The sequence below is a fragment of the Salminus brasiliensis genome, chromosome 13 (assembly GCF_030463535.1).
Source record: "Salminus brasiliensis chromosome 13, fSalBra1.hap2, whole genome shotgun sequence".
In the NCBI taxonomy this organism is placed as follows: Eukaryota; Metazoa; Chordata; class Actinopteri; order Characiformes; family Bryconidae; genus Salminus; species Salminus brasiliensis.
The window spans coordinates 27,303,636-27,375,724 of NC_132890.1; the positions used below are offsets into that span (position 1 = coordinate 27,303,636).

Below are 72,089 nucleotides of genomic sequence, written 5' to 3' on the forward strand. Positions count from 1 at the left end.
TTAAACGGTTATCCTGGAAAACCCGGCTTGGTCAAGCTGGTCAATCACGTAGGCCAGACTGGTCAAACTGGTTGAACAGCTTGGTCAAGCTAGTTAAGATGGTGCACCAGCTTGATCATACTGCTAGACAAATGTGTTCAAGATGGTCAACTGGAAGACCTGTTTGGTTTGGCTAGTCGCGTTGGTAGACCAAAGCTTGACCAAAAATACCATGTTGGTCAACTAAACTGGTATGCCCGGTTTAACCACCTTGAATAAAGTCGTTAGCAGGGAAAAAAAAAAAATTCTTTAATGATCATTTATTTTTAAATCATTAAACATTAATGTAATATTTTGTATTACATTGTATAACATAACAGAATGAGGATAATACATTAAAAATAAATTAATGAATTTCTACACCATCATATAGCATCATTATTTCCCTCTCGGCCAGCGAGGCAATCCAGTCAGCTGTGTGTCACATGACCCCGGCTGCTGCTTCGTACAGCGCATGCGCGGCTCGCTCTGTGTTGTCAGGCAAAAAATAAAGGCAAGCAGCGCGAGCAGCCAGATCTGCAATAGATAAACACACACAGCTGAGCGCGCGAGGGAGCGAGAGCAGAGGAAACAGGGGGTGCAGGGGAAAAAGACACCTTTAAAAATGGACATTTTATCCTTCGTGTTTTAATTAAATAGTATTATTCTCTGTATGAACCGAATGTGAATCTGAAGCATCATCGTAAAGCTCAGGAGAGGGAAGCCATCGCAGAAGGCAAGGAGGACAGTGTCGCGAGCGAGGGACTGCATCTCCTTCTCCCTCCATCTTTCGCCAAGGTAAGAGAGAGAGAGTGAAGGATGAGGGAGGAGGAGAGGAGGAGGAGAGGAGGTGGGGGAGGGGTGGATGCTGGCACCTGTGTTTTCTAGCTCGGGTTTTAAGAAGGGAAAGGTCAAGTCTGGGACTGTATCGGAATGTGACACGAATCTGGGGGCGTCGTGGGGGTGGTTGTGTGTGTGTGTGTGTGTGTGTGTGTGTTTGTGTGTGTGTGCGTGCGTTGTTGTTGGTGGCTAAAACAGAGCTGGTCCAGAAGGGGGACGAGGAGGGGAGGGGAGGGAAGGGGAGGGGGTGTTAGGAGATAGGTGAGAGGATGGAGAGAATGTAATGGAGGTTTGGCAGTGGGTTGGCGTTGGGTTATGAAACCTGTGTGGAAAATCAGCACACACTGCGTGTCCAAAAGTATTCAGACACCCCTTTTAGTTGGTCAGTTTAGATGCATCAATTGCTGAGTTCAGTTGTGCTTGTATAATGTCTATAGAAAAGCATGGAGCGTATAATGGGATGCTCTGGAGCAGATGTGCATAAGCGTAAGGTCAGCATGTCCAATGCCAATTGTTGATTAGAGGGGTATAAAGCCTCCCAAGGTTAGGCGTTGGTGGATCCGGTGAAGTAGCGTTTGTGATTGAACATCAGTACCTGACCTCACTAGAGCTTTTGTGGCTGAATGCAATCCAGACCTCACAGGAATGTTCCAGCATTTAGTGTAAAGCCTTCCCCGAAGAGTAGAGGCTTGTACTGCAGCAAAATGGGGATACACTCCCTGTTAATGCCCTTGATTTCAGAACAAACATCAGATGAGCTAGTGTCCACAAACCTTTGGTCATATAGTGTAATTGTATTTTCTGTTATGCAGCTGTTTATGAGCCTAAGGTCAGCATGTCCGATGACAAGCGCCGGCTAAGGGGGTATACAGTTGGGTGGTGGAACTGCGTTCTCTGGATTTGGTACCTTTGGGATGAACTTGAATGGCATTTCGATCCAGAACTCATCCTCCAACATCAGTACCTATCTTCACTAAGGCTTTTGTGGCTGAATGCAGTCCAGTCCTCACAACATGTGAGTGTAAAGCCTTCATAGATGAGTAGATGCTTGTACTGCATCAAAGAAGCATTCACTTCCTGTTAATACCCATCATTTCAGAAGAAACCTTGGATGGCCTGGTGTCTACAAACCTTTGGACATATAGTAGGTTTGTAGGTCTGGAACAGAATGGGATTGAAACTCATCCTTACAGTAAACAAATGTAGCATGATGAATTCACAGCTAGGCTTTGGTGAGGTCACATGTAAGGAGCTGTACGATTGGAGGAAGATGTCTCAGATCTGAAGAGAGGCTAAGGATGAAGGGAAAATGGAGATCGCCAGATTGATCCCCTCTGATGCCACAGTCATCCATGCATGGGAGTCCCAGAGAGCATAACTGGCCTTCTCTCTACCCCTTCTCTCTGTGTGATGCTGGTCAGTGTGTTAACTAATGTAACAGGATGAGCAGTTAGTGTTCCCCTGTAAGTGCGTTAAGCAGTCCAGTGATGATTCTGCAGTAGTTTTGAAAAGATGTGATTGGTGGGTTTCAACTTTCAACTCAGAAGAAGCATTTACATTTTACATTTCTGGCATTTAGCTGACGCTCTTATCCAGAGCGACTTACAATCCTCCAAGGTATTACAGATGAGGGCCAGTGTAGTGTTAGGAGTCTTGCCCAAGGACTTTTATTAGTGCAGCGCAGCATAGTCACCCAGACTGGGAATCGAACCCCAGTCTCCCACATGGTGTGGTAGATCACTGGCAGGTAGTGGTGTTATCTGTTGCGCCACACCAACCACCAGAAGCAGGTGCTGGCCTTCACCCTCCCCGCACTTGTAGCATTGTGTGATGGGGAAGTTCTAGCTAAATTGAACATTTACTAAATTGTAGAGAAAATTGGGTTCAAATGAAATGAAAACACAAAAGAATAAGGGTGTTATGAAACATGTATTTGTCACGGTACAGGGGGAACATAGTACATGCCTTTAGGGTATATATGATTATTTCACACGCGCACAAGCATCCCGGAATACCCTAATCTGTAAGTCATCGGATGTGGGTGATATTGCCAGAGCCGGTTTATAAAGAGCCAGGCCACTTCCTGCAAAACGCCAGAGGGAGCTTGCAAGCGAGTCCTCAATGAATGGGAGTGAATGGAGCTGATCGTGGTGTTCATATTACTTTCATTTTGAAAAGTACTATAATATATATATATATATATATATATATAATTTTTTCATTTTTTTCAAACGGGTTAGAGACACTCGCTTTACTGACTGGTTGGCAAGATGATGCTGAATGATTTTGCTCAAATGATCCATATTAACCCACACATTTTGGACTCCCTTGGGAGTGCCAAGCCCAGAAGACATTCTCAAATGGTAAAGTATTTCACTGAACTTTTAACATCAATATTTAACTTCTTGGTGGATAGCCCTGTGTGTGTGTGTCTGTGTGTGTATGTGTGTTTACACCAACTTGCTGCTTACGTAACACACTACAGGCTGTACTAACTAGCTCAGTGGCCATTACACTCCTAAAAAAGAACAATTCTGAATACACCACATAAATATATGTGTTGCTGCTGTATGACCATCAGCAAACTACCCCTATATTGTAACAGTATAGGCAAGAGATCTGCATTTCTAAATCATTTAGATTCAAAGTAGTTTAATGAATGAATCGAGTTTACACTTGATTAATTTAAGCAAGCATGTAAGTGTATTTGTACTTATTGAATGCGGTTGCTTTAATTATGGACTGTATTGACAGCAGAATACTGAGTTCAGGGAAGATTAGAGTAACACTGAAGGTCAAACCAAGAACCTTGCCAATAGTATTTTCCTACTCTCATCTTACCATGATATTACTTTAATTCCAGTTTAAACACTAGTTATCCCACTAACCCTGCTGTTACGTACCACCCTAAACAGCGGGTGGTTGTTATGTTTGTTATGGTTGTCCAGGTGCTTAGAAATGCAGCATTAATATGAGAGCTCTGACAATATTAATATGGAACTGTAGTGATTATTAATCGGTAGCACAAGCAAATGCTGTGAAGGCAACATACTCAGTTAATTATCAATAAAAAAACTTAAGAAACCAATAAACAGTGCTAATATTATTATTCTCTTATATTATGAATCCCATTATGAATCACTCCAAATCCTCAGTCATGAGTATTATTATAATTGATAAGTGATAACATAATAGCCCATAACATAATCAAAAAAGAAGAATAATGTGATAATTAGCTTACCTAATATGTCTGATATGCTAAGACTGAATTTCTGCATAACTCAAGATTAAGAATTTAGAAAAACAATAGGCCAGAGCGTCTCTTTACTATGGTAAAAGCAGTGTTTCAGGCAGCATATTTATAACCATTTCATATAATGTTGTGATGGAGCCTTTAGAGACATCTGGTTCCATTCATTAAGTTTACATTTACATTTAAGGCATTTAACATAGGCTCTTATCCAGAGCGCCTTACAAAAGTGCTTCACTGTTTACTCACAAAATACCCTATGCTAATTAGTAAAAGCTAGAATCCAAAATATACCTCTAAGCTCAGATGCTGCTAAAAACAAAAGTTAGTATGGAGACCACAACACGCAACACACACTACACTTACTGCCTAAGTACTCTTGGAAGAGGTGGGTCATCAGTCTGTGACTCTGCTGTTCGGACACCCAAGTCATTCCATCACTTCGGTGCCACGACAAAAAAAAGCCTGGATGCTTGTCTTCTGTGGATCTTAGTGGGTCGTGGGTCTAGCCGAGTCATAATTGAAGCTGGAAGGCCTATTGGTACTGATTGGCATTTGACTATTGCCATCAAGTATGGAGGGGTGCTCCATTCTTGGCTTTGTAGACCAGCACCAGGTTTTTTCTGTAGTGTAGCGTTTTACACCAGTGTATGCTCACTTACACCAACACTAATTGACATCTTAGACTCTTTACGTCTTTATGATTTAATTCTGCTGAAAATGGGTGCCTTTGAAGGGTTAAGTCCATTGGCTACATGATCTCACGACACAAACTAATGACGTAACCACTGACATCGAAGGAGTTACATGCTAGTGCTGTGTGTTTCTATAGGTCACACAGTAAAATGTACCGTTGCTTTTAAGCCCTTTATAGGAATTAGGAATTTAATGAAATTCATGTAAAATATTATAGATTGAATAACACCTAGTCAGAACACAGCTACACACACAAACACACGCTCCCCCACGCACTTCGTCATGATTCATGAAACGGTGATACAAGCCAGCGATGTCTGTTGCTAGGATACATCTCCACAAGGTGGTGAGTCGGTGATTAAGAGGACAGAAAGAGAGCGATTATAAAGTGGTGTGATTAGGCAGAGAAGAGACAAACGCTTTGGGGGCTGAAATACTGATTTGAAATGGAAATGGAGGGTTCAGATAGCTTTGCTATCAGGTTCAGTCGCATGGAAATTGAGGTCAACTCATTTGTTTCCACTCCACCGCCAAGAACACACAGTTTTTCAGTCTATACTCTTAAAAATAATGGTGCTAAAAGCATTCATTGGAGCGATGGCATACAAAGAACCAGGGTGTGAAGAACCTTTTTTTAAAAAAATCAAGAGGTATTTATTTTAAGATGTGGTATGATGTACCACCATTTCTACTCAACATAAAATTTTTATTTTGGGTCTAATCACATAAACCATATCAAACGTAACTTCTTGCCAGTTAAAGATGCAGAGTGTGTGTGTGTGGGGGGGGGTGTGTGTGTCCTGATACGATCCAGTGGATGAGGATTGAGGCGGATCCAGGCATATTTTCATGGATCAGGTCTAATGTAGATTAATACAAATCCAGTTTCAAGTCTTTTGTTTTTGTCTTTATGTGTTCAGAGCGCCATCTGGTGTCCTCAAGACACCACTAACAGACGGCAGCAGTGTAGTCGTTGTCAGGAGGTAAATAAAAGAGTTTGGAGTCTGCAGTGTGGATCTATTTTACAGTGAAACATGAAAACGTAACATAATATCTGAAACTATTAAATAACTCAGAAACACTGTTTTACCAGCGGGAGAACTGCACGCCTTTCTTTGTTTTTAAACCAGCACTGAAATGCGCATTCAGGACTGGGATGAGGAAAACGCTAAATTGCAGATTCACAGCACATTCACCCACTATAAACCAGTTATTTCACATAAGTAGTCAACAAACAACAACGCATATCAATCCAGAGTGTGTACCACTACACACAGACATGCACAAAGTGATTTGACTTTAGTGTTTTTTAGGAACTGGGAGCTGAACCCTTGTGAAAAAGTAGACTCTAGTATACTAAACTTTACTATCCAATGGAGCATTAATGTGTACTTGTAGCCACATTAATGATCAGTGCACTTGATGAGTGCTAAACTAACTAAACTATTTTTGTATTTGTTTTACTTTAGTTGTACAGAAAAAGAAGAAAATCATAACTTTAACTGTGTAAAGTATTCTTAACTATGTTAAAATTGACCTATTTTAAGTAAACATTGGTATACATTAAACACATTACTGTATATGTATTTATACCTGTGTATATTTTGCACACTGTAAACTTACAGTGAAATTAATACACATTTAATAAGCATTATAAGAGCATTATTTTTCTACACTATGTAAATGTACTAAATGTACTAAAATATACATTAAATGTATTTACATTAAGACACTCAATACAGTTTCCAGTCCTAGAGTTTGTTCTTGCTGGAAGTGACAAGACATATAAACACTTACCATCCTCACAAATGCTGAAAATAATTCTGCATAGTGCATTTTGATATATATGAAATATGAAATATTTTATATTAAATCTAATCTAATCTAATATGTTATATTTTAGATGCATATGTTATGATGGTCTATACAGACACGTGAAAATGCTTTTGTACTAGTGAAAAATGACAGTAAAAAGACAGTATGTTATGCTTAAAGAATCTTCTTTTATAGTCTTTTATAGATCTATATCATGTTAACAAGAACACTTGAACACACTTTTTGAGCTTAATGCATCTCCTTACAAATTGTGTACGCAAATGACATCCGTTTGGTAGAATGAGTGTTGATACTGTTATTAAATTAGCAGAAACATAATTATATATAGTAATTTCATGGTCTTTTATCTGTTTGTTCTGTTTTCTGCAGTCATTTGGAAAGCAGAGGAAGGCGCAGAGTTCATAGCTCCACCTGAGCAGTGCGTTCTTTGGCTTTGGGTTTTGATGTGAAATGGATGGGAACAGTCTAACCCTGTCAGAGCTGCCTCTGTAAATGACGGATCCAATGGTAAGACTGCATCTTCAGTTATCCTCACAGAACACTGAGAACTCTCTGAATTCTCTTCACAGAGAACGAGCTGCGTTAGTCCCTGCTAGGTGGTAGCTGCTTTGTAGTTAAATATATAAATGAGCTGTCTGTTGCCTTTGAAAGTCCAGACGGACTCTTCAGGGAGCTGCTTTAAAGGATAAGTGTGTGAAGACTGTGTTGTCTGGAAGAAATAACAATAACTGACAGTTCTGGAGGAAACAAATAGACGGCTTAGCTCCTCTCCAGTTATTACAGCACACAGCTCTCTTGGTGTAGGTCGACCGGCTCTCAGCTCACATTCAACTTCATACTCGACAAGGGACCATTTAGGGGCATTAAGACATTACTGCTGGTTAAGTTATGAGGACGTTTGAGACTCGTCTTTAAAATGGCTGGATGTTTTCCACAGGACATCAAAGGTCAGTGCTGGACGGATGAGGAATCAGATGGGGAGAACGAGCCGGAGCAGTTCATGTATGGAATTCAGGTAAACTACACAAAGCAAAACTACCAGTGAAGTTAATTAGATTAGAATTACTTTTAAATGTGGGTAGTGTTTGATATTGTAGTCCCAGAGTATCACTAGCAACAGTGCTAATATTGGCCATTTAATACAGTCATGTTGGTTTCCTTGTTGTGGTACCAAAGTGTGATGACTTTAACATATGTATGTTTAATGGATGAATAACTTGAGTTATGAATTGGGTTTAATAAGTGGTATTAAATAAATATCTGTAAATATGTTGTACATATATTTATACCGTGATAATAAAGAAGATTAAAAGTGTAATATTGGTTACACATTTATTAAGTTACACACATTTTTATGGTCTTGTTCTTTGTTCAGTAAAACCTGAATTAGACATTTATAAATGGTGAATTCACTATACATTAATCCTTATTCATTATGACCTTTATAGGTGCACATTTAGAAGTACCTTTACATAAATTAAAAACACTATAGCTGCATTATTAGTTGTAATAATGCTCATTAAACGCTTTAGTCTCTAATTAGTGATGAGTAATACCCATAGCATCTGAAATGTCCATAAAACAACATGCAAGCCGGGCTGATGTTAGTTAAGATGTTGATAAACTGAACTTGCCTATGGAACTCATACTGATTTATTTGAGATTTGGGTTTTGAAGTACCATGAGTAGTTCTTTAAATACTTATTCACTACTTTTTAGTTTCTAAATAACTCATTAGCAGAACTTATTGATATGTTAGTGACTAATTAAACTCATTTTAACTCACTAAACTCTATCTATATCAATCAACAAACCTGGCACTATTTAAACGTGCAAGAATAAGTGTAATGCCAATAGTAAAATGTCATGCTCATGAATTTGCTTAACTATATAATGTGGGATATTAACAATTATTTGTGATCTCCACATAACAGGCCAATATAATTATGTACCAATAAACATTGCAATTAATAAAGATGAATGCATAATGAACAGTTGAACAAAGAACAAAAATGTAATAAATACTAAATTTGTGTTCCCAAAAATAAAGTGTTGATGATCTAAGATGGTAGAGTGACTAATTGTGAAAGAGTTGTTGTTTTATAGGAAAGTAATTTGCACAAATAGAAAAACCCTGTACCCTGTACATGTTTGAGAAACTAGCCTAGTTCTGAGTAATATTTAAAGGATAGAAAGGCTCACCAGTAATCTGACCAGTAGATCTGAAGCACAGATGTAAATGTAAATGGTAATTCATGTTTTCAGTCATAAGCCAAGGTTTATGTAATATGTTTACTTTAATTTTATTTTGCCGATTTGGACCGTTTTCATTTTATTTGATGAACTGAACATGTAAAAAAAAAAAAAATCATCTAAAATGTGCCGTGTAGCATCAAAATAAACTGTAATTGTGTATTAAAAGGAACAGAGGAATGCTCTCTGTAGAGGATGTGAACTTTATATTTATGTATAGAGACGTCAAAACATTTCATTTGTTACATTTGTTGTTTGGGACTGAAGCTACCCAGTTTTTCCCAGTTGTTATACATGGCACTCTGACAATACCCTGACTATACTGTTCTCTTCACACTGCATATGTAACTTATACTAATATATATTTGAACATTTGAACAGTGCTATTGCATGTATAGTGTATGCATATGTGTATACATCCTGTTTTTTACATTTTATAGTTTTTACTCACCTTTACACCTGTGTTCATGTGACAATAAACCTGATTTAATTAAATTTCAAATTTCTAAAAGATTTGAATTGTATGTTGCTCTGTATAAGAATGTCTACAAAATGGAAAAATACCTGTCAGACAGCATATACATGTAAATAAGGTCAGCGTCATTATCTGTAAACATCCTCAATCATCCGTTCTTTATGTATGGCTGTTCTAGCCACAGTCTTTATTTATACTCTTCCATGTTTTAATGTCAGCTCTTCATCTGTTCTGATGCAGTATACATAAGCCCATGTTCAAACATAAACAGGAGAATGATTAGTTGCCCTTTATTTTTCACTGTAGTGGCTCTCATGATTTAAAATCCCATGATAACATACAGGATAATAACTCCTTATCTCTGAGTCAGATTTTCCTAAAAAAAAGTGTTATATAATAAATATTAGAGAGGGGTTTGGAAGAGGATTGAACATGTTTGTATGTCTGAGGACCAATGTTCACAATGAATGTGAATTAGGCACCTAGTCCTGCAGTCTGCCAATACACACATTAGTGAAAGAACAGGTGGCTTACTGAATTCCAGCATGGTACTGTAATAGGATGCCACTGTTGCAACAAGTCAGCTGGTGAAATTTCTTCACTGCTAGATATTCCACCATCAGCTGTGTGTGTTATTATTGAAAAATGTAGGAACCTCAGCAACTCTGCAGTAAAGTGTCAGACCACGTAAAGTTACAGAGCGGAGTCGCAGAGCTCTGAGCTCAATGCATAGAATATGAAAGTTAACAACAATCTGCTGACTCAATAACCTCAGAGCTCCTACTGTTAGAGCTACAAAAGGGAAGCGATTCCTTAATAATGCCTTTGGATTTAGAATGGGATGTTATTAAAACTCCTGTAGGTGTCTTGTGTAGGTGTCCCAGTACTTTTGTTCATATAGTGTGCTTAAATTCTACTAATTAAAATGTTAATAAATACGACTAATAATGGTATTACTGTCAATAATATTCAATACTAATGTTACAATACCAATATTTGTTGTATTGAGACTGCAGACATGTTTTCAATCAGTTGAAAGTCAACTTGTGCAACAATATGCAATTTTTTTAATTTTGTCATTTTGTCAAAAATGTCATAACCGTCACAACACAAACGTTTGTCTCCAAAATGTCGCCAACTTCACAATGAAAGGACAACACTTTAACTTTTAATGGAAATCAGTTTAAAAAGATTCTTTTATTACAATACATTTGGAGCATTTCCACCAGTCAAAATATGCTGATGTGCATTATTTTAACAACTGTCTGACTAAACATTATTCCAGAAAAGTGCTGGCACTGCTGGGAGGGTCATTACAGGACACTGAGACCTCTGTAGCGGAGCTGATGTTGAATGCAGCAGTCTGAAGGTGAGAGCTGTGTTAAGAGTTGTGTGTTTGCCTCCTCCTGCAGGGCAGCTGTGCAGCTGATCTGTACCGGCACCCCCAGCTGGATGCAGACATTGAGGCTGTGAAAGACATTTACACAGAGAGTGCTGTGTCTATCAGGTACTGTACAGCTATTATTTGTGGTCCATATAGTTTCACATTAGCTTATCTACTCCACTTGTCATAAGTTTGGGGACACCTAGTTTTCCAAAGACCTAGCAGGGGAATAGTACAAAAGCATTTTCAAGTTAACCTCTTGTTGTAATGTCAGCACTTAAAGCGTCTTTGCGCCAAATAGTTTTTCAAATGTGCTTTTCACATTAGCTTGAAAACAAAAACCTGTCGTACCTTTATTTAGGTTCAGAACTGCTCTTCATACAGAGAAAGACTCTTTGCCAACATGAAATCAGTTGTCTTTTTGTTCCTGTTTTCAACAGAGAGTATGGAACTATTGATGATGTGGATATTGACCTTCACATCAACATCAGTTTTTTGGATGTGCGTACGGTCTCCTTTTGTGCCCTGTATACACAAGTTAAATGGCGATCTGCACATAAGCACTCAATTCTTCAGTGGCGTTTGGGATTAGAAGTAATTGTTGTGGTGTGTATTGCTTTGTTTGTAGGAGGAAGTGGCCACAGCCTGGAAGGTCATACGAACAGAGCCCATCATCCTCCGACTCCGCTTCTCCCTCTCGCAATACTTGGACGGACCAGGTAATTAGGAGTGTGTGTGTTTGTTTGTGTGTTTGTGGGTGGGTGGGTGTTTGCTTTCAATTTTTTTTTCTATCCAGAGAAATCCAAATGTTTTGCTGGTTCTGACTTTCTAAGGTGTGTGTGTGTGTGTGTGTGTGTGTGTGTGTGTGTGTGTGTGTGTGTGTGTGTGTGTGTTTTTTTTTTTTTTAATTGACTATTTCGCTCCTTGAGGCCGTGCCGGGCGATATGACCTCTAATCAATATCACAATTAATCAACCATTTTACTTTGTTTATGATTAATTAAATAGTTATATAAGCTGCTTGAGTTGCTCACGCCAAAACTCCATGCCCTTGCTCTGTGCACCCCTGTCCAACACCTGAAAAACAACCCCATGGCACTATACCCTCCTCCACTAAACTTTAGAGTTGGCACGGTGCAGTCAGGCAGGTAACGTTTTCCTGGTAGAGCTGGGCAATATGACTATATTTTATTGTATCGTGATAAATTTTGTTATTGTGATAATTTTATGTTTTTCTGAGCATATTGAGGATACTGATAGTGCTTAATAAACACTGATCAGCTGCAGGTTTCATTACTAACAGTGTAATTAGACTGGTTTAATTAGATGAAGGGCAGCAGATGTTGACTAAAAAAACACTGTCAGTCTGGAAGAGGATCTGAACAGTAGTTTGTAAGAATCTGTTGCTACTTTCTGTTTTTAGTCTGTGAGTACATATATCGTGATGAATATCATATTGTATATATTTTAACTTAGAAATCTTATTTTAACTTTATATGGTCTGCCACTTCACTGCTGAGTTACTGTAGTTGCTAAACACTTTCACTTTTCAGTAATACAACTCACAGTTGATGGTGGAATATCTATAAGGGAAGACATTTCATGAACTGGCTTTTTGGTGGCATGGTGGCATCCTATTACAGTACCACGCTGGAATTCAGTAAGCTCATGTCTGTAAAGGCAGATTGCATAGCTAGGCGCTTGTTTTTACACACCCGGGTCAATGGGACTGCATAAAACACTTAAATGCAGTGATTAAGAGGTGTATTTTGTATTTAGTGTACCTACTAAGCTACCTCAGAACCCTATAGCAATCACCTGATATACCATAGCAACTAGCTAGAAAAAACTGTTTTACTCTAGTGACAACATAGCAACAGCCTTGTAGTTGTCTGGAAGTGGGATCCACTTAAGCTGCACAACCTTCAGGAAATGCACTTTTCTGTTGTTGGTATTTCTGTTTTTTATACTATTATCATCATCAGAAATGTGACTTTATTACTATTTTCTGTCACAGAACCATCAGTGGAAGTGTTTCAGCCCTCCAACAAGGATGGATTCAGCCTTGGACTTCAGCTGAAGAAGTGAGTCTTTCAGGTTTTTGTAATGTATTTTTGGGTGCGTGTTTGACAGTACAAAGACAGTATAAATAGCAGAAAGCTTTGTGACTCTTAAAATGGCAGAATCAGCTTTCCCTCACCACCTTACCACAACTTAAAGACTCTTGCTGAGCGGAGTGAAAAGTTTTTTTTCGACTGCTGTCTTTTCCACCAGGATCCTGAGCACGTTCACCTCCCAGCAGTGGAAACATCTGAGTAATGAGTTCCTTAAAGCCCAGCAGGAGAAGAGGCACAGCTGGTTCAAGGCTGGAGGGACCATTAAGAAGTTCCGTGCGGGCCTCAGCATCTTCTCCCCCATCCCTAAGTATGACAGTCATTTCTACTTCCTTATTGCCTTTAGTCACATTTCCACTGTGAGACTAGTGGGGCTAAGGGTTTTTAATTCACAAGCCTGCGATTGGGTTGCGTTTCTGTTGATCAGGCTACAGTTAGGATACTATGTAATTAGAGTAGCATCTAAAAAGAGTCAAAGCACTAAGCAAGTTTTTGCATAAATCGTTCAGATGTAAAGAAAGTCATTGAGTTGAGTTGTTTGATGAGGTTGTGAAATGGTTTAGTGTGGAGTTATTTACTGTCCAAAATTACAAGTGAACCTAACTGCCATGCTTCATGGTAGGCAGGGTGCTCTTTTCAGAAATGTTTTGGGGTACATTCATTCTTCCCCCTCCTCCAAACATACTGCTGATCCATAGGCCTAAAAAGTTCCAGTTTTGTTTAATCTCTTCACAGAACAGAATCCCAAAACATCTGGGGCTTATTTACATGGTTTTGGAGATTGGAGCTGACTTGTGCTTTTGCATCAGTAGAGGTGTACTGGCATCTGGGATCTTGTTCTACGCTTAGTATGTGCCTTACTGTCCAAACTGAAACCCCAGTGCCTGCTGCCTCCAAATCTTGCTGCAGGTCATTTGTAGTCATTCATGGATTTTTGACCACCTGCCTCTCCAGGAATCTGGTGGCAGCTGGTAATAGCTTCCTCTTTTTGCCTCGTCCAGGTAGTGTAGGCAGTATTGCTTTAACTTTGAACTTGTGAACTGTGCTTCCCCTATGATCATTTAGTGCAGTCTTTGTTTGTGAAAGGCAGTGATCTCACCTCATTTGCAAATGTGTGTTTTTATGAGGAATTCTATTTAGGGGCTGAATAATTCTGAGACTACATTTGTCATTAAGTGTAATTTTGTGTTAAATGTGGAGAAAGCACATGTTATATTATTTGTGTTGAGCTATGTTTGAACTCAATGAACCTTATTTGCAGTGGGGGTTGAATTATTAACTGTAATTCAGAAATCCAACTGTAAAAATAGATTTTCAGACTGAACCAGACTGTAGACGTCTGGTTCCTGTCATCACCACTATGAACAATTAGGACTCTATGAATGGAGCATTTCACACAAAACATCCAAATGACCAAATTACTTTCTTTTAAATCATGCAGCAAATAAATTCTATAAATTCTATAAATTCTCATTTATGATTAATTTAATCATTAAAAAATATATTTCCTTTTTAATAGAAGAGTTCCCCAGTCCATATTGTCAAATACAGAAACATCAGAAAAACAGCCCATTATTTCTTTCTGGAATTAAAAAAAATATCTTCAATAATATATAATAATATAATCTTCACAATTGCTTTGAATTCTTAAATCTGAAAATGTGCTTTTTTACTGGTAAAAATTATCTTTTAAATCAAGATGAATGATGTGTTCATTTATAACCTTTTCAAATCTGTATATTTGCTATGTGAATGTTTGTTCTGACTTTGAGCTCCACCTTGTCTCCAGATCCCCTAGTTTCCCTCTGATCCAGGACTCCGTGCTGAAGGGCAAACTGAGTGTTCCAGAGCTGAGGGTCAGCAGGCTGATGAACCGTTCCATCTCTTGTACAATGAAGAACCCCAAGGGGGAGCTGTTTAGCTATCCCCCCAACAGCCAGGTCAGACTGCAAGCCTTTCTTACTGCACTCACGCGTCCCTTTACACACAGCTCTGTCCTGCCTGCTTCTCCAGTTCTGTTATCTCCTCTGACCAGCGGGGGGTGGTTAGCCTGCTCTTAATTATAGATCACTCTCCTTAGTAAGATGTGAGAACTGAAAGACTGCAGAATGTTGGAGTATAAAATGTGGTTCCAAAGCTGGCCACTTTGGCCCTGTATCTTTTACTGGAATTTGACATTCAGTCTTGCTCATGTTATTATAACATGTTCACAGGTTTGAAGACTTGGAATAGCTCTTTATGTTTACTGGGTTGCTAGTTTATGAGGTAGGCCTACCATGTTGCCTCTGTCATGATTTTTGGCATTTTTGGCATTTAAATTTTTTTGACATTTGATTTTGGCAGTTGTTCTTTACATTGCATCAAAATATCATGATTAATGAATAAATAGAAATACTCCAAAATGACTTGGGATAACATATTTTTACATTGACGTTCATTGAAATTTTTGGAGGTATAAGATTTTTGTGAGACAGCAAAGAAAACAGTGCTGTGCAAAAGTCTTAGGGAGCAATGATATTTGTCTTTTTTTAGAATTGGTTAAGCCTACTTATTTTCTAATGTTAGTGTTTTTAAATACATATTGAGCTAAGCCTCAAAAACAGTTATGTAAATGAGCTGCAGCTGAAGCTGTTTAGTCTGAAGATGATGTTTAACTCAAGATGTTTAGTCTATGCTTCTCCTCCTCAGTTTGTTCACTGTTTAATCAGTTTATGCAGATTAAGACTCCTCCATCACACAACGACCCCTGCAAAGCTTTTGGCAGTGCTGAGTCCTTGCTGGGATATGGGATATATGAAACTAAGATCTCCTCACACTTGATAAGTGCAGTTAGACCATAGGGCCACCCTATAGCTGTGAAATTCTACTACTTATAAACACAGTTCTGAGTAAATTTACTTTTCCATTCTTTCTTGGACACAGATTTGTACATGGCTTTACAGCTCTAGGGTGGAGCAGCTGTCTAACTGCCTGCTTGTAAAGAGACAGGAGCTCATAAGTTGGAATCCCGTCAACACTATAGCCCTCCATGGTCAGGAATGGCTTCCACCAATGTGTTGGGAATAAACAGTGAACAAATTGAGGGAGGGGAACACAGACTAAACATCTTACACAAGGGTTAAGCAGCAGATGGACTACGGTCTGTACAAAGTGCACCTATACTATAAACGGGCTACCCAGTGCATAGTTCTGCATGCGCATCCCTTCTTCTGCAAGTGAAGGACTTGAAGGACTTGTATTGTGTATTTCTACACTGCAGAGCTGCAGGTTTCCAGTCAAACCTCAGGTGAATAAATGACAAAAGGCTCACGAGCGCTTCACATCTGAAGGAGGATTACAGATTTGAATAGGTTCAAGTAATGGTGACAATGAGGACAGTTTAAAGTCCCCCCCTTCAGCTTCTCCTCAGCCTCTGTGTCTCTCTATCTCTCCCCTTCGTCTCCCTCTGCCTGTCGTGGCTGGCTGGCGCCCTTTCCCATAATGCTTTGTCTTCATTGACTCATCAGACTGTGGCAGTCCCGGCGGGCAGGGCCCCTGCGCAGATTACCACGCGGCAGCTGATTGAATTGTTTTTCTCATCCCAGGCGGGCGGACACTGCAAGAACATCCCCACTCTGGAGTACGGTTTCTTAGTGCAGGTACAGACGGCTCCGGGCCGCGCCAGCTTCGCCTCCTTTCCAGCTTTAATACAGCGGCGCTTTCTTTTCATAGTGGTGTTATTAATGGTTGTTATCGTCAGAAAACAGGGAAGTCATCGCACAGTAGGGTGACCTCATCTTCAAGCATGGCTTCTTAGTGTGCTAGCGGTGGGACTGATTTGGTTCATGCTGTAAATGTGAAAAAATACTGCCAACGTGATAGTTTTGCATTTTGCTCATCAGTAAAGACGCATGCTTCATGCAGCAGCATTAATACTGTATCATAAACCTGCAAAATCATTAGTGATGTGGCATTGTAGTTATCTCATGTTTAATTTACTCATCTGTGTGTTTGTGATGTGATGTTTTTGCCAGATTGTAGGAAGCCTGAATATGTGAACTGTGATAGCTCTGATAAAGGCAGATGTAGAATAGCCCACAATCAACACAGTACAGTAGATTAGAACAACAGATAAAGTAATAAAGACAAATGAAAATGAGACGCAGGTCTTGGCGAAGTTGAGTAAATATCATTCATATATCATATCAATATTGGTGCAGTATGTTTTTCTTCTACAAAAACATTATTAAAAGAACATTCTTTCCTGAAAAAGGGAATATGTTTTACTAGTCGTAGGAACTAGGGCTGTGTATTGGGAAGGCAAGAACATGGTGATACATTGCGGATCACGATACAAGCTTTACAATCTATTATATTGCGTTATGTAGCAATAGTGGAAGCAAGACAATGTATTGTGATTTAATTTTTATTAAACTGTAAAACTATCCTAGTATAAAAACACACCATCGTCTGCATAAAATCTGAGTAAAAGAAAAGTTGACTTTTTATGCAATCAGAAAAGTAGGATCTGAAGACTGGGTACGACACTGCTATCTAACAGTCGGGGGGTTAAACACAGCACTAAATGAACCACTGTCTGCCACCAATCTTTACATGTAAACAGTTCTTTCAAAATCAGTACTGTGTTTTTGAGAATCGATACAGTACTGCAAAACATAATAGTGTGTAATTTTGATAGATTAGTATTTTTTTACACATTTTTTTTATATTATTACTTTAATCCAGGTTATAAACATTTATATAGATATACATCATTATTTATTTATTTGCCAAAAGCTTCAATCCACACTGCTCCTAAATGTTAAATCTTATTTGTTAGAAACAAAGTTTTGTTTGGAAGAATGTCACAATTATTCAATTAAATTAATCAAATTTATTAAACAAAGAAGATTAAAGAAGATTTAAATATACATTCTCAATGAACTGGCTTAGTTCACAAACTATATTTGTCGTCACAAACATTCAACTATATGACTTACAATCAGAGGTTTACTGGTAGAAATGAGTACTGTTCTGTGTGAAGAAAATGGTTTAATACATAGCAATCCCCTTATAAAATAATGCCCCTTAAAAATCCCCTTATAAAAAATGTAATATAAATATGTAGTGTTTTTCCAATGCTGTCTTTTATGTCAGTTATGTGTTTTATTTTTATTGAACTAATTGTCAAAATAATCAAATCAGATTTCAAATCAGTTTTACACCTAGTAGCACACTGTCAAACAACTGTCTGATCATATGAAAAATTCTGGTAGAAAGAGTGTAAGTGTACAGTTTTAATGGAGGCCGATATGGTAGGAGTTTGTCGTATAATGTAATACAAAAGCAAATATGTAAATGTGTTTTTTCAAAGCAGCGCTGTGCTGTAATCAGGAGGTTGTGTATGGCTTCATAATTAGTAATATAAGTGTTAATATAAATATTTATGGATGTACAGTGCCTTCTGTTGTGTATGTAATGTAGACTTGGTTATTGTCCCAAAAGATCTAAATAATTACCCAGATCACTGCTCATGAAAACGATATTGACCACCCCAATGAATGTTATTGATACTTAATGAAAGTATTTTAAAACCTAAAATTTCTACGTTTTTTCAGCAGTATAGAAGACCTATAGTGACAAATAGCCAGCTGTAGTAATTGATATAGCCAAACTGATTACTTTCATAGTTTCATCTACACTGAACAGTACACACCACACCAGAGTGCACTAAAACAGAAGGGCAGTAGAGTTTTAGAAGTACCATAGAGAGACACGACACAGAAACCAAACTATTTAAAAACTATAAAATCTGGCCATCGTTGTGGGCAGGTATATTTGTTCGGCTCGTGTCCTACAGGCAGCAGTACAGCATGTTCTGTTTAGTCACTGTTCCCTTCATCCACTCTTTTTATCTTCCTCCACATTCTCTCCTCCCAGATAATGAAATATTCGGAGCAGCGCATCCCCACACTGAATGAGTACTGCGTGGTGTGTGATGAACAGCACGTCTTTCAGAACGGATCCATGCTGAAGGTTTTACAGACGCAATACACTGACACTTCCTGCAGCCAGCACACATTCAGTAGATTCCTTTTGTTACAGCAAAAGCTACAAAAGTCAGTCAGTCAGTCAATCAGTCAACCTTTATCTAATATCTGGAATACATTGAGGGAGTCCCTCATTTATGGTATAGCCGAGCAATAAGTACAAATCAAGAGATTGAATAAAATTATACTGTCAAATAAAACAAAATAAAATAAGTAAGTAAAATAATAAAGTAAGTACAATAATAAAAAGTACATCACATAAAACAATCAACTTTGAAGTAAATGAATAAAAATGGTAACTTTATAGGACAAGAGAAGGTTTAATAAAGGCTAAACATGTCATTTTGGACCATTTCTGCTGCTCCATTTATCATGAAATATTTACACACAGTCAAGGGCAGCTGCCAAGGTTTTGCTTTGACAGCAGTGATATGGTACTGCATTGTGTGATAAAGGAGCTGCCTATGCATAACAACATTACATAGCATATAATGATGATATACAGCCTGCAAAACCTGCTGTTATGACATGTCACTTAATCACTTTTTTTGCCTCGTGGTAAAGAATAAAATATCAGTTTACCCCAAAAACACTGTTATGATGCTGTGAACATGGGAATATAATACATTTTTAACAGTCATAATACTTGTTGTTCTTCTAGCCTGCAGTCTGCACCAGAGAACTGTGTGTGTTCTCCTTCTACACCCTGGGAGTGATGTCAGGGGCAGCAGAAGAGGTGGCAACTGGTGCAGAGGTACTCACTCACAAACATACACACACAAAGGTTTCTTACATTTTCAGATTTATATATCTTGGGTTCTGCATAGACACCTGGGTCTGGTGTAATCATGCAATGGAATTAACTGGAAAGGGGCAGATTTGCTCATTCAGAATGAATGCCTACAATGATTTGACTAGGATCAGGTGACCAACTTACATTTCAAATATTTCAGTCATTGGGTTTTAATCCAGTTTGATAGTGCAGTGTGTAAATGGAGTCCGTGCAAGTAGCATTATGTGGATCTATCATGGTGTATGTTGTTTGATTCGATTGTATTGTTATTGTTACAGTACAGAAAACACTTTCTGTTGCCATGATTGTTATTAGATTTCATCGTTTTGCATTATGAGCTCCTGTGTACTGTGTTTAATGCCGGGGTGCAGGTGGTGGATCTGCTGGTTGCTATGTGCAGAGCTGCTCTGGAGTCTCCCCGTAAGAGCATCATCTTTGAGCCCTATCCTTCTGTAGTCGACCCAAATGACCCCAAAACACTTGCCTTCAATCCTAAGGTGACTGACCGTAGGAATAACTGCGTCATTTTACAATATATGAAGTGTATAACATAGAAAATTAGACTGGTTTATTAAATGTGAACTACTTATTATCTGTGTGTACTCGATGTTTTAGTTTAAATGCAAGTTTGCATAGAAAATAGGGCTTTTTGTAGATAACGGTAGTTTAGTCATCTGTTCACTTCATTAATCACTCATGCTTCTCTTGTTATCTCTTAAACACTTGCCGGTTTCACACTGTGTGTATCTCTACGGCTGGGTGGACACAGAAGAAGAATTATGAGAGGCTGCAGAAGGCTCTAGACAGTGTGATGTCCATACGTGAGATGACCCAGGTACTGTAGCCAGCGACTACACACCATCAAGGGCCAGAGTCAGTATTCATTTAAAGCCAATTTTAAAGTCCTAACTTCCTGCTGCAAGCTGTTAATAGCACCTAGAGGACACCAGAGTGTGCTCTTCTAAGACACAGTGGTAAAAACAAAGGATCTAGATTTGGATTTAAATAGCCAAAACCTGGTCCATTAAAAAAAAGACTTTTTTTGGAATTGATACCATTACTATAAATTGTTTTGGGACATCCCGAGTACATGCATCCTTGGTCTCTTTCATGTACCTAGAAAAGAGTGAGTCTCTCTTGGGTGTAACTCTTCTGTGATTGTCTATTATTGTGTCTAATGTTGGTCTAACTGGGGCCTGTGGGCCTGTTATCGATGTAATTGTGCTATGAGTGTTTGGTGTAACAGCATCTTTGTGTTTACAGGGCTCATATCTGGAGATAAAGAAACAGATGGATAAACTCGACCCTCTAGCTCATCCTCTGCTGCAGTGGTAAGTCACAAAACACTGCTTAAACCACATGCACTACATAAAAACCTTATTTCCTGTAGTTCTGAGTGACATTCATACACAAATACCTTCTTATTTTTACTTTTTTACTGTGTGTAGGATAATCTCCAGTAACCGGTCTCATATCGTCAAACTGCCTCTGAGTAGGGTAAGAGATCCATTATCCACCACCAGTTTGCTCATATATTGTAATTGTTTTGTAATTGCATACAATCCATTTGTCAAATGACTAATTCTCCTACTCTTATTTTGTCTCTCTATCCTTGACCTGGGTAATATTGGGTCTAAGCAGCAACTGAAGTTCATGCACACGTCACATCAGTTCCTGCTCCTGAGCAGTCCCCCTGCGAAAGAAGCTCGGTTCCGCACAGCCAAGAAGCTCTACGGCAGCACCTTCGCGTTCCAGTGAGCCACCCTTACTACAGTACATCACCAAATGTCACACACTCCAGTACAGTCCTTAGAGCTAGATGGTTTCTGAATTGCTTTTCACTGGATGTGCAACTACCAATAGCCTTGGACATTTTAGCTCACAAAGCTCACAAGGTGTTCCTCTTTCTGGTGAACAGTGAGTATCACATCAGATAAATCTGCATTTAGAGCCTACGCCCTGGCAAAACCTGAATTCACTGTGTTTATTAATATCTGCATGACTTAATGGATGCTAAATTGCTAATTTATCTAAACGCTAAAATGCTCAGACTCACAAGGGCTTTGTAGTCTTTTTTTCAAATTGTGCAAACTTCAGCATCTCCAGACTGGGATGCGCTGCAACCTCATTATGACCCCACTTTTCTATTTTAAAAGCCGTCCTAAATCAGTAATGATGACTCTCGCAAAACTACCTAGAACTGCCAACAAAGACTCGCATGAGCAGCCTGTTCTTTTTTTAGGAGCAGAATATTTCAAAAATAATAGTTATTGATGTGATAAATGCGCTGACGTAGAGTGTGCTAACAGATTGTCTGGTTCCCTTGCTTTTTATACATGAGCATGGGCAGCCTGCATAGAATCAGGTCTTTTCTCTCATATACACATTCTTCTCTCTCTCTTTCTGTCTATTCCTGTGTCTCTGTACCACTCTAGTGGTTCCCATATAGAGAACTGGCACTCTGTTCTGAGAAATGGACTAGTCAATGCCTCTTATACCAAACTGCAGGTATGTAAATTACATCAGTCAGATGATCTAAGACGCATTTCCCCATTGGACAGCACTTGTCCCGCCCCGGGTGCAGGTTGGCTGTCCAGCTGATCCATTTTGACAGTAACGAATGCCAGGTCCCCTTGTGCTGTCGGGGGGTGAAACAAGGTGAAACTTTCTGGTAACGACAAGCTCATTTCCTGTGCTGACCTCCGCTGGTATCATACACCTTCTTGTCTAAGACAGCAGAGGGTGTGAGGTCAGCTGGGGTCAGGAGTTGCCACTAGGTTTCACTGAGCGTTGAAGGGAATCAGTCTGGAGTGTTTAGGTGGATCCGAGGACACTCATCTCTCTAGCTTGGTAAACTGATCTCTCCCTGGAGTCTCTATGGATGTGGTAAGAGGTGGGCCGGATATGCTGTATGTATTGTTCCACTTAGAAACATAATTGAGATCAGTTTGCTATTTGGGCAAGAATAATGCTTGCTCAATTTTCCATGGAAACAATATCATGCGCAATATCTATATCTATATACACATGGAATCCTGGAATGTCTTCAGTGCTACTCTTGTGCCTCACATCTCTTTGGTCCACATTCTAAGTGTTATCTTGTACCGTCTGTATGCCAGATCACCTGAAAACCTCATCTGCTAGCTTGAATCTTTACATTTCACCTCATGCTCATGAAATTCTTTTCATTGTATCACCGTCATAATCATCACCACCTTTGTTGTCTTTTTGTTGAATTTTTTTTTTCTGTACACATGTAGCTTTTGTACAGTACTGCCCAGAATTCAGAGACCACCATTTATTCACCGTCATAACATTTTGTAGCATTTATTAAGTATATAAGGTATTTCATGTATTTCAAATAGTAAATATGTTTTAGACTTTAGTTGTTGAAATGCTCAGACATGGTTTTACAAGTCTATTTACCACCCTGTTATGACATAGCTGATGGGAGAAGGACCACACCCAAACTTCTGCTCTCCATTATAATTTGCCCGAAAATTTGCACCCTGACGCCACTCCAGCTCCTCCTTTTCTTCCAACTCATGCCCAGTCTTCGCTTGGCAAAGGGGATCTCCAACCCATGTTCCCCCTCACTTGCCTCAGCTCAGAGTAAGCCTGGTCCGCACTTCACTAACCAATTAAAATTGAGCACTGAAAGTGCAGTTCTTGTTTGGTTCAGTAGTGTGTGATCCAGAGTCGTTTAGTGTGCATTGGACATTCAGCAAAACCCAGTGAGGAAGAGTGAGATACCCAGTCTTTTGATAATCTGCTATAATGTTAAAAGTTGTGTGGTGTACTTGTGTAGACTTAACAGTCTAGCAAGACCTGATAGACCACCTACACTTTCCCATCAGACAAACAGCACGTAGGATTTCATTTTTGACAGATGAGAAAATCAAGCTCCACTCTCACGTCAGATCTGAATCTGATTTCTGTCCATTCTTCCACTGTGAGAAGATGGCTCTGAAAAAGGAGGTAAAGCTGCTCAAGGAGATCTTACTGAGGGAAAACAAGCAGACAAAATCGAATCAGGAAAAGAGGCCACGTCCTAGAAGAGTGAATTTGCCAGAGTGAAGAACTCCATATCCCTCAATGTATTTAGAATTACTTGCATGGTGAGAAGCAAACAGCCTCTAGGATTGAACTCTTAAAGTTGTACCTAATGGCAGTTTTGACTGGAAAATGAAGGGTGGTCTCTGATTTTTATAGTAGTGTGTGTAACATTTCAGGAAACTGCCAGGTAAGAACTTAGAATGACTGAATGACTTCAAAAAAGATGGATTATGATGGAAATCCTTGTCTGACATAGCCAGACTTCAAGTGGTGTTACTCTCTGGACACCTGGATGCCTCTTTCTTGATGTTTCTTAACAATCCTTGCCTTTCTGGTCTGTCTGTCATTTCTTTCTGTCTTCTCTTCTGCTTTTCTTTGATCGCCACATGTGTATTTCCTGTGTACAGTATGTGTGAGTGTGTGTGTGTGTGTGTGTGTGTGTTTGGTCTGACAGCGTGTGTAGTGTTGCTGTCTCAGTGATTCTCACTCTCTTTAACCCAAGCTGCATGGGGCAGCCTATGGAAAGGGCATCTATCTCAGCCCGATCTCCAGCATATCCTTCGGATACTCAGGTAGGATCGCCAGATGACGTCATGCCTCCCTGCGCATCTCTTGTGCCCACCTGTCTCCCATCATGTTCTGTCGGTCCTGTACTGTCGCTGTGCTGCTCATGGATGTGTCACACTGGGTGCGAGCTTAAAGAAGCCATGCCAAACTTTACCTTAACTTCTTCATCTCATTCTTTCCCGTTGTATGGCTGGGTGAGGTGTGATGGTTGCTGGTGGTTGTTGGTTGTGGTGTGATGGTGAGTGTGTTCTTTGGATATGCCATTTAATTATTCATAATTCATAAGCCAAGTGTTTATGATTTTAAACGATCGACAGCAAACTGCATATTCCATGTTGTTCAGGGGAGCAGTGAAAAATTCTGCCTGGGGAACGTCCTGTCCGGAGTTCAGTTTTTTTCTAACTATTATCATCAACTGCAGCACTGGAATGACCTCAATGTTTTACAAGTCTATTTACCACCCTGTTACTTTATCTTAACTGGAGTTATGAAATAACTACAATTTAGGAACAGGACCACGCCTATACTCCTCCTCTTTTATATTATTTGCCATTGCTCCTCTCTCCTCAACTTCTGTGATGAAAACCCCACCCCAGCTCCTTCTTCTATTCCAACCCATGCTCAGTCTTTGCAAGGCCAGAGGGTGTCTGGCTTCAAGGTTCTTCAGCTGAAGCCATCCAGAACTCCAGCCCAGGTTTCTGGGCTGAAGCAAGTTCCCCCTTGCTTGCCTCAGCTCACAGTCAGCATGGTCCACACTTCGCAAACTATTATTTTATTTCAATGAAGGGTGTTTTTTCCTTTTTGTAGGGTGGACATTATTTTCAAATAACATTAGACATGATGATCAGTTTGCGTAATAAAGGAGACAGTTAAAGGAAAAGACAGAAAGACAGGCAATAAAGGCCTGTACATTGAGGTGTAGCTCTTATAAAACAGTCACAAACCTCAAAAAACACCATTATAAACATTAGCACATGGTCAGAACAGGACGGGATAACACTGTTGTTATTTCAGTAACTCTGCCACCATGACAATGTTAACATTGCTGCATGCTACTGTTGGTGGCATACCGCCACTGTTCACACCAATTTTTCTCGGAGGCACAGAACAACATTTCTAAAGCCTTCTGAACACAACATTACATTGGAAAACGGACTTGTCAACTCTAAATCAATGTTATGTTCTTATGTTCTACATTGCTTGTCCAACCAAGTGACAGTTGCTAGGTTGGACAAGCTTTATAGAACATATATCCAATATATCCAACAGAACATATATCCAGCAAATATCCAATTCAAGAGAAACATTTTTAGTAATATTGCAATAATAACAATGTATTCCAGTTCAGTTTCCTATTACTTTCATCTGCATACGCAATGATATGTACAGTACATTTACTTATTTGCTTGTCCACCCCTGCTGCAGTTGCTACAACGAAATGTATTTTAGTGAGTGCAGCATAGACAGGTCAGTAATATGACTTACATATGATGCATATACAGTGTTAGAGAATGCATCATTATCTACAGTCTGGTACTGTTTGACACTTTAAGTTTCATTTTGGAGCCTTTTGGTGGCCTGGTGGTTTATGTATTGACAATATTAATGTAATATGTGTTACATTATTAAGACAGTAGCTAATATAAAAAAAAATCCACAACTCAACAAGGTGACCGACATGGTCTATGCTTATGATTTAAAAAAAACCTGAACACTGTTTCAGCTTAATTAGTGTTTGTACCTTTAATAACAAGAATGATTGTATATAGAGAATCTCACATTCAGTATGAGTGATCCATTTATCATGTTGTGTACTCCATACTCCATCATTTGCTGTGTGATGCATGAGCTTTAATAGCATATATGAAGTAATACATAGTTTCTATATAGTTTCAGGCACTTTGGTACAAACTTTGTTATATATATATACAGTGAGTCCAAGAAGTATTTGATCCCTTGCTGATTTTCTTCGTTGGCCCACTAATAAAGACATGATCATTCTATACTTTTAATGGTAGATGTATTCTTACATGGAGAGACAGAATATTAAAAAGAAAATCCAGAAAATAAATCTAAGGAATATATATTAATTGATTTGTATTTCATGGAGTGAAATAAGTATTTGATCCCTTAGTATTCATTAGCAGTTCTGGCTTTTACAGACCAGTTAGACACTCCCAATCAACTTGTTACCTGACCTGAAGCCACCTGTTCTCACTAATCACTTGTGTGAAAAACACCTGTCCACAGAATCAGACAGATCACACAGATTTCAAGTCTCCAACATGGGTAAAACCAAAGAGCTGTCACAGGACCTCAGAGTCAGAATTGTTGACCTTCACAAAGCTGGAATGGGCTACAAAAAGATTAGTAAGGTGTTGGATGTGAAAGTAACAACTATTGGTGCAATTATCAGAAAGTTTAAAGAGTATAACATGACAATCAACAGACCTCGGCCCGGTGCTCCAAAGAAGATTTCGCCTCGTGGGGTGGCAATGATGCTGAGAACAGTCAGAAATCGTCCTGCAACCACTCGGCAGGAGTTAGCAAATGACCTGAAGGCAGCTGGGACCACAGTTTGCAAGGAAACAATTGGCAACACTTTGCGCAACAATGGATTCACATCCTGCAGTGCCCGAAAGGTACCCCTGCTGAAGAGAGCACATGTGGAGGCGCGCCTCAAGTATGCCAATGATCATTTGAAAGATGAACCAAGTTATTGGGAGAAGGTTTTGTGGTCAGACGAGACCAAAATTGAACTTTTTGGCCTCAACTCCACCCGCCATGTGTGGAGGAAGAAAAATGCTGCCTATGACCCCAAGAACACTGTGCCCACCGTCAAGCATGGAGGTGGAAGCATAATGTTTTGGGGGTGTTTCTCTGCCAAGGGTACAGGGCTACTTCACCGCATCACTGGGAAGATGGATGGAGCCATGTACCGCACAATCCTGAGGGACAACCTCCTCCCCTCTGCCAGGGATCTGAAAATGGGCCGTGGTTGGGTCTTCCAACATGATAACGACCCTAAACATACAGCAAAGGCAACAAAGGATTGGCTCAAGAAAAATCACATTAAGGTCATGGAGTGGCCCAGCCAGTCGCCAGACCTCAATCCGATCGAAAATCTATGGAGGGAGCTGAAGGTCAGAGTTGCCAAGCGACAGCCCACCAACCTTCATGATTTAGAGAGGATCTGCAAAGAAGAGTGGGCCAAAATTCCCCCTGGTGTGTGTGCTAAACTTGTGGTTAACTACAACAAACGTCTCACCGCTGTGCTTGCAAACAAAGGCTTTGCCACTAAGTATTGAGTGTGTTTGGCAAGAGGGATCAAATACTTATTTTCCTCATTGAAATACAAATTAATTAAAATATATTCTTTAAAATTATATTCTGGATTTTTGTCTTGATATTCTGTCTCTCCATGTTAGAATATATCTACCATTAAAAGTGCAGAAGGATAGTGTCTTTATTAGTGGGCAAACAAAGAAAATCAGCAAGGGATCAAATACTTCTTGGACTCACTGTATATATATATATATATATGTGTGTGTGTGTATGTATGTGTGTATGTATGTGTGTATGTATGTGTGTATGTATGTGTGTATGTGTGTGTGTATGTGTGTGTGTATGTGTGTGTGTGTATGTGTGTGTGTGTGTGTGTGTGTGTACAGGGATGGGTAAAGGACAGCATCGGATGCCAACTAAAGATGAACTGGTACAGCGCTATAACCGTATGAACACAATTCCACAGGTAAGATCATAACACTTCAGTTTCTCACACATAACTTGCGTATTCATTTTATAGCAGTCACTAAATAATTGATGCTGTTTAATATTGTATAATGATTTAAAGAAGATAAAAATAAATAAAAATCAACTTATATGGTTTGAAATTGTTCAAAATCAAACTTTTTTCATTTTCAATGAAGTTTTACTGAGTCATGGTCTTTTAATGTGATGTTAATGTGTCAGTTGTAAAATTTCTGATTCTGCGAAACAGCAGAAAATGCAGAATAATGTAAATATTTCTGTGCAGTATTGTATAAGTGAGAAGCTGCAGTGTGTATATGTTCATCCTATAAAATATTTATATGTCAAAGTATTGCAGTATTGTGTTTTGCAATGCTGTATAGATTCTCAAAAACATGGCATGACTAGTTTTATTATTTTTAGTAGACATTTTAGACAGTCTACTTTATATATAAAGTTTGGTGAAATTGGAAACCCTGTATTATAATATGCATCGTATTTGCCAGGTTTTTACTTCTTCCCAATACACATTCTACCCTACTCTATTGGGGTCAGACATATGTACATGAAACCATAACGTCCACAAAAATGACATTTGCTACACTTTTGCCACTAAAGCCACTATGAATGTTGTCTTTTTTTTGTGAAAATTCCATGAAATGTTCCTAATTTTCATAAATCAGTCTAGTCTTAATCCATGAAGTGCCAAATTTTCCGTTGGTCCCTAGTTTATAAATGTTCCTGAATAATAATGTAATGAAGAATTAGTACGTTTAAATCTTAAAAACTAATACTTATTATGATTTTAGGATCTGTATTTTCTCTTTTCACAGAGCCGCCCAATACAGTCCCGCTTTCTGCAGAGTCGGAATCTGAACTGCATTGCACTGTGTGAAGGTGAGCAGCTGAATTGGTGCCTATTATAGCACTCCAGTAGCAATCTGGACCGGAGAAACGGTATGTAGCATTTATAGGACAGTTCAAGACAGGTTCTGCTTTTAAAGGGCCCTGTATTGCACCAGTTGTGCTTATGTGACAGAATCTGAAGTCTGGTTTAATGTGAGTTTCATTAGGATTACACTGACCTGAAACAGTGTTGATAGGTTGGAGTCCTCTGGACACACATATATACATACATACACACACATATGTATACCATATCATGTAGATTAATGCAGGAGGTGAGTTATTCCCCCTGGACCGAAGAGTCTGTCTTGCCTGCAGATATTTTGCTAGTATGAGAAAGAGACATCCTTGTTTAATGCTTGAATAATACTATAAGGAATAAGCTGAAAATCCACAAACCATTCACACGGTTTCAGAGTGGAGTGTGAGGTTTAATGGACAGTATAATGTCTGTGGTTGAGGTTTGTGTTTTTTCTGTATTCCTTTGGCACAGTGATCACATCAAAGGACCTCCAAAAACATGGAAACATCTGGGTGTGTCCTGTATCTGACCATGTGTGCACACGCTTCTTCTTCGTGTGAGTACCTGTGTGTGTGACTATATTTGCATGAGTTTCTATCTGCTGAAGTGTGTTTGTGTGTGTTAACTTAGAGTTGTAATTCCCATCCAAGGTTCTGTGGTTAAATTTAATGAACTAATAATGAGCATACAGCTTATATTCTATTAAAACCTAGAATGTAAGAATATAAAAATATAGAACATAATCATATAAGAAAATTAACAAGTATAAATTGAATAGAGCACATTAAGATATGATTTCTAGAGTATTACAGTAGTGATGCATGAGTGCATGCAATCATGCAGAGTGAGTATAGGACACACCTCATATCTCGCTGAATACCAACTGTTTATGAGGGGTGCGGAAGCTAGCTAGTGAAGAGAGCTACTGTGGGCCTCATAAGTATTTGGACAATTATTTTCGCTCCATTGTCAGAGACAGAAATTATTTATAACAGTATTATTTCTTAATTAGATAAAAAGAAATGAATTAAATGAAAATGAATTCTATTACTTGATGCTCAAGTAATAGAACTGAGGAGTGTCTGTAACATCGTCCATTAACATCTATCTCTTTGTCTGTGTTGTCTCTTTAGATATGAGGATGGTCAGGTAGGCGATGCTAACATCAACACCCAGGAACCCAAGGTGCAGAAGGAGATCATGCGTGTGATTGGCACCCAGATTTACTCCAGCTGAGAGGGGTTTCCCCGAGGGGCTTCTGCAGGGGCTTTTAGAAGAGCGTCCCAGCCCTCGCTGCAGAAACGGCCAAAACGTGTCAGCTTCAGTGCCATTCGAAAACGAGGGGACGGCCGGAAGAGCTGAGGGTCTATCCCTCCTCTTTCTTCCCAGTGTACTCCTCTTTCTCCCTTTGTTCTTTTTTCCTCTTCTGTCATTTACGCAGAGGGTTGGATGGGTGTCCCCTCACTCCCCCGCCATCCCCCGCTGTGTGGTTTGCGGCCTGCTTGGGGCGGCTGGGCCCGCAGGAGCCTCGTCGTCCTCCTCTTCTTTCTCGTTGTCCTCCTCCTCCTTCTCAGCGGGAAGTAAGATAAAAGAGCATTGGCAGAGCAGACGACGTCACGACACTCTTTCAAGTTGTGCGACTACAAAGAGAAGCCGAGAGTGACACACTCTGTTAAACTGCACCCACGGACTTTGCGCGAACCTTGTGTGACTCTGCCATGGCTCTAGCAGACTCCTCCCACATGTCATCTGTCCCCTGAAGGAGTCCTCCCAGAGCAGGTGAAATGCTTGATTTGGATACTCAAGCCTGTCAGTTATACTGTTCGAACTGTATCGAACTTGCCTAAGTACGAGGTGCACTCTCTGTTTCTCTGTTTCTTTCTCTTCTCTTTTTTTGAGCTCCTCATACCAGTATCGCTCGCGCTACTTGTTTTTCGACTCCTCCTGTTCCTCACAGCTTTCGCTGGTGGACATTTATCATTTCCAGTATCCAGAAGAAGAAAAAAAACAAGCGAACAAAACCAAGTAATCGAAAAACATTTTTTGCATTTCTTCCTCTCTGGATAGTAAGTGATGAGTCCCACATGCACTCTTTTTATTGTGTTTGTAAGGACATTATCCTCTTGATCTGTTTACTTTCATATTCTTTGAGTAATGACACGTATTAATATCCAAGATGCAGTTATCTCTCCAGTTGCTTTTGTTCAGCGACTCCTCCCGGTGAAATCAATTTCCTTTCTTTTGTCTCCGGTGCGCAATATGACAGAAACACACACACACACGTACGCACACATACATACACATACGCTCAGTAGAAAGATGTTTACTGCAATTTATCAGCATGAGCATTGGATGCCTGGGCTGAAAAACGAGCGAACGGAAAGGCATTATTGTTCATATTCATCGTTATTTCTTCCTAATCACTGGATTTTCTAAATACATGATGTCCTGGGTGGGGAAGGCTCAGCGGGCGTAGCTGTAAGACAAAGCGAATCGCTTTGCAGCTCAACGCCTCTTTTATCTCTATCTCGTTTGACATTCCTTAATGGCCGTGTTTATTACCATGCAGCCTACCTCTTCTTGGTTCACAACTGGACAGCCTGTTCTCCTCCAGATGTTCTGTAAAGAGACTAGAGTTGCTCCCAAAGCAGCTCTGTATTTCTGACGCACTCCTTCGGCTTGCCCTAGAAGCCTGGCCCGAGTGTCCGTGTAGACTCCATGTACGAGTTTGTATCTTCAACCAGTGGAGTTCATATCAGATGTTGCACCTGAACATTAATATGCAGTCATGGCTGCTCTCCTGCAAACGCACCTTCACTCCGAAATGCCCTTGTAGCCCAGTGTACTACGGCACGTGATCCATCAGAAAGGACCCGATGAATGAATGTTGGACGATCTTGGAGACATAAGCAGAAAGACTGTACAGAACGTGAGCTCTGCTGAAGGCAGATGATGAGGTGGTTTAGGATGAATGTCACCCCTGTAGTTCTCTCTCATGGTCTGTTGTCTTGGTTGTGCTTTTACCAGGCTGGCCCCGCACAGTTCCTGCTCTTCTTGTATGTCAGTGCTCTGTGTAAACTGATGTTATGAAAGCGGCACCTGAAAGAACCAATAAAGAGAGATTTTGCACAATTTTAGATACAGGATTTTTTTCTGCCTGTTGAGATGCTTGGAAATAGATTGAGGTGCACTTTCTTCAGTTCTTCTGAAGGGGGCCCTCCATCCACAGCAAAACAGGACAACACTGTCAAAGAGGACGTTGTTCAGGCTAGTGTCTCTTCTTGTTTTTTTCTTAATCTTCTCTTTTCTTTTATGATGTTCTGCTTTTCTTTTTTTTGTCCTTTTTTCATCTCTTCTTTGCCTTCTTTTACTTCTGGTCTTACATTTTTCTTCTTTATTTTCACTTTTTCATACTTTTTTCACATTTTTTTTGTATTCTCTTTTTCTCTTTTCAGGTTTTTTTTAATTGATTTTCTCTTATTTTGTTCCTTTTTATCCATCGCTTGTCTTTTATCTTCTTTTTTTAATTTTTTCTTCTTTTCCTTTTTTAATTTTTTTTTCTTGTTTTCTTTTATTTTCTCTTTTCTTTTCTTCTCTTTTCTTTTTTATGTACATGTATTTGCACAGTTACTCGATAGTTTTACAGTAAATACCTTCTTTATTCAATCTTCATTTAATTAGTTTTCCCCCTTGTTGAATTTCAGTTGGATAGGAGAACCTTTTAAGCCAACGCACCCAATAGATTTCAGTCAGTAAAATGTGTGAATTGATATTTTCGGGACTATAAACGATGCACAGATTTCCAATTTTCAATTTTCTCAAAAAATAAAAAAATCTCCATAGACACAAAGTACACAGCTGGACGTCCTTTAACCAAGAACGGTAACGGCCTGATGACTGGTGGCGATTAGTGAACAGATGGTCATCATGCTGACTGAAGCCTATATTCCATTTATTCTACAACACCAGACCTCACTCCAGATTTCACTACAGAAACTACAGTTTCCACTCTGACTTCACTGACGTCTTCCACATTCTTGCTCGTTTTACTCACAGGAGCTTTAGTATCCCAGTTTGGAAAGCCTGTGCGTGGGGGGAGAGATCACACAGCTGTCACACTCTCCCCCATGATCTCGCCCACACAGCTGTCTCTCTGGCACACGCTGGAGGACCAGACCCTCAGCACGAATGCTGCCTTAGAGATGTTTTTTTTTTTTTTACATTCGCAGAGTCATCATTAGGAGTTCTGTCTTGCGTGAATGTGATGTAGAATCAGAAATACGGTTAGCTAGCCTTTCCCCTTACTGTGAAATGATGTGTATCTGCACTGTAAGGATTAACACCTGTCTCTCTGAAGTGTCAAAACATCCTTTCAAATCATTTTCACATCAATCAATTGTATTTAAACAATTCAACCTAATTATACTACAGAATAGGAGGTTTTATTCTGATAGTAACAGCAAACGACACGGGCTCAACGGTGACCACAGGGATTGAGGTTTAATGTTTCCTTTCCTTTCTTTTTATTTTCTTATTTTTCTTTTCTTCACTTTTCTTTTTATCCTGCACATTTCTTCTCCTTTTTATCTTCTTTTTTCTTCTGATCTTTTTTTAATCTTTTTTCTTTTTCTTTTTTCTTCTGTTCCTTTTCTGTTTTCTGTTTTCTTTTCTTTCTTTTTATCTTCTTTTCTTTTTTCTTTTCCTCGTTTTCTTGTTCCTTTTTTCTTCTTTTTTCTTTTCTTCTTTTCTTTACTCCATTACAGTTACATACCATAACTTTTTTTAAATACTTGCTTCATTTAATCTGTTTTTCCTCCCTCCCATTTAATTAATCATTGAATAGGTGAGCCTTCTAATTTTTAACTGCCAGCGTAACTGATAGATTTAAGTCTGTAGAACGTATAGAAACATTTCCTCTGTTATGGTGAAAAGGTAAAGCTTACGAGTATAAACATCTGACCACAGGGATTAAGTTTCAATGCATTTTCCTTTAAATTCCGTTATATTAGTACACCGAACACACAGCTGTGACTGGAGGGGCTACATACACAGTAGCTTAAACACCACCCCATGTTTTTTTTTTTTTTTTTTTTTTTTTTTTTTTTTTTTTTAAGATTGAAAACAGCCTTATGGCCCAAACACTGAATCTCAGTTGAGTTGCTGCTTGCTGACTGATTCACCACAATATAACAGTTTATTTTTACAGCCCTGTTAACAATTCTAAGCTTGTTCATGTATATCCTTGGGTTCAAAAACTAGTTCTGATCATTCCAGCAGTGCACAAAGGCAACAAATGGCCAGTTTGGGTGCCAACACTGCAGTTTCCTCCATTAGGGGGAGCTCTTGTGCTTTATAATGACTGTTTTTAACAGTGTAGAGTTTTGCTCTCTCTGTCACTCCCTCTCTTTCTCTCTCACTCGTTCACACACACTGTGGGTGCTTGTTTTGTTAGATAAAAATGGGCTGACATGAGGGCGCAGGGTCAGAGCAGGTGCCCTGCCCTCTTCTGCACCAACGCTCCTCTCTCTCTCTCTCTCTCCCTATGCAATCAGGGCCAGTGCTTTGATTCAGCCACAAAAGGAGCAATTAGGTGAGGTTGTTTAATCACGCGAGCGGCCGACGCAGAGATGCCTCTTAGCCCGCATGGAGCCGGACAGCTCTGACAGAGAAGGTCAGCTTTATAACAGACCACCCAGGGGTCTCTCTCTCTTTGTCTCTTTCTCTCTCTCTTTGTCTCTCTCTCACTCACTTTCCTCTCTTTCCTCTCTTCCTTTCTCTCATTCTGTTTTTCTTTCATTCTGTCTGATGCTCTGTCTATCTCTTTCTCTCCCACTTTGTCTCTCTCTCCTTTAACCAAATTTCACTCCTGTTAAAGACCGGACCGGACCAGTTTAGTACATGTTATTTTACACTGTGGTTTTGGTCCTTATTACGATACATGCAGTAATTCTGTGATGTGCTCAGTAAAGTGTACTGTGATGTAAATCATCATGACAATTAGGGCTGAAAAAACATTTTTTGGTGATATATATTGCAGTTGCAGTTTTCCCCAGATTTTACCACAGGTCACCAAGAGTCAATGCTCCAACATGTCATGGTGTTAATAATGAACTCTGTGCTTCTGAGATTGGAGTAAAATGAATGATATTGGGCAGATGTAATCTGCCTCTGGTAAAGATGTCAGGGGTAGATATGTCAGAAACGTTGAAGCATGACGTGTTTGATTTAATTTGCCTTACGTGACCTTGCTCGTCCTGTGTTCTGTCTGCCTTCACAGCAAAGCCGATGCTGAAGCGATATATTGTGAAGCTCTAATGATATTAATACAAAAGCATGTTGCCTTCTTATTAAAGACTGATGAGAAATAATACAGCGATAAAACACACCTCTGTTTGTCCTGTAAATGTCATCTTGCATGCATTGAGAACATGGTATTATAGATATTATAGCTGTACTGACCCAAACTTTAGAAAGAGTGAGTCATGATTCAGCCTTTTTTTGGGGTGTGGTTCTTTGTGCACTGACAGAAAGCAGGACGAGCAAGGTCACATAAGGCGAATTAAATCAAACACGTCATGCTACAACTTTTTGAACATATCTACCGCTGACATCTTTACCAGAGGCAGATTATATCTGCCCAATATCATTAATTTTACTCTGATCTCAGAAGCACAGAGTTCATTATTAATACCATGACATGTTGGAGCATTGATTCAGCCATTTTTTGGGGTGTGATTCCATTGCTGAATGTGTCCGTGTGTTCCCATTACTTGTCTATAGCTTGTCCCATAGCTTGTCTCTGTACAAACATTATATGTCCAAATGTTTGTGGACACCCCTTCTAATGAATGCATTCAGCTACTTTAAGTTGCACCTATTGCTGACATAGATGTGCAAATGCACAAACACAACTTGTCTAGTCCCTGTAGAGAAGTACTGCCAATATAATAGCACTTTTTGGAGCAGATCAACATTAACCTATTGGCACCATGCCTAATGCCAGGCGTGGGCTAGAGGGGTATAAAGTCCCCCCCAGCATTAAGCTGCAGAGCAGTGGAATAATAGTACTGTACTTTTGGGATGAGCTGGGGGATTGGGGGTGAGGTGGGGTGGTATTTATCCAACATCCTGACCTCGCTAATGCTCTTATCGCTGAATGCAATCAAATCCTCGCAGCAATGCTCCAAAATGTACTATAAAGTTACTCCAACAAAACTTTTTTTTTTTTAAATAGGTTGATTTCAGAAGAAACAATGAATACACAGGTTTCCCAATACTATTGTTCACATAGTGTAGATAGATAGAAACAGGTAAGCTAGCTAGAAAGATAGCTGGGCAGGCAAAAAGAGATGGAGGTGGATAGATAGATAGATAGATAGATAGATAGATAGATAGATAGATAGATAGATAGATAGATAGATAGATAGATAGACAGATAGACAGATAGATTGATAGACGGACAGGCAGAAAGATATATGATGAATGTACTTCATTGATCTTTCTTGCTACAGTGTCCAGCAGTGCTATGATAGGACTGAATGGAACTGACTGAGAAGTAAACCTATAAAATCACTGAAAATGAGCTTTAATGTCCTTGAAATTTTCCTCGAAGGTTAAGGTAAAAACAATGTAAGATTCATACGACCTCACGAACACTCCTGCTCTCTCTCTCTGCATCTCGCTTGTCTTTCTGTGTTGAAATGATTGAATGTGTCTTTAATTCTCCACCTCAGGCCCTGAGAAGAGAGACTCGGAGGGGAAAAAACGAGTTCAGCGACACAGACTTAAAGTGAGCAGCAACCGGTGACCATGGAGAGAGTGTAGAGAGCATAACACACACACACACATGCACACACACACACACACACACACACACACACACACACACACACAGTTAACAGCTGGGTGGGTAATGTCTTGTGACATGGCAACACTCTGTGTCCTTCTGCCTGAGTAACGTCTAGGAGATGCAGCAAACAGCTATTGTTGAACCACAGCTTAATTACACACACACACACACACACACACACACACACACACACACACACACACACACGATCAGACAGTAGACCTTATCCACAAGACCTAACTACCATGAAACAGCAACACAAAAACATGTACACTACCTGTCAAATGTTTGGGGACACTTTGCCTTTTTTTTAAACGTACTGAGTAATGTTCAAAGCGGTATACTGCAATAATCTGTATTTTTTTCTCTAGGGCTCCCCTTACAGATGGGGAGTGTAATTCACTGTTACTTCACTGCTGTAAATACAAAACACACTTTGAGCGCACCCTCCTCGACAGCTGTACACATGCATTTGTTGACAAGCTGCAGGATATAGAGGCGGCATTAGAAGTGGAAGAAGCATGTGGACTGGGGAGGTAGAGTAGTATTACAGGATTTAACACAAATATGACTCTTCTGGTAAGTGCTCTCATGCAGCTCCACCAAATTCAGAGTTCCAGCCCACAATGATGGAAACATCATTCTCCTTATTATAGTCAGTGGATCATCAACATGATTCTGAAGCTGCTATTTATCATACAAATGCTACATCATTTACATAAAATAACGCTGTGGAACTTCTCCACTTCAATCTTGTTTTCTATCTATACAACCCGATCCACTTTATTCTCTCCAAGTTGAAGTTTTACTAGCAAGTGTTTTTTTTCTGTTGTTTTTTTGAGGGTAGGTGGGTTCAAAATGTACTGCCGCCTCCGAAAAGCTTTGATGCTGAGCTGTGAACTGTATTGCGAAGGAATATTGATCCTGGTGTTGAATAGCTGGCAATCCAAGGACAGATCTGCACATTCACCAGGTGGTAAAAGAAAGAGTGTGGTGCCTTGGATGGCACATTCTGACCAGGCAGGTTGAATAATGCTTGTGGGCCACAATTTTCAAACCGTGCCACGCATTCTTGATTGGATTGAGATCTGGACAGTAATTTGGCCATTGTTGAACATTTCTTGTTCTTCTGTGTAGCTTTGGCCTTGTGCTTAGAATCATTGTCCCGCTGAACAGGAATTCTTCTCCAAAGCAATCATTTTTCAGCAGACTAAAGCTTGTTGCCTTGCGGTATGTCTTTTGTATTTAGCACCATTCATCCATCCTTCAGTTTTAACAAGATGGCCAGTCCCCTCTGATTAAAAACATCTGATCAACGGCACTCAGAAACCACCATGCTTCGCTGCTGGAATGGCATTTGTAGAGAAATAAGCAGGGTTAGGTTTGTGCTACATACAGAGTTTAGAATTTTGGCCAAAAAGCTCAATTTTTCTCATCTGACGATACGATACAATATTTTCTCTTTCTGGGATACTTCAGAGGTGCCAAGATTGGCCTCTTTCTAGCCACTCTCCCATATAGGCCAGTTGTGTGCAACGCTCTTGATATTGTTTACCGGAGCACTCCAGGCTCAGTCACTGAACTCTGAAGCTCCTTCAAAGTGATTGTTGGCCTCTGCATCTTTCCTCACATGGCCCCTTCTAGCTCTGATAGTAAACATACTACACCCAAACTTAAACCTAAACTTAACCTACTGCACCTAAACCTAAACTTATCCTACTACACCTCAACCTAACCTACTACACCCAAACCTAAATCTAAACTTAACCTACTACACCTCAACCTAACCTACTACACCCAAACCTACACCTAAACTTAACCTACTACATCTCAACCTAATCTACTACACCCAAACCTAAACCTAACCTACTGCACCTCAACCTAACTAACTTAAACCAACTCTTACTCCAATCCTCAACCTAAACTTAACCATAGTAAAATATGAATGTTTGACCATTTCTGTAAGAGTGTATGTCCATTTATTTCAGAGGCTCCTTGGAGGAGAAAAGCAGAATGCTGTGGTGCTGCTGTTTTCTTAATTCTTTTTTGACTGCATGAAAGGGTGGGTTGTGTGTATTTGGCAAAAGGGCGGCACCAGTGGATGTATTTATAAAATATATGCCACAGTGTTTGTGTTACAAATATTACAAATTTCTTGGGGTGCACTTTAGTGTTACATGTACGAATTTGTTTGTATGTGGTAAGATCTTGTTGTGTGGTATGATACAGTTTCATTTTCATACAATCAAGCCAAAAGTGCTCACTGGTGTACCCAAACACCTGGGCATTATTGTGCAGCCAGTTCTTATCTTAACCCTTGTCTCTAATTTCCTTCGAATGCTCTTTAGTCTTCAATTTGAGAGCTTGCCTTTAGCTTCACTGTCTGATGAATGGTACTTGATCTAGGGGGGCCTTTTATCCAGAAAAGGTGATTTTTTAATGATTCACATGTAGAGGACAATCGTAAGTCAGTTGTGTCCTCGTTAGGACGATATCTTTCATCTGTCAAACCTTAGAACTTCCTTAGCACAGGGGTTGAACACCTACACAAACAGGGTTTGAGTGATATCTTTCCCTCTGTTCTGTTCTCTTCTTCTTCAGCACTCCAGTCTTTTCATTACTCCTGGTTAATTTCTGTTTTTCATTGTTCTTCTCCTTCTTCTTTTCAATCATTTTCTCTACATTAATTAGATTTTTTTCTCCCTCTTTCAGTCTTTTCTGTTGGCTGAGAGTGAGTTGCTGAAATTATCTGCCTCTCACTGGAAGCGCAGGGAGGGAGGAGAGGGCTGATGATGTTATTCGCCTTCTCTCTCTCTCTTTTCTTTTAATTCGTTTTGCATTAAATCTCCTGTCTTCAGAGACAATCCTAATTCCTTATTATTTCCACTTCACAGCACCGGTGACATCCGCACATCAGCAAGCTTCACACCCGCCAGACGCATTCTCCTCTCTCTTCACTCATCCAACCATTCATCCACTCCTCCCCCTCATCTTTCCATTCTCGTCTCACTGCTTCACTACGTTCCTCCTGCACCTCTATGCTCCTCAGTTGGGATGGCCTGATCGATACCCAAGTATTAACATTCATTTCAATGTGTATTTACACCGATCAGCCATAATATTACCACTGACAACTTGAAAAACATTGGATTATCTTCATGTACAGTGGCATCTGTCAAGCGGTGGATATATTAAGCAGCAAATAAACAGTCAGTTCTTGAAGTGATAAAGTGTTAAAAGGAGGACAAATGGTGAAACGTGACAAGGGTCAGCTTCTAATGGCTAGACCTCTGGGTCAGAACACCTCCAAAACATCAGGCAGGTTCCTGGCATGCAGTTCTCAGTACCTACCAAAAGTGGTCTAAGGAAGGACAGCTGGTGAACCAGGGAAAGGATCGTGGGCACCCATGGCTCACTGATGTGATCCATGGAGACCCTACCTCACAACATACAGGACTTGATCTGTCTCGGTGCCAGATACCACAGGACACCTTCAGAGGTCTTGTGGAGTTCATGCCTTAAAGGGTCAGATCTGCTGTGGCGGCACAAGAGGGACCAAGTCTCTATTAGGCAGGTGGTGTTGATATGGTTGATTGGTAATGCTGTAAAAAGTGCAGGGAAATCTATACAGTAACATGCAAAAGTTTTGACACCCCTGGTCAAAATGTGTTTCTGTGAATAGTTAGGTGAATAAAAGATGACCTGATTTCCAAAAGGCATAAAGTTAAAAATAGAACATTTTTACAAGATAGCCAAAGCATAAGTACGACTCCCTTCATTGGTCAGTACTTAGTAATTGGCAATTATCACCGCTCCTAAATGCTTATTGTTGCCAAATGAAGCAGGATATGGGGGAATTTTGCACATTCTTTCTTTCAAAAGGCTTCTAGTTCTGTGGGATCCTTGGGCCATCTTGCATGTACTGCTCTTTCAAGGTCGATCCACAGCTTTTCAATAATGTGTAGGTTGGAATAATGTGAGGGACATGTCAAAGCTCAGCTAGTGTCTCTTTAGGAAGTCTATTGTGAAAGTGTGATTTTGAGGTGTGGTTATGGTCATTATTCTACTGTAGATGAGATCCTCAGCTTCTTTTTGCAAACAATGTGATGTTTTTTTCCAGAATTTGCTGGTATTGAATTGGACGCATTGGTCCCTCAACATATTTTTCTCCAAGTGTACTTCATTGTGGCTGAAAAGTTGTATTTTAACTTTAGCAGCCCACAGAACTTGCTTCCAAAACTCATTAGTCTTGTTTAGATGTTCCATTAAAAACTTCAGAATTTGGTGGTGAGGGTGCAGAGAAGATTTTCTTTTGATGTCTCTTCCATTAAGATCGTATTTGTGTCTGTGAAATCCTCCCGAAGGTGATTTGCAGTCAAACTGGGGTTCTGATATGCCTTTCTACCAATCACTTGAGCAGTTCTGTTTCAGTGTTCCTGTAGACTGCCATTTCTTAATGACGTTACAAACTGAGGAAATGTCTGCCTGAAAACGCTTTGCTGCTTTCTGCTTTGTGCCCATCCATTTTTCAATTTTTAGAGTACTAGACAGCTGCTTAGCAACAAGAACTTTTTGTACGTATAGGACAAAAGTGTACAGCAAGACATTCATAATGTTTGCAACCAGCAGCTATACATATTTTAGGAATCACAAGGAGCTGGTGGTACTGTTACCAAATACACACATAACCGACAAAGTCATGTCATGTACTCGAAGAAAAATTAAGAAAACAGCGGCGACACAGCATTCTGTTTTTCTATGTGGAGCTTCTACAAAAATAATAAATGGATGGAATCTCCTGCAGGAACGGTAAGAACTTTACATTCTACTATGGTTATGGTTAGTGTAAGGGTTGGGTCAGATTTAGGTTACGTTTAGGGTCATAGTTAAGGTTCAGTACGAAGAGCATTGGTAGCAGTGATTAATAGGGACACACAATACATATATCTCAGACAGTCTGAAAAATCAGGGGCATCATCCCTCCCTACTGTTCATGACTTTGCTCCTGCTTTATCAGAGCTGAGGTGATGGCTGTGGCTTTTTAATCCCACCTGTTTAGGGAGTGAATGTAGAAGCCATTGGGGGCTGATGAAGGAAAAGAGCAGCAGTGTGCTGTTCACTGCGTTCACAAAGCGAGTGCGTATTCGCATGAACACATGCTCTACTCCATCTGTCAGCCAACCAGGCAGCTGTCAATCCACTTCTACTGGGAGAATGTTCAAGGACAACGACACGCTGAAGACTCACCCTGCCAAAACCACAGCAACCCCCCACACAGCCTGAGTCCTTACTGCTTCACTCAGTCAGACAGAGAGAGAGAGAGGGAGAAATAAAGAGAGAGGGACAGTGAGAGAGATGTTTAGAGGGAGAGGGAAAAAGAAAGAAACAGGAAGGGAGAGAGCTGGAGAGGAAAAGAGAGCAGGAGTAAGAGTAGGCCTGTTTGTACTTGAGTACATTTTATTTGTATAGTGATTTTTGATTTATTATTATTTTGTTTGTATAGTGTCCACATGTATCCGGATATAAAAAAAAAAAGGAGGTTATTGTCTTGTGTTTGGGTCACCCGTTGAAACGGATAAACTAGGAGAATAAGAGCACATAACAGCTTTATATAAAAAGTCCAAATGTGTTGCTATAAGTTCTCTGTTTGGCACATGCTTGACTGTCCATGATGGTAGTTATGTCCTGGGGCAGGTCTAGAGCAAGATCTCTATTGTTTAGTCTGTTAACCTCAACCTCTAACATTAAATCCAACTCTGGTGCCTCACGTTTTGTGTGTCATGACTCTGGATCACTTTACATATCGCTGCATGCCTCACCTCTTGGACCTCTAGATTCTGGCCCAATCAAGGCTGAGTGCCTGTTGGAGGTGGAGAACTTCCTTTACGCTTTAGTTTAGCAGGCCTGTGTCCCAAACTACGCTACCAGGCTACATTATTTCGAAACTAGCCACCACTTAAATTGCATTGATTAGTGCAGTGGTCTCAATAAAGTAAAGGCATGTGTGAGTTCGGATGCTGCAACAGAATAGATACATTTTAGAGCTTTAATGTCGTTCTGAGAACAAATTTGCATATATACATGCAATCATTAATACTGATATCAAAACCATGTGATTTAATAAGACAGATATAAGGATCCACTGGTTCGATTTTAAGTGTTCCCCCCGAGGGTTATTGCATGGGTCACGTAAGACCCGCTACCACACGAATAAGAAGAACATAAAGTACTGTTTTCTCAATTATGCGATTATGGTGGCAGTGCTAAAAGTGGTTGCCCTTTGAACATCGATCAACCATAACATTAACACCTCCTGCCTAATATTGAGTAAGCCCCCCTTGTGTCACCAACCGATTTGACCATGTGAAGTATGCACTCCATAAGATCTCCTGAGGGCATCCTGTGGAATCTGAGACAAGACTTTAGCAGCAGATCTTTTAAGGCCTGTAAGTTGTGAAGTGGGGCCTCTATTGGCATCAGTGAGCTTTGATGCCTGGTTGTTCTTTCCTGGAGCACGTTTGGTAGGTACAGACCATGTTATTTCAGAAAAAAACCCTCAAGACCTGCCTGATGTTTTGGAGATGTTCTGAGCCAGTCGTTTAGCCTTCAATATTTGGCCCTTGTAAGAGTGGCTCACATCGTTACACTTGACCATTGTTCCGGCTTTCCTGCATTTTAGTGAAAATAAACTGATGGAAAAAGTTGACTGCAGACGCTGTAAAGCAGAGTCGTCATTTCAGGGCAGCACTAGCACTGGAGATGGGACAACGCGTGCAATTGTGTTTGGATGACAGTGCAAAGTTTTAACTACTGTATCAATTATTCATGATCAAAACGAGAAACATTAAAAACTGAGGGAGTGAATCAGAAGGTTTCAAGACAGTGTAGAAAAGAAGGGATGATAATTAAATAGCAGATTTATTGAAGACCATACAACACACACACACACACACACACACAAACTCAACAATCTGCAAACATAAACTACGTAAAAGGCTGCATTAAAAAAAAACCAATGCTTTAAGTTTTTGGAAATGAGCAATGACTGCGCTGCCTCTGCTGGAACTGCCTCTGTCAGAGAGATGGAGCTACCAAATGCAGGGGTGAATTTCCTTAGAGCTGTGTGTGTGTCTCGACTGAGGCTGCCTCCCAATGCCCACCTCCTACAGTGCTCGCAATTTCAATTACCCTCCTGTAATCTGACGGCTCCTTCAAGACCTGCTTCCCAATGTCAGTATGCATGTGTGAGTGTGTGTGTGTGTGTGGAGGGGTGGGGGGGCTTCATCTGTGTTCTGTAATTTGCATGTGTTTCTTCAGATAGCTCCCATTTGTGCCTTTGTTTGTCCTTGTTTCTTTGTGTCTGGTGTTCCCTTGACAGCGTGCTGTATCTCCTGATCTCAGGTGTGTTCACGGTTCCAGTGTCATCACCGCCCGCAACAATCATACCACACAGATCAGGAAGCGATTAGACCCAGACACATTACCTCTCTTCATGTTTACAACCTCATCGACACAGAGGCCCTCATGGAAAATCCATACCTGCTGTAAGCAGTCTAGACAATTCGGAATATCATCTGTGTCAGTCATAAGCCTGTGAAGACATCACTGATGATGACCAACCCCGTAGGTACACAATCCAGTGCTATTTAACAGTATTAATTATACACACATTCATATCAGAATATTATGACCACCTCTAGTTTGAAATGAACTCATGCCCATTATATCAGCTCCACTTACCATAGAGGAGCACTTTGTAGTTCCACAATTCCAGACTGTGGTCCATCTGTTTTTTCTGCATACTTTGTTATCCTCCTATCCTTATATCCTTATTTCATAGTCAGGATCCCACAGGACCACCAAAGAGCAGGTAGTAGTTGGGTGGTGGAGGATCATTTTCCGCACTGGTGGTGGTGTGTTAGTGTGTGTTGAGCTGGTATGTGTGGATTAGACACAGAATACATTTATTACTTGGATTTCTGTGATTATACATTTAAGTAACATTTATTTAATTATTTATTAAATGTATTCAATATTAAACCAACTATAGTTTACACAAAAAAAGGAAAACACCTTCTTAACTTTTAATGGAAGTCAATGTAAATAGTCATTTCTATTGGTCCATTTACCTTGGAATTGGGATACAATATAAGGAACAGCTACATAACAGCGTGACAATGTAGCTAAAATGTCAGATTAATGCTTTACAACTTACTGTATTTATATTAATATCATTGATTAAATGTATTGAATGTAATTATAGTCAATTATAATTAGTTCTAATTATTAGTTCTAACATTCAAGAATCAAGATGAAATCCATGCTTCAAATAAATGTATTGGGATTTTTGTAATTTTTTCTAATTATTAAATCACTAAATATGTTGTATATTGTATATCTATTGTAATTGTTTATTTATTTATTTATTTTAAATCTGTTATCGGGGGAAATTGCAAATGTTATTTACATGTACATTTCTGAGCAATCTTGACACATGAGTAAATCATGTAGTAAAGTCTAGTAACGGTGGGCAGATTTACACTGAGAGCTGTCCAGCTATTCTGCTGTAGCACTACTGTCTTCTCTCTCTCTCTTTCTATCTCTCTCGTGCTCCCTCGCTCTCTGACTGAGACAGAGTGACATTCACACACTGTTCTCCTGCCTGTAGGCCTGACATTTCTGCCTAGCTTTGATGACAGCCTTTGAACAGAGATGTGTGTGTGTGTGTGTGTGTGTGTGTGTGTGTGTGTTTGTATATAGAGAGACTTTTTCGAAGTAAGAGTATTTCCTCGTCCCTCGTCATACAACACCTTCAAAACCTGCTTTCATGGCTCTTTCCTTGCCTGTCTCTTTACATGGAACACCTCCCCCACTCTATCCCAACCAGACTGTCAGTGTTCAGGGACTGCTCACAGTTCATTGTTCATTTCATGACAGGGTCTATTCAGGACACTTCAAACAACAAGAAGTAAGGATCAGCTCTATTAAACTCTGTAAAACAACGACTTTACCTTTACATCAAAAACACTCTGTTTAGTTTTTACATTTCCTCTTGGGTTTTACCTTATGGAGTGACCATTGAGTTGAAGGTATCACTCAATCAGCTGTCTTGACTATTCAAACTTTCAGTACATGAAGCAAACATAGTGAGGTTGGAGACGCGCACTTTTTTATATGTACCAAATCTCATAGAAATAAACAGTGCTGATACATGATGCTAATGGCTCCCTCAACTCAGTTGGGCTTTTATTTATTGATGCATTTATTCATAGATTTTTGTTTATACTGTTTTTTGTTTTTGCTTTTTGACTCTTAAGTAGAAGTAACTCCCTCATACCCTCACACATACACATTGCCATGGTTCTACAATTACTACTTTCTACTTGAAGCCCCCCTTAGCCACAACATCCTAACCTCTGCTCCACAGCTCAATGCTTGGAGGCTTTATAGGCCAGAAACTAGCCAGCACTTAAATTGCAAATTGATTAGTGGAGTGGCCTCAGTAAAGGCATGTATGAGTTGGGATGCTGCCACAGAAACAACATAAAATTTTACAGCTGCCAAAAGTGCCAGTAGGTTTATGTTTATCTGCTCCAGAGAGTCCTATTCTATTGGCAGTACATCTCTACAGGGGCTCGGTAATTTGCACATCTAGGCATTTGCACATCTGTGTCAGCAATAGGTGCAACTTTAAGTAGTTGAATGCATTCATTAGAATTATTGGTGTCCATAATTATTTGGACATACAGTGTATGTCACTGGGTACAAATAAGGTCATTAAAGGTAATTTTCCTAAAGACAGAGGTGGTGGCGTGGTAACACTGCCATGGCCTCCCAGGTCACAACAAAGGTGCATTTTTTTTGTTGTTTTTGAGTCGCAAGACATCACAGCAGTCACACCATCAAGTTTACTGATGTCATGACAGTTGCGGGGCCGATCTCCAACAATGATGAGACAGCCTACGGAGGGGAGGTGAGGCAGCTTGAGTTCTGGTGAAAGGACAACAATCTCTCTGAATGTCGGCAAGACAAAAGAGATGATTGTAGACTTCAGACAGACTCAAGCTCCTCCACCCCTCTGCTCATCAGCGGGATGACAGTGGAAACAGTGCATAACTTAGTTCCTAGGAGTGCACATCACTGACAAACCCTTCTGATCCCTGAAACCCTCCTCCTTAGTGAAGAAGATTCATCAGCTGCTCTTCTTCCTGAGGAGACTTCCTGAAGAGAACCAGCATGTGCTCGCCCATCCCCAACTGCTTCTACAGAAGCATCCTAGAGAGCCTCCTGACCTCCATCATCACTGTCTGGTAGGGAAACTGCTCCGTCTCAGACAGGAGAGCACGGCAGCACGTTACTGGGTCAAGTTCTCCTGTCATCAAGGACATCTACACTGAGCGGGTGTATAAGGAAAGCCTGCAACATCAGGAAGAATCTCCCTCACCCTTCACACAGACTGTTTACCCCTCCCATCTGGACGCTGGCTACACAACATTCGGGCCAAGTCCTCCACAGCTTCTTCCCCCAGGCTGTCAGACTGCTGAACAGATTTGCCTGATGTTCCTCAGTTACTCGCAGACTCAACTACCTCATGCTTGCTTCTTACTTTCATCTGATGCTCTACTTGCTGTGCCCGGTGAGATATCACACTAATTTATGGTTATATGCGCAGACACTTTAATTCTGTACACTGTCCAAGCTGCTAAGGACTGTTACTTACTGTCAGTGTGTACTAATAAAACACATGTACAATAGTATCCCTACCCCCTCATCTGCTGTACTCTGTCTAGCCTAGTGCAGGGATTAATGGTTGTATTCTCTGTCTAGTGTTTTTTTTTTTTTTTATTGCCTATATATATTGGTTGCAAAGCAAAGTAACATCATCATAGCAACCACCTAGCAACAACCTAGCAACCCCAGAGCAACCGTCTGGTCTACCATAGCAAGTAAACACCTATATCTACCATAGCAAAAAACACCAATATGCTATATGTCTGAAGCTGTGCCCTATTCACTACCCCTACATGTGACAATCAAGATCCCTATATAGAGCACTATTATAGGGAATGGAGTTCAACAAGGTAGTGAATGATTTCAGGCATGAGATCTCAGTGCTGTGCGACAGCAGATTGCGTCGAATAAACAATTTGAATGTTGAAACCAAACAATGTGATAGTTACAGCCCACCCTAATCTCACATGGGTCCGATCAGGCCCCATTTGCAGTATACAAACCAAATCGGGGCCACGTTAACCCCTCCTGGACTCATCGCTGACCCTGGTGGGCATCCATATTGTGGGCCGAACAGAACCCATGAACAAACTTTCTGGTTTCCTGTTGGGCTACCCATACAGGCCCTACATGGGCATGTTATCTGGGTTTATGTGATAATTGGTATTTTTTGCTCCTGGGCTCCACCTACAGGGGCAGAGTGTAATTCACATTTACGTTTTCGTGCTGCTCTACCAACGTTTCACAGTGCAGTAGTGGCCCATGGTGGCAATGACAGAGACACCATTCTCCCTATTATAGTCAGTGGAAATTAACATAATTGTGAAGCTGAAGCTGCATTTGCTGCTCACCACAGAAGAAATTCTTGAATGAATGACTTTGACATTGATACGAGCTGTATCCTTACCAGGGCTCAGTCAGTTGTCAGAAATGGCAAGAAGTGGCAGCAGCTCTGTGCCAGGACTCCTTACTGAAAGAGCTACACTGCTACACACAAGGTAGAATATGTCTGCTACAAGCATCAAATAAGTGTCAGTAATGCCTTTTACAAGAATATCTTTTACAAGAATGTCTTTCACAAGAATCTCATAGGGGAGCTATAGAAATATTAGAAGTGGGTTTATAGAAGTGGGTTTTTTCATCATATTTTAGTCCGAGTTTTGACATTTCTGGGCTGAACTGAAGGCCTAGGTCATGTTTTGCCACTGGTTTATAATCTCAGCACCCACACCTCACAGCACCCTCTCAGCCCTCACCACCTAGTCAACAGATGCCTCTCTCTCGGTGCTGCTGCTGCTGTGAAGTGGGTGAAAAAGTGCACATTGAGCACCTTATGCTGTCTCTCTTCCATCCTCTCTCATATTCTCTCTCCTCACGCAGCCTCGTCTGTTTGATTCCTCTGTTGTTTTGTAGTTCTGAATCGCAGGAAAGTGCTGTGGCTTGCAGAAACGCAGAGAAAAAGGTGAAAAGTGAAATGCTTGAAGGTGAAGGTGATGATTTGTTTGCCTGTGTTTTGGCGCTGGTTTGGCACGACAGGTCTTTGTCACTTCCTTTTCGCTTTTGTTGGAAATGTCAGCCGAGTCACTTCTAAAGTTCTCCAGCGCGTGTTTGTTCATAATGAACCTTATGCAAGTACTACTGCACTCTTTCACACCACTGCACTGAGCTCTTTCACTTTCTGCTGTTCTTTGACCTTCGATATGTGCAGGTTTGTGTGGAATTGTGCAGAGAAATGTTACTTCTTTTCATCCTCTATTATTGAGTTCACATGGAAAGAAATAATGGCTGGATTCGAGAGGACCTTTATGGAAGTTTTTGTCTTGAATGAAAGACCCTGAAATGAGGCACAAAGTAACCTCACCTCTACAAATAGGTGGCTCTGTAATGTAGTTAGCATTTATATACTTACTTTACATTTTTGTCTTTTTAATTTGACCCCTTTTTCTCTTTTGTACCTTTAGCTACTCACTTAGAAGCCCTCTGTGCCCTTTTGTTCTTCATGTTTTCATCCACACCTTCATACTCTCTCTCTCTGCTGCTCTGGATCGATCCCCAGCAGGGCTACAGCGCTCCTGCTAATTGAAAGCCGATTGGAGGCCTCAGGCAGGGCTGAGAAACAGCAGCTCTGGGCCTTTAAAAGAGCCACCGACACGACTTGCTAAAACCGCTGGCCTGGAAGAGGGAGAACAGGAGTGTCAGAGGGACCCACGGGACCAAGAAAAAGACCAAAATGACACTCATTGACACCAGGACCGAGACTGAGTTTGAAACATGGAAACTAAAAACACCAAGACACTCCCACAATTCAGCATGTTTTCATGTCCCACCCAGATCTCAGCAATCTGAGCCTGGGTTTAATGTTTGCACTGTACTTGTTGACCTGGTTTCCTTGATGTCTGAGTATACTCTCTCTATATATATTCTGATCATTATCTGTTATAATGTAAAAGAAAGTTTTAAGGCAAAAGCGTTAAAGCAACATCAAATTGATCGTTTTTGCTATTGGGCTCCCCCTATAGATGTGGAGCTAAATAAAACAAGTCCTAAATAAAACAATCACGATCCTTACAACCTTAAAAACCTTTACACTGAAACAAAGATAAAACATGAGTGGCAAGTGAGCAAACCCAACTAGCTAGCTGCTAAACCTCTGTCAAAATAGGATGAGTAAAAAAAAACTAGCGACAGCTTTGCACAACATCAAGTAAGCAGCTGACAGGAAGAAGGCACAAGTTGGTGATTGGGAACGACTGGCCCTGCAGATGGTCTGACCATGGCGCATTCTTAAAGGATCAATCCACAGCTCACCTGAAAAAAGGCTCTGCTCTATGCTCTAGAACATCTGCCGTGTTTGTGCTTTCAGATATTTGGTGAATGTTGAACAGGAGTCAAGGAAATTTTAGCCCTCCTTAGGTGGGCCACTGCCCGTCCTGTCCGGCGTCTCTGAACTGCACAGATCACAGCCATAAAAAGGTTTGCAAATGGTTGTAAAAACCCAGCATCTCTCTCTTTCTCTTCCTTGCTTCCTCTGCTGATGTCTTTTTCAGCCTCTGCCGCGATGTTCATACTAAGCTACCTTCTTTTATAGCTAGCTGAAGACCCATAGCTGCTGCTGTGTACTGTACAGCAATATGACAGGTCATGCACAGCTCCACCAAAGTTACAAAGTGCAGTAGCAGCGTTCCGGCCCAGAGTGGGAATGACAGAGATGCCATTCTTCCTATTACAAACCTCTTTTTTCCAAGTACCCTTAAAAAAAGAACCTATTAAGAGATGCTGTATTGGTTAAGCAAATGGAATTTAGCATTCTGCTCCAGCCTGTTACTCTGTTTCAGTGGCCCATTCGTACTTTCTATAAGAGAATGATTGAGTGCAAAAGGAACTGGGACAGAAGGCCCAAGACAAAAAAAAAACTCTCTTACACACACACACACATAGAGAGAGAGGTTAATTGGATTGTAATTATACCAGAGGTGATTAATTGATAGCATCTGTAAATTTGGATGTTTCCATTGTAAATGTGACAAATGAGCACATGGGCAATAGAGGACAGATGGACTTTGGGTAGCTCTTCTTTTTTTTTTTTTTTACACTGATCTGAGATCAGTTTGGTGTCTCAGTTTGGTAATTGATACTTGGCGCCCCTTTTACACTAAGCTTTTACTTGAGTTTGGCCTCTCTTGCTGTAATTGAGGCTGGGATTTACAAAAGACTTGCCACTTTTATATCAGTGCAAAGGCCATTGAACTGTTTCAAGCAGGATATAACGCTCTAGTCTGCTCTGCCATGTTGTGCGCCCTCGTATCATCATATCACCTGATGCTCCCTGATCTAATTTCATGCCTGACGTGTCTGGGTTTGATATATGAAGAGAAAGGAAGGCGTTTTGAATTGTTTGTCATTCTAGAGCTTCAAAGGCAAGTGTGCATTTTCTGTTGCTGCCCCAAGATAATGGAGCAGTTCAATCTTGTGTTATCACCCTATTGTGTTGTTTTGCCTTGTTTTTGCCTTCAGTGGCCTTTTATTGTTTACTTCTTTTATTTCATTTATTGATTTCTTATTTCTAAATCTCTACACCCTGTTGGTCTAACAGTTTTTCTGAAATCAAGGATATTAATAGGGAGTTTGTTCCCCATTGTTCACTGCAGCAACAGCCTCTACTCTTCTGGTAAGGGTTTACACAAGGTTGGAGGTTGGAAGATTTACATGATAATCTGATCGGATTCTGCCATTAGCATCATCATTGCCAAACATCAGCTCATCCCAAAGGATGGTGACACTTAGAATTGGACATGATGACCACAGTAAGCACTGGGCATGTGCAGCTGCTCCAAAGATTCCCATTCTAATCTCAATGCCTTCCTATAAATATTATACAAGCAAGGATCAGCACCTTGAAGTAGCTGATCCGACTAATTATGCATGCATGTTCAAAAGAAAGCGCCAGATCCCCAACTCTGAGTACGTCAACCAACAGACGCCAGCATTACAATAGGACTGATGATGAGAGTTGTGCTCTCTCAGGCTCAGGCTGCTGATGGTGATGGTGAGCAGCATGGCCCAGGATTCAAACGTATGATCATCAGGCCATAGTGCTAGCATCTGCTGAGCCACTCGTTACCCCACATCGTTATTTTTTAAAGCGCCCCCAGAAGTAAAGTAATAAGAAAGGGTGTCTCCATACCAGATTTCCTGTCCTGTAAACATCTCCAGTCCAGGTCCACAGTGGCTGGTGGTTGTTATGGCAGTCACTGCTATAAAAACCTGCAGACATACTGTGTCACTAGATTGTAGTCTTCTATCTAAATGCACGAACACCAGCCATGCAAAGCTTCATTTTCTGTGCTATCTAAAATCCCTCTCGGAAATACGTCTTCTAATTCTTTATAAAGTGTGCCATGATAAATTCTGGCTTTTTGTCTGTATCTGTTTGTGTTAAGCTGCCGCTGACGTGCTCTAAGGTTTTTTGGCTCTGATTAATGTGAGACATGACATGGGGGCAGTGTGCCTATGCCAGGATAAGGAGACTTCATTTCTACCACGCTTTGATGCCTCTTGGTTTTTATGTTTTTTTTTCTTTTGTCAAGATTCTTCTACACACACACACACAGAAAAACAGATACACGAAAGGCAACTTTCAAGCTCCACATCATAAGAGTAACAACAGCATTCTCTTATCTTTGGTGCTTTGGGAGGAAAGGAAAAGCATGGTGCATCACAAATGCTGAGAAAACAAAGATTTCTTATTTTAATCTCTGCTGTGTGGGCAACACAAGATATAGGCCACATACTAAAACAACAACAACCAAAAAATATCCCTACATGCCTACACATTGTTCTTAGTGTGTGCCTCTTTACTCGTCAGAGCAAATTGCTCATTAATTGGCGAGGGGGAATAAGTTGTCTGACTGTGTCGCTGGAGCATGTGAGGAACGCTGCAGAGGAGGACCACATGAGGCTGGAATTAAGCTAATCAAATAAGCCTCTAGCAAGGCCCTATCAGACAGCTCCAGACTAGAGGAACAGTGTACCCACGTCTCCCAATTTACATTTCATCTCCCCCCCGGGAAACACACTCTCCGTTTCTCTCCCAGTACAGCTTAGGGCAACATGGAGAGTGAAAAAAAAAAAAGACAGAGAAGGAGATGTTTATAAAATTCACACATACAGTCGTAACTTTCTGATATGGCAGTGGGAGTATATGTGTGCTTCTTAGCAGTCAGTGTGTTTTGGCCTGTAAACACCTTTTGGCATTAAAATGAATACAAATAAATATAAATACTAGATAAAAAATATTAATAGATTATTTTGAATGAATACTATATAGGTCCCAGTTTTTGACTGGTAGGAATTACTGTTCAATTTGCACTGGGGTTTAAACCCACCCCACCCATGACCTCTAACTTCACTGGAAACTAAAAGATCTGTTCCATGATTCTAACTGATCTGTATCTCATCAGTAAACACACTGGCAGAGCTGACAAGCTGAAGGATCCACATATTTACTGACTAAAATACAATTCCACTATATAATTTCCATATAGTTTTCACTACATCCTTGTAATTCCCCACTGGAGCCACCACTCCATATAGCCCCTATAGACGAAGTAACACTACACGGTTTTACCCAGATTGGCACTAGTCTGCCGACTCAGCTGCTTAATTTTGTTAGTCCCTCTCGTGTCGCCTAAACACCTCTGACCAATTGAGGTGTGGATTCCACAAGATCTAATCAGAATTAACCTTTGCAGCAGTTTCTGCTAAAGTAAGTAGCTCTTCTGAGAGATCAGACCAAAGGATTGGCCTATACTCTCAATGCAAATCAGCCTTTTGTGCCCATGACCCTGTTGCCAGTTCACCGGTTGTCCTTCCTGACAGCACTTTTGGTAGGTACTGAACACTTCATACCAGTTTTGGACATGCTCTGACCCAGTTGTCTACCCTTTTTAAAATACCTCGGATCCCCATTTTTGTGCACAGTGAAAACTAGTGGGAGAGAGTTTACTGAAGAAATTCACAGATTATTAGAGTGAAAGCATTTCCATATGACGTTCATGATTTTATGCGACTTGATGAAAGATTATCTTGCTACCGCAGAATGTACATGTCCACTGCTCACAGCAAGGAATTTGCCGTCCAGCGAGTGAATACCTTCACTAGTGCCTTGCTCCTTGAAGTGGACAGAGAATTCTGTGGCGTGTGCAGTGGACACGTACCATAAGAGCCTCTATTCCAACAATATTGCATTTTTCTGCTGTCTTGTACATGTGGAGAACGTACTTATATGTTCTGAATGGGACTGTAATTGGATATAGGTGTTAACATGGCTACTATTCTTCTTTTTAGCAAGGACTACCCAGCTTGGTCAACCAGACTGAAATTTTACTCGGCATGGCCACAATCGAACTAGTCTTCTGACTGAGCTGCATACATGGACATATGATATACTGATTAATAGTTGGGTTATTAATGGATTATCAGGCTGCATGTAAACGTGGCTAATGAAGATCTTCATGGAATTGAATGACACACAAAAGAAGCAGCATCTAGCATTCATTATAGATCTGTAACACCTTTCTTGTAAAAAGTAGGTGAAAACAACATAGGTTCTAGGATGCCAGAAGGGTCAGATGACCGAAGCTCAGCGCTTGTATGTACAGGTCAGACCACCGCTGTTTCTGGTGGTAATTCATCTGATAAGGGCAGGCCTAACTCAAATGAAGATGGCAAGAAGTAATCCTTGTTTTGGAAGCACGAGAGGGACTTTTAAGTGAAAATTAAGGAAAATTAAGCAGCTGGATCGGCAGACTAGAGCCAACCAGCACAGACTCAGCTACACTGACAATCAGGGCTAAAATCAGGGTAAAAATTGTGTAGTGTAACTTCGTCTTTAGGGGCTATACGAAGTGGTGACTCCAGTGGGGAACTACAGGGATGTTTTGAAAACTATATGGAAATTAAATAGTGGAATCATATTTCAGTCAGTAAACATATCAGTTAGTAAATCAAATTTCAGTTAGCAAACATTCCTAGATTCTGCCTGATTTAGTAGCCATGTGGATCAAGTGAAGCACTGGTCAGCAAATATGAAAGGGTGCCTTCTTTCTTGGTCAGCAAGGAAAACATATAGAAAGGAACCGAAAATGTACTTGAGAAAAAGTCAAAAATTTCTAAACCTATACCTAAAAAATACTGCTATTAAAATATGAACAATGAACACATTAATTACTTACATATATTCTCAACCCCTACGTGTAGAAACAGGATAGCATGAACCGTTCCACTTCATTGACTGTTCTTTCTTGTAGGGTTATATCTGTGAGAGAACTGTGAAGCCACATCTGTGAACTGAAGCCTAAAGTTGACTCCCACGAGTACAAACGGCTTTTTGATCAGCTTGTCTTGGACAATCAGACCAGAATTGTTAATGATGGACTGCATCTCCAGACGAGAGGTGCTCTAGGAGAAGGAGTAACGAACAGATGAAAAGCAAGCTAGCTTAGCCCATTCCGCCATCCTTAGCACACCCCACTCTCATTCAAGAGCCCTCGAAAGAGAGGCTCCAGCACCACTACATCTTACAGCTCTGATTAACCACCTGTGCCTCCAAACACTCCAAAAAGCTAATACCAAACACAGCCCAAAGCTAAAAGCAACTGAATTTAACAATGTTCCATTCCCTTTTTGCACACATAGAATGTGTGTGTGCAGTTTGTCTCTGAAAAAGAAGACTAATATATGTAAATTACCCCTGTTTTGAATGGTCAAACCTACCACAAGTTGCTGGATTGTGTATTTATTATTAAAGACAGTATACAGATTAATAGCTGCATACTTCTATATTTAAGCTTGTGCCTATGAAGCTCTGACCAACCAAGGCATTAAATCTCCACAAGATTGCTGCATCAGTGAGTCTAATGGGGCCCAAGAGCCTGTTGCTGGTTCACTGATTGTACTTTCTTGGACCACTTTAGGTAGGTACTGACAACTGCATACCGGAAACACCCAACATGACCTGCCTGATGTTTTGGAGATGATCTGACCCACAATAGAGGATATATATTCAAGTCATGTTCCTGCTGGGACACGCCCCCTTTAGTTGGACTGAGAGGCAAAACATTATGCAACACATCTGTGTTTGTTAGAAGAAATGGACAAACTGGGAATGAAACAAGCTATTATCTGCTCAAGTTAAAGGCAGCTGAACTCAACAGCAATCCATCCAAATGACCAAAGAACCAATGGTCAATAAACAATGGTGTGTAGCCAAGAAGAATGTCCAGCTAACTGAGGCACAAATTACACCCATTTATAGGTTAAAGCTTTATATCTGAGAGCACAAAGTTTAGTGAATGGTCTTAAGAGTATTTTTGACTGTTTTTGGGCACATTCAGAAGACTGGTTCATCCAGGTTTGCTTGCTCTCCCTTTTAATTGAACTTAGCATGTTGCTAAACTCGCAAGTATGGTGGGCTAGTTTTTCCCACCTGTTTTCAAGCATTACTTTAAGAAGCAGTGTGCTCCCATACGTTTCAGTCCCTGGCAGCTGTAGAATAAAAGAATAACGTTGTGGGAGATGACAAAGACACCCTAAAAGTGTTAGATTTGTTGGCAACACTGCAACATTCACACTAAACGCTGATGCCGCCACTCAGGCAGTCTTTTCACAACTCAGTGAACGTGAATTCAGTGATTCTTGCTGCCGGTAATGTCACATGCATACCCTCTATTTGGCCCTTGTCAAAGTTGCTTTGTTGCTTCACACAGATCCTTCTGCTGCCTAATTATGCAGTGATTCTGTATGTTCTGATGCATTACCACAATATTGTTCAATTAATGCTACAGTAGCCAAACAGACTGATGTAGTATAATCTGCCTGTACTCTAAGCGTTATTACAGGGCTGCTGATGAGATGCTGTACAACATTAAGCACTATATTGCTCTAAACACAATAGAATACTGAAATTAATTCAATTCTTTACAGCATTTCTATGTTAATGAGGGCCATCAGACGCAACAGCAGCCGTGCAAAGTAAGGCAGCAGAATACAAAGAATAAATGAGGTTACAGTCATGTTTTTTTTTTTCCCAAAATGATATAAAGATACAGCTAATATTTCATTCCGATTGCCTAATAGCTTTATCGACTCATAATAGGCATAACAGTATGTGACAAGCTAACGTAAGCGTGATTCGGTTTGATGCCGACTGTGCAGCGGAGCTCGCACTCAGATTTCATCCACATAAGCAGTAATAGAGAGAGAAACGCGTTGTGATGAATTAGTCGTAGTATCTGAAACTGGCTGTATATGGTCTTATTGAAGTGAGGGTTATTGCAGCATGATTTGATTTCCACACGAATCAGCAATCACTCATACACACACTGTTAGCTCCGCTAAGCCTCCCACACAAAGCCCTGTAGATTCATACACACATACACACACTCAGACAAACATACATGAGGCGTTAAAAAAAAAAAAACGATGTAAAATGTATGACTGTGTGTTGGTGACTGCGCCTCATCCATCAAGCTGCTTTTCTCCGTTCGCCTCTCCGTGGTGTTTGTGTGATTGGTCAGTTCTTTAGAAAAATGCAATTCTGCGATATGTGGCTTTTCATCAAGATTGCAGGTAAAACCACAACTGTTCCCCTCTGACCTCTTACAACAATGTCTGTGAGGCAGTGGCTCTACGGTTAGAGCTCCGGGCTATTGATGACAGGGTTGTGGGGTTGATACCTGGGCTCTGCAAGCTGCCCCTGTTGGGCTGTTGAGCAAGGCCCTTCACCCTCTCTGCTCCCCGGGTGCCACAGCAATGGCTGCCCACTGCTCCGGGCATGTGTGCCCACTGTCCCGTGTGTGTTTTACTGGTGTGTATGCGTGTGTTCACTGCACGGATGGGAGCATTCACTTCCTGTATATGTCTCTCACCCATTCTCTTTTTCTACTCTCTCTGCTGCTCTCTCTCTCTCTTGTCTGCTTCTTGTTTTCCCTCATTCTCTCTCTGTATATGTCTTCACCCACTCTCTATTTTCTCTTTGTCTGCTCTCTCTGTCTTTTCCTTTCTCTTTCTCTCGCTTGCCTGCCTACTGCTTCTTTCTCTCTTTCCTCTCATTCTCTCTCTGTATAGGTCTCTCGCCCACTCTCTATTCTCTTTCTCGCTACTCTCTTTCTCCTCCTTTCTCTATCTCTTTCTCATCCCTGCTCATTGCTTTTCTCTCTCTCTCTCTATCTCTCTTTCTCTCTCTCGTTCACTCACTCACTCACTCACTCTCTATCTTGCCTGCTTCAACCATTCTTTCTGTGCATGCCTGTCTCTCACCCACTCTATGTTCTCTCTCTCATTCACTTACTTCTTCTCTCTATCTCTTGCTCGCTCCCCTCATTCTCTCTCTGTCTCTCTCCTACTTTTTTCTCTCTTTGTCTACTCTTTCTCTCCATGTTTTCTTTCTCTCGCTTGCCTACACATTGCTTCTCTCTCTCTCTCTCTCTCTCTCAATGTCTTATTTACTGATTCACTCTCTCCCCTCATTCTCTGTCTCTATATGTCTCTCACCCACTCGCTATTTTCTCTTTCTCTATACTTTCTCTTCAACTTCTCTTTCTCTTGCTTGCCAACTCGCTGCTTCTCACAATCTCTCTCTCCAACGCATTCTCTCTCTCTTTCTTCATCCCCTTATTCTCTCTGTATATGTCTCTCACCAACTCTATTCTTTTTCTCTTTGTCTACTCTCTCTCTTTCCTACCCCCTGGATTCTCCCTCTGTATATCTCTCGCTTTTTCTTTGTCTACTCTCTCCTCCTATCTTCACTCATTCTTTCCTTGTGTTTCCTATATGTCTCTCACCCATTATCTTCCCTCTCTCCCTCCCTCTCTCTTTCTCTCTCTCTCTCTCTCTCTCTCTCTCTTTTTTTTTTTTTCTTCTTCTTCTTCTTTACCCTTTTACAGATGTCCTACCATGGCAATATTCATGTTGTCAGAACCGAATGAGTGCTGAAGGATGGAGAAAGGAATGAACAGGGTGACACACACACACACACACACACACACACACACACACACACACACACTGAAATGGAGGCAGCCGGAGAGATGCTGTGGTGTCTAATGGGATTACATGACACACTTCATATTGTACACAAGCCCCTGGGCCTTCATCTGACCTCCAACTGACCTCACACTCCAAAAACACAGGGTCACTCCATCCCTCGAGCCTTCAGCTTTCTTTCTCTCTCTCTCTCTCTCTCTCTCTCTCTCTCTCTCTCTCTCTCTCATCCTCTCTCTCTCTCTTTCTATTGCTCTCTCTGTCTTACTCCCTGAAGGCTGCTTTCCTGCTCTCTCTCACTCTTTCTCCCTGGCGGCTGCTCTCTTCCTTTCTCTTACTCTTCACTCTAAATCTCTGTCTTTCACTCTTATGTCCCTGTTCACTGTGTCACCTCTCTCTCTCTCTCTCTCTCTCTCTCTCTCTCTCTCTCTCTCATCCTCTCTCACTCTCTTTCTATTGCTCTCTCTGTCTTTCTCCCTGAAGGCTGCTTTCCTGCTCTCTCTCACTCTTCAATCCAACTCTCTTTATTTCACTCTCGTGTCCCTGTTCACCGTGTCACCTCTCTGTCATCTCTCTCTTTCTCTCTCCTCTAGCTCCTTCTTCCTCTTCTTGACCGTCTGTCCACTTGTTTCTGCAGCTGTTGCTGCTTTTCTCTCACTTTCCTTATTTGGGTTCATTTTCTTCCATTCTCTTGCTGATTGGTTCTCAGTGACTTTCCGTCAGACATGAAGCACACTACTGTTGGAAAGTCAGCCAGAAAACAACCTTTTTCTCTCTCTTGGCCTGCAGTATACCACTGCCCAACGACACACACACACACACACACAGACACACATACGCAGTAGGACGTTAATTGTATTAATAGTAGTGAGAGGATGATATATCCTCCTCTCAGCTGCTGCTGCTGACCTGGTCTGTTTTACCTGCTCTGTTACTTTATGGAACTGACAGTCCAGAGCTCTGCCCTTTCATTTACAACACTGAGGATCCCTTTCTGAAAAAAATACACTAAAAAAAGTGAAATGACCATGTCATTCACTGAAAGTGTATTTTTGCTCTGGTTTAACTGAAAAACATGGTTTCCGGTTTAAACCTGTTCTGTTCAGTTTGTCCAAAAGCAAATAAAAATCTCCTTAAAAAAACGTCAAACCAATCATTTTGCTAATGTTTTTACTTCAAGCAAAAGGTTTTAATGTCATGTGACCTCATGATGTCCCATCAGATGACGCCTCTTGGAGTTTTGCTGTTATTTGCCGCTATTCTCTCACTCCGAAAGCGAAACTCACTCCGTCTGTTAAAGACAAGAACTCTAAAGTCTGTAGAACATAAAACTGCATATATCTTACATTACTCAAGTATTGTGGGCTCTGTGAATATTTGTTATTATTTTCTAGATTCAAAAGAGATCTTTGAGTTCAATCAACCTATAATAATAGAGTTTAGTTTGTTTCACAGACAATGATTGGCCCATGCAATCTTAAAAATACACAACAATAGAAACTGCACTGATAGTGGATTTTCTCATTTGTCTCATATTTATGTTTTTAAACAAGTCCAGTAACTGAGTCAGCTGTGCTGCTTTAATATTTGGTTGAGTAAAACTCTTTTCCTATTGGCTCCTGGTATCATCTTTTTGCATATTGGGAGTGTCCTGCTCCCTCAGTCACCGTCAGCATGTCATCGTTCCCTCAGGGTACTTTCTCTTAGATAATCAGTTGAATTTTATGGGATGGTATAGGGCTTGGCTATGGTGTTAAAGGCTATATGTATATACTGCCTGTGCTCACTCTTACATTAACACAAGGTTGTACTGTCAGTGAATTCTGATTAGTATTAAAAACCAACTGAGGAGTGACAGACTGGGAAATTTTGTTGTTAATGAAAGGTGATCCACCTTTAGTTAAGATTTCTTTAACTTAATAATGCATCCTGTTCTAACTGAATTTAGTGAGTTTTAAGGTATAATTAAGGCATAACTAGAAATCTCAGTTTGAACTGAATCAGAAAATTAACTTCAGAGTTAATAAGTTTAACAGATTTTTCAACTAAATCATACATATAATTTGAGAAATTTGGATGTAATAAATTAGAGTACTTTTGGTCCACATTAACATTTTTCAGTGTATGTCTACCTGCTCATCCAATGTTTCTTCTGGAATCAAGGGTACATTCATTAAAGCAGGATATTACAAATATACATATGACCGCCTGAGGCTGAAACGATAATGATGATGCAGTCCTAAAGTAAACCGGGAACATTGCTCAACCCTAATAAATATATAAACAAACACACATCATCATCATGAAACAAACCAACGCCTGACAGAATCTTAAAGTAAAGCATAAACTGAACCGCAGGACATTTTACAGTCTAAATAGGACCAGATTACAGCCAGTTTCAAGAGAAATGTATACATATGTGAATAAAAGACATTCATGCATTCAGGATTCATTCAGTATGTACTAAAAAAAGCTAGACAGTCGTGTGGGAGGCAGGAGCACCCGTGGACATTAGCTTACATTAGCTAGCCAGACAGACTCTGGTCCACCAACTGTTCAAGCTATATATCATATATAATATGTAATACATTAACTTATCACTTGTCCATGTTGTTTTTCTAAGCAACACACATTGGCAGGACTCACACACATGCAAAGCCACGCACACACATCAATTTCCTTGCCTACTTCGTCAGTAATTTATGTGCAGCACCGCTGCTTGTCAGACAAGCGGACATAGTAAATGTTTTGTATGTGTGTGTGTGTTTATGTGTGTGGGTGCATGCAAATGATGATTTGGAATCATGCTGTGAATAAATTGGCTTGAGTTAATGATGGATTTCAACATCTCACTATTTAAAAAATTCACTTTTAAAATCAAGGTTTAATAAAATACAGCTATATTTCACATGTATTTCACCAGATTGTTCACTCATGCATGCTGATCCTTACTCATTATGCTTAAGCTTGGCCTAAATACACATCTCAGCTCACAAATGCGAGACGTGGAGTCTCCCCTGGGTTCACTCTCTCCTTCCTCTTGGTTCTGTTCAAGAGTCTGGATGTTGAATTGTTCTGTGGTTCGACTAATTCGGCCTGCCTACAATTAGTATTCCTCTCGGACTGAGCGCAGTGGCCGTTGCACACGGCAATGATTCAACGTCTTTATCCGAGTGTTAAGTACCCTTCACGCTTGTGCACTAATTAATAACGTTATCACCCAGCATTAAAACGCCTATCAAATCACCCTGGACTGAGCACGGCTCGACAGGACAGATCCGTCAGAACCTAAACAAGAGGTTAAACTGAGAGAGAAGGATAACCCTCTCGCTCTTCCTGTCCTCCGCTATCACTGCTCTCCCCTATCACTGCTCTCCTCTCGTCTTCACTTCTTGTCTCTCCTCTTCTTCTTTATCCTCTTCTCTCCTCTTTACTTCTCCTCTCTTCTCTTTTTTCTCTCATTTTCTCTTTTTTCTATTCTTTTCTTCTCTCATTTTCTCCTTTCTCCTCTTTTTATCTCTCATCATCTCTTCTCTAATCCCTTCCTCTCTCCACTTCTTCTCCTCTCTCCCTTTTTCTTCATCATGTCCTTTTTTCTTTTCACCTTTGTTCTTGTTTTTTTTACACACCATCATCATATTCTCTCTGTGCCTCTGTCCTTCTCTCTCTTCCCCTTTCTTCTCTCCTCATTTAACAATCTCTCTCTCTCTTCCTAATTGAGAAAAGGCAGAGAGAAGTACAGTTAATTAATAGGAGTAGCTCAGAGGGAGGTGAATGGGAGTAAACTACAGAAAGGGTATAGTCACTGAGTAACAGGAGAGCTGTAGAGGAGCTGCTGGTCCGGCTGTTAGCATGGCTGCTGTGAGACTGAGAGCTAACAAATCTTGCTGTAGTGTTTTTTCACTACTAAAGAGACCTCAAATGATCATCAAATAAGCAAGTAACAAACTGTAACAGCAACAGACTAAATACACTTCCTTACACACCAGTTTCTTGACAAAACCTTCAACAGTGAGAACAATCAACTCCAACCTAGAAATAATAACCACTGCCCTTATAGGGGAAGGTATACTGGGGAGAGTGACTTCAGACTGATGGTGAGTAAAGGGGGAAAGACACACCCAGTATGCAAATAGGTGGTTCCAGGAGCCAATGGGAAAGTTGTGAGTTTTAGTCAAATAGGTTGTATTCCACACACAAACACATTGTATATTATATAGTGCAGTATGGAGCTGGTGATAATTCCTCATGTTCTTGATGTTCATCCTCATAATGAATTGGCGAGTTCTCTCAGTTTTGGTTACTCTCTGTCAGAGAAGAGTGAAATTCCCAGTATTAAATTACCACTGAACACAGTCACATGCTATGTCACTCTGGAGGGGCGTGTTTAAGAGGTCTGTAGCAGCAAAGGACTATGGGAAGGAAGATCTACCTACTATAAATCCTGTGTTATGCTAGTCATTGTAAGGTTTACAAACACTTTTTCTCCACAATCACCATGTATCTGTAAAGTAGTGTTAATAATGACCTCCGGTTTTTAAAAAAGCTGGTGATTACACAAGAGAGTGTGTTACAATATAGTTTTATGCTGTAATTAAAGAATAGTAATTTAATGTTTTTGTATGTAAGGTATTTTTCTGAAGCAGTAAGAAGTTGTAAATGCTAAATAAGTAAAACCATAACCCTTGTTTACTTTTTTACAGTTTTTTAATGTATTTTGCTGAAACTGTAGGAATCTGTAAATGACAAATAAGCAAAATTATTTAATACATTTTTTATACATAATATTTTACTAAAATAGTAACAACCTGTAAATGACAAACAAATAAAACAAAACAAAATTATGATTGTTTATAAAATATTTAATGTATTTTACTAAAACAGAAAGAAACTAAATGGGAACAAAGTACAGTCACTGTAAAATAACAGTGAACAACTGGAAACCCTGCTGCCGGTATTTTAGTGTACTTTCACTGGACAATCATTACAGTATGTTGATGATTATATGACATTAAGTGTTAATCACTCCTTCATATTCCCCACATACAATTACCTCCCTTGTTTACTCATACAGAAACGCCAGGGTCTGGTGTAAAGATTTCAGAGCACAGGCCACTTTAAATGTATTCTGCTTCAGAGCTTGATTGTAAGCTAAAGCTGGAAAGACTATAGAGCCAATCAGACTGTTTTGCATGATGTAGTGAATGCAAAACAGGATTCCACAGAAAACCAGGACGCCTATGCTTTTTCCTTGCTGTGGTGTGTGCAATAGAGCAACACACGCATGTGTGTGTATCTGTGTGTGTGTGCAAGCTGTAAGGCCTCTGTGTATGGGGAGAATGTTTGTGAGTCATTGCCATCATCTTCAAACAGCGTGCCGGTCTCACGCTGCACAGCCAAAAGCAAGAATGTTAAACATAGACTGGGCTGCCAAGTGGAGTCCGCCATTAGCAAGTCCATTTACATTTTACAACAACAGCAATGAGTAAAAGAACCAGATTCCCTTCAGCTCACATCACAGATGAAGATCTAACCCAGAGACAGACTGAGCACATTCCATGGCTTCCTATACTATCGAAAACCACCACAGACCACCATGCATGACTGCTGAAACTATATACAACTGTATACAGTACTGTTCTCAAGCGTCTCAGAGAAAGATATGTAAAGCTCTGTATCTGGGAATCCATCCATTCATGCACCTTCATATTCCACTTCTTCCTGGTCAGGGTCACAGTAGGTCCGGAGGCTTACCCAGAGTCATTGGACACAAGACAGGAATACCTCCTGGGCAGAACACCAGTCAATCGCAAGTTACCACACGCCCATTCACTTTCACACTTACACCTGGGGCAATTTGGCATAGCCAATTCACCTACTATGTGTGTGTCTGTGAGGTGGGAGGAAACTGTGCAAGCACAGGGAGAACACACCTCAAACTCCTCCCAGGTAGAGGCAAGAATGAGGCTGGATCCCACAACCAATGTCCTGGAGCTGTGCAACGCACACTACCTACAAAGCCAGTGTGCTGCTCTGTGTTTGGAGAGTAGGTGTTTGTTTGTCAACAGATGTGTACATGTTTGCTGTAGCTAGTAACTTTTTAGACAAGGTAAGAATTCAGCCATTCGTTAAGGAGAATGCAGAATAGACAGCTAATTGTTGCTTTTTCCGGCTGTCTTTGTGTTTTGAGTGCAAGTTGGCATGCTTGCTAATGCCACATTTTAACCCACAGAAACAAAGTCTGTTGTTAAATTAATATATCTTACATATTACTCAACTGTTTTAAAGCATTTTCCAAAGGGGGTCCCCTTTAATAATTTAGTTTAGTGGGTTGTCATTGGTAAATGGACAGTGATTGGCCCATGCGAGCTTAAAAACAGCACACAATAAATGAACTGCACTGATGTTGGATTCACTGATTTCTCTCATACTCATGTTTCTCTACAAGTCCAGTAACTGAGTCAGCTGTGCTGCTTCAATACTATACAGTGGGTTTGTGTGTGGAATACAACCTATATGAGTAAAACTCAACTCAAACTGTCCCATAGGCTCCTGGTATCATCTATTTGCATATTGGGCGTGTCTTGCTCCCTCAGTCACCGCCAGTGTGTAATCATTTCCCCAAGGTTGCCCTCTCTTAGCTAAGCTGGAATTCACGTAATGGTTGACTGTGTGTTTTTTAAGTTGGCAGACACTAAGCTCTTTGCAGTGGTAAGATGTTATACTGTTGGTGTTCTTGGATGCTTGGTGAAAGTCAGTTAAGCTAAAAAAAAAGCTAAGTGACAGTCCTAAAAATGTGGAATGGTTGATCAGCTTCAGGTACATTTCTGGGGCATGGTGATGGATTTACACTACATGTGCAGTGTAAAGCTCTTACTGAAACCAGACCCTTCACAGCCCTAGTCAGAGTAAAGCTCTTACACATTTCTCTTTGGCTCCTGGCACCATCTATTTGCATACTGGACATGTCTTTCCCCCTCACTTACTATTAGTGTGTAGTCTTTCCCCCAGGCCACACTTCCCTACGTAATCTTTTGTGATCTTGTAGGTCTTTGTTCTCGATGTTAAAACGTGTTGAGAACAAATAGTTTTATTGGTTTTATTACTTTTTAACATTTTAGATTATATTGTTGCTTTGTGATGGATTGACTGATTTTATTGTATTTTCCTCTCACCCAAGATTTTTGTGTCCTTCTAAATATATGTATTCACATGTAAAACAAAAAAATGGGACCACTGTTGATGGTTAAACACATTTTGTTCAAAGATTTTATTTTTGAGTGTAGCACTCCCAGCACATTCCCTAGACACCCCTAACATCCCTAGATACTACAGAAATTTGTAAAGCTGATTAGGTCAAACTAACTCAAAAATAATTTGTTGATATACACATCATTCATATGTGTAAGATCAACTTTTGGCATATATGGATTTAAGGTACATTTATTCAGCTGAGTAAACCTGACCTTTAGGCTGAGCTCTATGTTTAGGCAGTACAACCTTGATGAGTAATATTCACACCTTTACCATTGGCTTCTTGTACCATTGATTTGCATACTGGACATGGCTTCCCCCACTCTCACCATTATTGTGTAGTAATTTCCCCCAGGCTACCCTTCCTCTGTGTAGGCTTGTAGACTTTTAAATGCTTGCAACTGTTAATATGAAGCTAAAAGATACATTAAATAGTGTAAATTACAGAATGTACTTAAGCTAAGCTATTAAGCTAAAATGTGTTAAATAAAAAAAAATCTCTGTTATCAGTTACTTTAGTTTAGTTTGGTTTGAATTACATGTTGGCTGGAAAGGTTTGTGTGTGGTGCCCTGCTTTGAACTCTACAGCAACACTGACATGTGATTTGTTACTCAGCTGTGTCTCATACACTTATACCAGCCACACACACACTGCTGTGTCACTAGCACTGCTATGTTGCGAATGGTCCGCCTGTCAAATTATGTCTGGTCAGAAACTGACCAGGGAAGAATGGGGTAGACAAGGGTGGCAGACAATTCATTTGTATTTATTTATTTATTTTACAGTCCAGTTAAGGCCAGTTCAGACCTCCACTCCCGCCAGCAGGAGTATGGAAGTAGACTGACACAGAGTGCATTGTATTGGATCCCTCCGTCTGAACGGATCTGTCTCGTCCGTTCATTTAAAGGAGCAAAGCCATCAGGAATGACTCAATATTCCAACAACACAATGCAAGATGCCACAGCACTCGTCAAGCGAGGGAGTGGTCCGAAGAGGAGGACGTTCAGGTGATGCAACAGCTGCACAATCACCAGATGTAAACCCGTTGAGAACTTGTGGGACTGCTCTGAGAAACATGTTGAAGAAAAATCCAGTCACTGTGGATGGTCTGTGGACAGCAGTGAAGAGTGTGTGGGAAGCAGTTCCTTTAGATCATGCAGCTTCTTTCTGCAGTGCCCCTAGAGGACATTCTGCCCCCTGTACCCCCTGCTGAGGCTACAGCTCACACTTCTCCACTAAGACAGCCATGCCAAGATAAAACTGCAGTACTCCTGATAGCATATGTGAACATAAACATTTTTTTAAGCAAGAGACCTTGATATGCCTGTTTATGTACACTGTAAATATTTCCATTAAACATTAATGCAATATAACTGTAGTTTTACTGTAGTTTTCTTTTTTGAACTGTATAAAAACTCAATATATTATATTATATATTATTATATACAATATATAACATTAGAATTGTCAATTGAATGGCTGACAATCAAAAAATGCTACATTAAAGTGGAATTTCAGAAGTTTCCATGACATATTTTGCATGTAAACACTGTTATTTCATAGATTTTTTATTTATTTATTATAATCACTTTCAATGGAGTGACAATACTAAAGGTTTTGGAGAAAATGTTTTTTTTTTTAGTTTTTTTAGTTAAATACATTCGATTTTCAAAACAAACATTAAAACAACACTTTAACAATGCATACAACAAAACAGCAGCATAAGTCAGTGCCAACAAAAGTGTGAATTGTAGTGTTATTGCAGTAATTTAGCATATTGTCAAATTCAGCAGTACAAAAAACAAACTACTCTTACAGCCTAAAACACTAAAAGCAGGCAGTCAATCTGCCCTTAAAATGAAAAGACATACCCAAGAGAAGGTAGGCTAGGGGAAATGACCACACACACTGATGGTGAGTGAGAGGGGCGAACATGCCCAGTTTCCAAATGGCTGGTGCCGGGAGCCAACGGGAAAGCTGTGATTTTTGTTTAAAAACAGAAACTGCACTGATGTTGGATTGAATAATTTCTGAACAGGTCCAGTGTAACTGAGTCAGTGACATGCAGGGCTTGTTTGTGTAATACAACCTTTTGAATAAAACCTACAGCTCTCCCATTGGCTCCTGAGACCGTCTGTTTGCATACTGGGTATGTCCTCCAGTCACTGACACTCACTGCCAGTGTGTTTTCATTACCTCGGGGCTACTTTCTCTTGGGTGGTGCCAAATGTCTGTGTTTTGCTTGCTGTTTGGCTTCAGTGGTCTAGGTGTAAGAATAAGCTGTTGGATGTTTTGTAGTTAAACACCCACAGGTGTTTTTTATTTTCTTGAGTATAGACAGACACATGCTTTCTCTACTAGCTCAAATTCAAATGAGATTCTGTTTTAAGAATGGTCATATTAAGTGTGATAAATCTTCAGAGTTCAAGGCAAATTTAAGGCATCAAAGAAAAATTACTTGTGTTTCATGTAAATAAATTTATTTTGTTCAACACAGTAAAGATCTCAACTCTGTCACTTACTGTTGAAGCTGTTTTTACAAAATGAAATAAAGTTATTGATGTAAGTAAGTATGGGGCTTACCAATACACAACTGTCTAAGCCTTTATCCCACCATCAAGAGACTGGAAGTTCAAATCTCGCTGATCTCACAGCCATCCACAACTAACCAGCAAAATCACAAGAAATACCTGGGAGAGCTGTGTGATTGAAAAAGTTTTAGCCAAGAGAGAAACTGAAGAGTAGCGAAAATTACATATACACTGTACATTGTTCACAAAACTCATGCAGAATACAGTGATTTCATAGCACACTTGAGTTTAATGCCTCATCAGGTGAACACACCTTACTAAACGAATTACAGTCTCTGGACAAGATCCCCAAAAACTGCAAAACACATACTGGCATAAAATTCAGTAGGGGGCAGTTCAGTGGCAAATGTTTCTGATAACAAGAAACACAGTGATGGTGATAGAGGGCGTGATAATAGACTTATCAGCCGGAATATGCAGAAATGTGAACGTCTGTAAATGATATAAAAAAAAAAGATATGCCATAAGTTTCTTTTCTGCTTCTTCTTCGCCGTGTCTATTTGGCAGTGGTCGTGTTTCACTTGAAATTTTACCCCCAGGACCATACATTACCCCCATAACTTCCGTACTTATGTATCTGTAGGCTTTCAGAGCATTGCTCAAATATGGACTAAATTTGTATCTCCATTTTTGCTTTGACATATTGTAAATTTGGCAGTTGTTCTTTACATTGTGTCAAAACTTTATGATGAATAGACCAATAGAAATGCTCCAAAATGACCTGGAATCAAATATTTGTACACTGACTTTCATTGAAACGAAAGAAGGCATTTTCCTTCTCCTGTAAAGTTCCAATTTTAGAGATACTTTACATGACAGCAACAAAATGTCACACTAGATAAAAGAGTGTTAGCCAAATGTTGTAAACATAAGGGTAAGTTAAGAGAGCTTACATACATTTACCTTTGTCTTCAATGTAAATGTAATGTGGGTTTTGGTTTTGCTGCCTCCCTATAACATATTTCTGAGTTTTGGTTATGTCACTGTGCACCAGAGGGCAGAGACACATTTGCAAAGATGGCAATTCACCTTCCACCACCACTGAGCTAAACTCAGTGACCCTGAGTAGAGTAGACCCTCCTTGGTAGCGTGTTTCTCTTGTAAATATGGTATGTAAATCCAGCTTGGAGGTAAAAAAGCTGTGATTTCTAATTCCAGCTGACTTTAAGAGCATGCACTCTGCAGATGCACATCTCTACCAGGTTGTTATTTGTCTGCAGACGATCAGCAGCAGCAGCAGCAACGATGTCATTGTGACGCCTGAGGGGCAGCGCATAATTCATATGCGTGCCTGAGCCACACACACTCACGCTCCCTACCCAACATTAATTAGGATCTGACTGAGCTCTTTCATTTCACATTTCACTGACTAATGACTCTGAGATCAGCCCCTCGTTAATTCCCTAGTTTACCTGTCATTTCATTTGTATAATTATTCTTTAATTATTTCACTCACACAAGGCATCATTATCAACAAAATCTCCACCATAACGTCATGGAGCGCTTGTACTTCGGCAGAAAAGCGCTGAGCAGGATGCAGCGGCCTGTTTTGGCTGGGGTCAGTTCTTAATGATACTCCATGGCAGTTGCTGTAAAGCCTCGGTTTGGAAATAGTGCTGCTGTTGTTGTCACTTTCCACAAATGCAATTAAATAGCTGGTAAACAGTCCGTGTGCAATGACAACACAGTGTCACAACACAACTTTTTCTCCACAGAAGGTCCACTTACTGTAACTAGGTATGATGAGAGATCCTCAACCTCAAGCTGCGTGAGCCACTTTCTGCCCCGTGCTACAGAAAGCAAGAAATAATTAACAGTTTGGCGATGTCTGTGCCCTCTCTCCGTGGGGGTGGATATTTATACAGTGACGCTACTCTAGCAAATGAACACAAAGAGAAGTGCTAGCTTGCTCCGAGAGACCCAGGGGTTGGCAGCCAGAGAGGATTGTGGGATTCATTAGTTGCCAGATACGGGATGACTCATGGTGGTCCCAGTGACCTCTTGTTCATTTGTCTTTCATTTATTCATTCCCTCGCTTTTACTGGATGAATAGTTTTTATGAGCCGCGCTTCAGAGAAAGGCCGCCGTGTCACTCGTCGGAGCGGGCAGCGCTCAGACAGAACTGATGCCGGGTGAGGGCCGATAAAAACTCTAACAGTAACTCCAATGAGCTACAGACATGGATGGAAAGGGCTTAATTACTGGATCACTGTATTTAAGTTTCATTTGGAAAGATTGATACTTTGCTCAAGTATCACTGATGCTGAACACCGTTATTTGGTTATATCTTCAGGAGCATAAACACAGTTTTAACTCCTTCCATTTTCATTTGGACCTTCAGAATGCTTGATTTAAATACTGAAGCGTTTTGTCTTTTTTTTTTCTTACAAACTGTCATGTCTGTTCAAATGTATTTGTATAGTGCTTTTTACAATGGATATTGTCACAAAGCACCTTTAACAAGATCCATATCCAAGTCTCCTTTGAGCAAAGCAATGCTATCTCAGAGCCAAAGGATAAAATAATCCAAAAGGGAACCCATCCTCATGTGTGCTGTGAGAAAAAACTGTTGAGCAAACTCAAAATACTAAAAGGTACTTTGACTTTTTTTAGTTATATATTTTTAGGAGAATTAATTTGTTTAGTTGCCATTTGCACAATGTTGTTGACACACCAGAAAGCACAAGATACAAGAAATACAAGAAAAGCAAGGCTAGTTCTTACAAAGAAATTGGATATAAAGTGAAGTGAAGTGATGACTCATGTGAGAGCAAACCAGTGTAGAGTCCATTCAGGGTAAACAGTCACATGCACAGCTATGCAGCATCATCCCGCTGGGAATAAATGGACTTGAGCATCCAGAGCAGGGAAGGTTCCTGGACAGCAGTAACAGCTCCAATCAAAATATGTGTTTGAGATTGAGGAACAGAAAGAACAGGTGTTAAAAATAGCAAATCTAGGACAATTTTTGTTTGTCTGCTTTTGAATATATTTTTTATTAAAGCCCTAGAGAAAAAAAATAGCCTAATTATATTTAAAACATTTTGAGGTTTGTCTAAATATGTTGTAAAAAAAAAAAAAAAAACTGGAAAAAGTAGGTACTTATTTAAAATTAGTTAAAAATATATTAATAT

At 40.2% G+C, this 72,089-nt stretch overlaps 1 protein-coding gene across 5 annotated transcripts; it reads left to right on the forward strand.

The window, feature by feature from the left end:
• Positions 1 to 490: 490 nt before the first annotated feature.
• On the forward strand, positions 491 to 32,120 carry LOC140575157 (protein mono-ADP-ribosyltransferase PARP6). 5 transcript variants are annotated; one of them, XM_072695346.1, is made up of 23 exons: positions 493 to 816; positions 7,010 to 7,147; positions 7,578 to 7,655; positions 10,781 to 10,875; positions 11,193 to 11,253; positions 11,381 to 11,471; positions 12,769 to 12,835; positions 13,026 to 13,175; positions 14,655 to 14,805; positions 16,372 to 16,503; positions 18,785 to 18,880; positions 19,556 to 19,648; positions 20,059 to 20,184; positions 20,460 to 20,522; positions 20,951 to 21,018; positions 21,136 to 21,184; positions 21,329 to 21,441; positions 22,123 to 22,195; positions 24,246 to 24,315; positions 27,982 to 28,061; positions 28,894 to 28,957; positions 29,460 to 29,544; positions 30,122 to 32,120. In XM_072695346.1, the coding sequence occupies exons 2-23, from the start codon at positions 7,133 to 7,135 to the stop codon at positions 30,222 to 30,224; spliced, it is 1,923 nt and encodes a 640-aa protein (XP_072551447.1). In that variant the 5' UTR covers positions 493 to 816; positions 7,010 to 7,132; the 3' UTR covers positions 30,225 to 32,120. The 5 variants fall into 5 exon arrangements, with proteins under 5 accessions (XP_072551450.1, XP_072551447.1, XP_072551446.1 ...); XM_072695345.1 differs by having other exon boundaries at positions 494 to 816; positions 20,457 to 20,522; XM_072695348.1 differs by having other exon boundaries at positions 494 to 816; positions 16,450 to 16,503; positions 20,457 to 20,522.
• Positions 32,121 to 72,089: the final 39,969 nt, after the last annotated feature.

Bases quoted from the DNA above. Each gene is read 5' to 3' on its own strand.
- LOC140575157 (XM_072695344.1), top strand. From the start codon at position 7,557: ATGGCTGGATGTTTTCCACAGGACATCAAAGGTCAGTGCTGGACGGAT. The intron at 22,196-24,245 runs GTATGTAAATTA...CTTTAACCCAAG, and splicing joins CCTCTTATACCAAACTGCAG to CTGCATGGGGCAGCCTATGG. The intron at 28,958-29,459 runs GTGAGCAGCTGA...CCTTTGGCACAG, and splicing joins CTGCATTGCACTGTGTGAAG to TGATCACATCAAAGGACCTC.